General features: G+C 42.9%; 1 protein-coding gene across 1 annotated transcript; it reads right to left on the bottom strand.

Moving 5' to 3' along the window:
- Positions 1-19271: 19271 nt before the first annotated feature.
- Positions 19272-53435, bottom strand: dram1 (DNA-damage regulated autophagy modulator 1). The gene is made up of 7 exons (XM_041216498.1): positions 53179-53435; positions 45108-45175; positions 44152-44294; positions 38302-38479; positions 31310-31374; positions 28374-28466; positions 19272-21769 (listed from the first exon to the last, which is right to left on the bottom strand). The coding sequence occupies exons 1-7, from the start codon at positions 53307-53309 to the stop codon at positions 21701-21703; spliced, it is 747 nt and encodes a 248-aa protein (XP_041072432.1). The 5' UTR covers positions 53310-53435; the 3' UTR covers positions 19272-21700.
- Between the last annotated feature and the right edge of the window lie 1934 nt (positions 53436-55369).

Here is a 55369-nt window from a genome sequence, read left to right as displayed (position 1 = left end):
AGATATTCAAAGACTCTGCTTCCACCTCCTTTTAATGAAGAGAGCTTCAAAGACTCAACCCTCTGAGTGAAAACATTTCTCATCTCAGTCCTAATTGGGCAACCCCTTATTTTTAAACAGTGACCCCTAGTTCTAGATTCTCCCACAAGAGGAAACATCCTCTCCAAATCCAACCTGTCAAGACCCCTCAGGATCTTATATGTTCCGGTCAAGTCGCCTCTTATTCTTCTAAACTCCACCGGATATAAGCCTAGCCCTTCCAACCTTTCCCCATAAGGCAACTCGCCCAATCCAGGTATTAGTTTTGAACACCTCTGAACTGCTTCCAGTGCATTTACATCCTTTCTTAAATAAGGAGACCAATACTGCGCACATTACTCCAGGTATGGTCTCACCAATGCCCTGTATAACTGAAGCATAACCTCCCTACTTCTGTATTCAATTCCCCTTGCAAAAAATGATAGCATTAAATTACCTTTCCTAATTACCTGCTGTACCTGCATACTAGCCTTTTGCAATTCATGCACTAAGACACCCAGATTCCCCCGCATCTGAGCTCTGTAACCTGTCACCATTTATATAATTTGCTGCTTTTTTATTTTTCCTGCCAAAATGGACAATTTCATATTTACCTACATTATACTCCATTTGCAAGAACTCTACCCACTCACTTAATCTAGCTATGTCACATTGTAGCCTCCTTGTGTCCTCTTCACATCTCACTTTCCTAGCTATCCCTGTGTCATCAGCAAATTTAGCAATCATACCTTCGGTCCCTTCATCTAAGTCATTTATATAAATTGTAAAAAGTTGAGGCCCCAGTACTGATCCTTGTGGCACACCACTCGTTACACCTTGCCAACTAGAAAAAGATCCATACTCTCTGTTTTCTGTTAGCTAGCCAATCTTCTATCCATGCCAAGATAAAAGCAAAATACTGCGGATGCTGGAAATTTGAAACGAAAACAAAAATTGCTGGAAAAACTCAGCAGGTCTGACAGCATCTGTGGAGAGAAAGACAGTTAACGTTTTGAGTCCGTATGACTCTTCGTCAGAACTAAAGAGCAGTAAAAATGTGGTGAAATATCTGTTTAAGGGGGTTGGGACAGGTGAAGCTGGATAGGCCAGTGATAGGTGGAGGCAAAGGAGAGATTGCAAAAGATGTCATGAACAAAAGGTCAAAGGGGTGTTGATGGTGGTGATAAATTTTATTTCAATTCATTGTTTTATCCCCACCTTTTAGCCTATTTCAATCTTTCCTCCCACACCGTCCCCTCCCCCCACCCCACCCCCCGCTCGGGCCATCTGTCATTTGCTCATTCTGCTTTTTATTCTTAATGTCACCATTAGCACCTCCTTTAGCCAATATCACCACCATCAACACCCCTTCGACCTTTGTTTATGGCATCTTTTGCAATCTCTCCTTTGCCTCCACCTATCACTGGCCTATCTAGCTTCATCTGTCCCACCCTCCTTAAACAGTATATATTTCACCACATTTTTACTTCGTCAGAACTACTCGAAATGTTAACTGTCTTTCTCTCCACAGATGCTGTCAGACCTGCTGAGTTTTTCCAGCATTTTTTTTTTTTGTTTCTATACATGCCCCTACACCATAAGCTTTTATTTTCTGCAATAATGGTAATTACCAAATGCCTTCTGGAAATCTTAATAGAGTTTATCCACTGGTTTCCCCTTCTTCCACAGGATATGTTAATTGTTTAAAGAACTCCCAATAAATTGGTTAAACATGATTTCCCTTTCACAAAACCGTGTTGACTCTGCCTGATTACCCTAAGTTTTTCCAAGTGACTTGCTATAACATCTAATAATAACTTTAACATTTTTCCTAGGACAGTTGTTAAGCTAACTGGCATATAGTTTCCTGATTTGTCTCCGTTTCAATAATTCATTATTTACCTGTCTATTGGAATCTACCCCCGAATCTAGGGAATTTTGGAAAATTAAAACCAATGCATCAAACATCTCACTAGCCACTTCTTTTAAAGCCCTAGGATGAAGCGCATTAGGACCTGGGGATTTATCAGCCCGCAACTCCAACAATTTTCTCATTCACTTCCCTGCTGATTGTAATTTTCCTGAGTTCCTCCCCCACTTCCATATACTGATTTAGTTATTTCTGGGATGTTACTTGTATCCTCGATAGTGAAGACCGATACAAAATATCAGTTCAATTCATCTACCATCTACTTATTTTGCATTAATTCCCCAGACTCACTTTCTATAGGACCAGAGCTCACTTTAACTCTTTTTTAAAAAATATCTACAGAAACTCTTACTATTATTTTTTATATTTCTAACTAACTTTCTCTCATACTCTAATTTTTCCTTCCTTATCAACCTTTTGGTCATTCTTTGATGTTTTTTATATTCTGTCCAATCTTCTGACCTGCCATCCATCTTTATGTAATTACACACTTTTTCTTTAAGTTTGAAACAATCTTTTTTTTTATAGCTAACTGCGGATGGTGGGTCCTCCCTTTGGAATTTTTCTTGTTGGAATGCATTGATCCTGTGTGCTCTGAAATATCCCCTTAACTGTCTGCCACTGCAACTCTATGGACCTATCCCTTAACCTAATTTGCCAGTTTACTTCAGCTAGCTGTGCTTTTATGCCCTCATAATGGCCCTTATTTAAGTTTAAAACACTAGTCTTGGACCCACCCTTTTCTCCCTTAAACTGAATGTAAAAGTCAATCATATGATCACTGCTACCTAGGGGCACCTTCGCTATGAGGTAATTAATTGATCCCATCTTGTTGTATGATCCCAGGTCTAGTACAGGCTGATACCAGGTCTAGTATTGCCTGCTCTCTTGTTGGATCCTGAATGTGCTGTTCAAAGAAAATATCCTGAAAACATTCAATTCCTCATCTAGGCTAACCTTGCCCATCCAATTTTCTTAGTCTATATGCAGATTAAAATCCCCCATGATTATCGCCATACCTTTCTGACAAGCTTCCATTATTTCTTCCTTTATACCCTGTCCTATTATATGGTTACTTTTAGGGGCCCTGTACACCCTTCTCACAAGTGACTTCTTGCCTTTATCATTTTTCATCTCTACCCAAACCATTTCTACATCCTGGCTTCCTAAACTTAAGTCATTCCTCTCTAATGTGCTAATATCATCGTTAACTAACAGAGCCACCCCTCCACCTTTTGCTAGCCTCCTGTCCTTCCTAAATGTTATGTACCCTTCAACATTCAGGTCCCAATCTGTGTCATCCTGCGGCCATGTCTCTAATGGCCATCAGATCATACTTATTCTGTTTGCACTATCAGTTATCTGTTTTGTTTCGAATGCTATATGCGTTCAGATAAAAAGCCTTTCATTTTGTTCTTTTATTATTTTTGTAACTTCTAGCCTTATCTGCTGATTTACTCTTAGATTTGTACTCTCTGTCCCTTCCTGTCATAGTCTGTTTATCATTTCCCACATTAATACCTTTCTCTCTTACTTTTTCTCTACTCTACTCACATCTTCCCAAGTTTGATCCCCCTCCTCACTATTTAGTTTAAAATCCTCTCTACTTCCGTAGTTATGCGGCTTGCTACAACACTGGTCCCAGCACGATTCAGGTGTAGACCATCCCAATGGCACAGCCCCCACTTTCCCAGTACTGGTGCCAGTGCCCCACGAATCAGGACCCACTTCTCCCACACCAGTCTTTGAGTCACGTATTCATCTCTCTAATTTTATGTACCCTATGTCAATTTGCATTTTGAAAATAATCCAGAGATATTACCTTTGAGATTCTGCTTTTAATTTAATGCCTAGCTCCTCATACTCTCCTCTTTCCTAGTTCTATCTATGTTGTTAGTACCTACTTGGACCTGACACCAGGCAGGCAACACAGCCATCTGGCCTCTCACTCTTTGCTGGAGAGAATTCTGTCAATCCCCCTCACTACTGTCCCCTACTACCACTAAATTCCTTTTTGATGCCCCCACTTGAATGGCTTCCTGTACCACAGTGCCATTGTCAGTTTGCTGATTCACCCTGTGGCCCCCACTTTCATCCAAACAAGCTGAGAACCTCCAACCTGTTGGACAATTGCAGAGTCTAAGGCTCCTGCCCTCTCGGTCCTCGCTTGTGTATTTTCTCTATTGCCCTGTATTATTCTGTGTTGTACTTAGTGTTGCTCACCTGTACCCGAACTTTTTTTTAATGTAATTATAAAAGAAACTTGCAAATGAAAAAATCAAAGTTGTACATTGATGGGAGGTTTGGTAGCTTTTGTGTTACCTTTGTGTAGGATCCCATGGGAGTTGAAATGCTCTTTCCTTTTGTCCTTAAGTTAGATACACAAAATTTTTAGTTTTCTGCATTGTGTAATAAATCTGTCACAAAGGCCTAACTTCTAGCTATTTTGCCAGAATACTAGCCTGTCTTTCTTTCAAAAACAAATACCCAGGCCCTTGGCTGAATCTAGAAAATGGTTTTCAAAAACTTTCCATTGAAATATTTTTGCAGGATACTCTTTGACTTAACTTTTATCAAATTGCTTAGACCGCTTCCTCAGTTTCCATCTGTGCTCACTCAGGTGGCTTGCTGTCATGAAGTCTGCACGGACTCCCATATTCCGGTTCCCTTGCTCCAATAAAGAATGAGATATTAGGGATGGTGCAGCAGGTTAGAAGCTTCTCACCTGGTGCCGGTCAGCTTGCGCTTGACAGTAGGGCTTCAGCAGCAGCCAACGTGTGAAAACAGCTTCCCCCCCCCCCCCCCCCCCCCCGCCCGAAGGAAGAAAATGAACATTGTGGGATTGGGGGTGTGGCAAGTGGGGGCAGGGGGTGGGAGGCTGTTATGTTTTGAAAGGAAAACAATTAAGAAATCCGGCAATTAATAATCGTTTAATTACAGAAATGGTCGCGTTGCATTGCTTAGAAAAAAGTCTGTCTGTAGTCTGGATGTTTTAGTAGGTGGAGGCTTACCCTGGCTCACCCTGTTCTTTTCAATATTTGCGCAGGAGCATGACTAGATTCATTTACTTGTGAGCCAACTGATCAAATGTTCATTTATTACAAAGTATACAAGCTTATTCCCCATGTATTTCACATGGATAAGAGCAGGCCAAGGGTGACATTCTGTGCCAGCAGTTGCACCAAGGTAGTAGATTTGATTTGTCTACCAATAACAAAAAACGTTGCTGTGAAAACACAAAAGCTGAACTGAAAATATGATCAGGGCAGTTTGTCTGATGTTGCAACTCAGTAAAAGTTGGAACCTCAAGCACTGAAATTCTTTCCTTATGTTTCTCTGTCCCTGTCACCTTTTAAGAATCTCCTTAAAACTTACCTCTTTGATCAAACCTTTTGGCAATTAGCCCTTATAACTTCTTATGCAGCTTGGTGCCAAAATAGATATCGCTCCTGTGAGGATTAGGGATGTTTTGCTACATTAAAAGCGTGGTTATTAGTACAAGTTGTTGTAGATTGTAGCATCCGCATGAGATGTGTAATTAAGAATGATCGGCATCAGCTGAAGATCGGAGAAATATTCTGCTGCCTTTTCCGATTTCACAGCTCACTAACCAACCTTTCCAGTAGCATTTCTTTTCCAGAATGAAAGAGTTTCGCAACACATCTCTTCAAGAGCACCTATTGGACACTGTTGGGATCTTTGAGCTCATAATGTTTTGGAAACTTAACAGACAAGTCAGGGGGGAATTGAACGCATATTGCCCGACGGTCAGAGTGTAGATTTCTGTTCATTAAAGAGTCGAAATCTGCTTGAACAGATTAGAAGCAATTGGTCAAGATATCCTATTTCAGAGGAGATTGTATGGCCGCAGTGTAGTGCTCTCTCTAGTGGCCTGGCCCTGAACTAACCAGCAGTGATGAGCATGTTTGAACGATGAGCAGATTGAGACATCAAGAAAATTGCTCAGACAGCCGACACCCTGAGCTGAATCTGTACATTTGAGAAGTGCAGACTCTGGTGATTTGATCAAGATTTACAAAATAATGAAGAGACTAGATGGTGTTTACATGGACAAATTATTTCAACTGGACATACTTGTGCTTGCAAGTTAAATAAGGGCTGAACCAGGTTGGTTGTTGGGCAGTTCTTTGCCCAAGAATAGTAAAAGATTTGAATTTATATAGCACCATTCATGATGCTTCAAAGTACTTTAACAGCTGATAAAGTACTTCTTGAAGTGTAGTCGCTATTGTAGGAAACATGGTAATTTGGGTGCAACAATCCGATAATTATCAGCCATTGTGTTTTAATGATGTTGACTGCGGGGTAACTATTGGCCAGGACGTGAGGGACAACTACCCCTGTTGCTCAAAATAGGGCCATGGTATCTTTAACATCTTCCCGAAAGGCTTCAGTTTAATATGTCATCCAAAGGAAGGAGCCATGACAATGCAACACTTCCTCAGTACTGCCTGAATTTTTGTGCTCTGGTCTCTGGAGTGGGATTTGAACCCATAAGCTTCTGATTTACAAGCAGGAGTGCTACCTACCAATCCATAGTTGCTGGCTAGTCTGGTGAGTGCTGACTCACTGTATACCTACAAAAGATAGCTAGTAGCTGCCTGGGGCACAGATCAAACAACAGGGTAAGGCTTGTGACATAAGTCAGGTTCTGTGGTCCAAACTACTTTTGATCACCGAAAGGGTTCAGAGATGAATTTTCCAGATTTTTTACACCCTGGGCCTGCATTTTATCTGATTTTGTTACTCCAGCAATTTCCAATTATATCGCTTCTTTAATATTGTAAATGTGGCAAGCAGTTTCACAGGGACCCTTATCACTAGGCATGGCTGTGAGATTAGTTTCAGATTGCTCCAATAAGAAGACAGTACATTCATGATGGGGTGAATGGCCTCCTATGCTCTAAACCATGATGGTTCAATGAACAATGCTGCCACCTCCCATTTGGCACATCAAGCTCTTCCATGTTAAAGGTGCTATATAAATGCAAGTTGTCGTTTAACATTGTAAAACACCCCAAGTTGCTTATCAGCATAAGACATGTGACCAAAAGCATGGTCAAAAAGGTCGGTTTTAAGGAGCCTTTTAGAGGGAGAGAGAGAAGTAGATATGCGGAGAGATTTGGGAAGGGAATTTCAGTTTTTTTAAGTCCTCGGCAGCTTAAGACACAGACGCCAGAGGGTCAATCTTTAACAGCAACTCCCAAACCCATGACCTCCAGCACCTGGAAGCACAAGGGCAGCAGGTTTATGGGAATACCACTATCTCCAAGATGCACACTAGCCTGACTTGAACACTGTGGTAGCAGCTTTTGATACCTCTCCTGATTTTGCAAATTAGATTTGGGACATTGAGAGACCAGGAGCCAATGTAGGCCAGTGAGAACAGGAATGAGAAATGTGCTGCAGGTTAAGATATTGGCAGCTGAGATTTTGGATGAGCTGAAGTTTACGGTGGGTGACAGATGGGATACTGGCCAGGGGACCATTGGAGGAATTGAGTCTGGAGCTATTAATAGCATTGATGGTTTCAGCAACACCTAGCCAATGTCTATCTCCCAGGAGCATGTTCGATGTGGAACTAGCCACGCTTTGTGATTGAGAAATATGTAGTTAGGAGTTTAGCTTGGGGTTGAACAAGGTGCCAATTGCTTTGGTCTTCCAGATTGAAGAAATTGCAGCTCATTTAAGTCTAGATGTCAGATGAGGAATCTGATAGTAATGATCAGAGTTCTCTCCTATCCTCTATATTAAATAAGGAATTATGCTGTTTCTCCTGCTCTCCAGTGCTTTACTTCCCTGGGTGGGATTGTCAAATTAGGTGCTAACTTCAAGGATGACACAGATTGGGACTTAGCTTTGTGCTCATGTCTTACAAGCTGAAGTGACTCTGGCAAACTTGCTTCACATGTGACCTTTTACCAAGGGTAGAATAAATGGTATTTTCCCTAGATTGCAATCACATGATAATTCACTGGGCCAAAGGCTGGCTAATGGGGTTCATGTTGAATTCAACAGCATTGCCTGTTCCTTCAATCATCGCCATAATTACTGGTTGCAGTTTTGGCTCGATGGCAGCATGCTCGATTCTAAGGTTGTGGGTTCAAGCCTCACTCCAGAGGTTTAAGCATGTGATCTAGGTTGTCTTATCAGTGCAGTACTCTGGGAGCGCTGCCCTTTTGGAGGTGTTATCTTTGATTGAGATATTAAACCAAGACCTTATCTGCCCTCTCAGGTGGATATAAAAGATTTCATGGCAATATTTGAAAAGAAAAATCAATTTCTCTTGGTGTCCTAGCCAATGTCTGTCTCCCAGGAGCATCATTAAAACAAATTCTTCTTTTGAGTTCTCAGCCTGAAGGCAGGTCCTTGGCAATTATTGGCCGAACTACAGCAAAGTGATTTTTTTACCGTGGATAGGGCATGGAGGCAGGAGCAGGGAATCGAACCCCTTGCTGTTGGTGTTAATCTGATCCATACACTAGCCGTCTAGCTAACTGATCCCCTTAAAGCAAATTACCTGATCATTTATCTAATTGCTATTTGTGAGATCTTGCTGTGTGCAAATTTGGTTACATTACAGCACTGACTACGCATAAAAAATACTACTTTGGCTACGAAATGCTTTGGGACAACCTAAGACCTTGAAATGTGCGATGTGAATGAACAAACTTTCAAATAACTCCCATTTCACTATTATTAAGATACAACTCTGGTAGAACACACAAGCTCAGTTTTTCACTAAAACATTGTGTTCCTGTCATAAGCAGCTGTTGAACCTAAAAGTACTGATCTCTCATACTATTTCAGGGGCTGTTTGGTCTAAGAGAATTCAACCAAGGTTTTTTTTTAACAAAAACAAAATAAATGAAAATTGTCACAGAAATATTTCACAACTCATTGGATTAAAGAGACGTTTCCATAGTCCTCACTCCCAGCCAAGGGAGTGTGTTAAATGTAGAGCAATGGCATTATTGCTGGATGGTGAACGTTTGATTTGTAGAATTATCTCAAACTGCTGCTTTCACATTTTAGCCAGTTAGTCAATGTAGCACATGCTCCTTCAAAGCGTTGTTTGGTGGATTATATAGCTTCATCTTTTATGTTTATCAACTCTTCGTTTGGCTGAGAACATAGTAACTAGAATAGGCCAGTTAGCCCCTCAAGCCTGTTCCCCCATTTAGTTAGATTATCGATGATCTGTGTCTCAGCTTCATTCACCTTGCTTTGATCCGTATCCCTTGCTTCCTTTATCCAGCCAAAATCTGTCATCCTTCCTGATTCAATATCACAGTCAGTAATTTCAGATCATAATCACCAATCAGCGTGGATTTCACGAAAGGAAAGTCTTGCTTGACCGACCTTATTGAATTTTTTTGAGGAGGTAACAGAGAGAGTAGACGATGGTAATGCAGTGGATGTAATTTATCTGGATTTTCAAAAGGCCATCAACAAGTGTCCTATAATAGACTAATGAATAAGGTCAGAGAATGTGGAGTCAGGAAACAAGTAGCAGAATAAATTGCTAACTGGCTTCAAGACAGAAAGTGAGTGGGAGTAAAGGGTTGTTATTCAGAGTGGCAGAAGGTGGGAAGTGATGTTCCACAGCGATCAGTGCTGGGACCACTGCTGTTCACAATTTACATTAACAATTTGGACTTTTGAATCAAAAACATAATTTCTAAATTTGTGGATTGGGGTGATTCCATCAAATTACAGGAGGACATTAATAAACTTGCAGAATGGGGCAATAATTGGTAAATGAGGTTCAACCCAGATAACTGTGAGGTAGTACAATTTGGTAGAAATAGGGAGGTCACTTACTGGAAGGTATAAGTCTAGGTGGGGTAGAAGAACAATGGGGTCAGAGAGTAGAAAGACACCAATCATTAAAAATTATTCTCATAGGCCAAGGAAGCTATGTTAAACCTGAATCAAACCCCTGTTAGACCACACTGCAAATGCTGCTTGCAGTTCTGGCCTGTATATTATAAAAAGGATATATAGGGTTTAGAGGGGGTGCGGAGAAGATTTACAAAGATGATACCAGAAATGTGTGGGCATACATATCAGAAAGAATTGACAGGCTGGGTCTCTTTTCTCTTGAAAAAAGAAAACTGAGAGGTCATCTAATCAAGGCCTTTAAAATTATGGAAGGTTTTGATAGAGAGGATACAGAGAGAATGTTTCTCTTGTGGAAAAGAGTAAAACTAAAGACCCTCAATATAAGATAGTCATCATGAAATCCAATAGGGAATTCAGATGAGGTATTTCCAAAGAGTGTTAAGAATGTGGAACTCGCTACCACAGTGAGTAGTAGAAAGTATAGATGGATTAAAGGGGAAGCTGGACAAGCATATGAGGGAGAAAGGAATAGAGAGTTACATTTTATTTAGATGAGGTAAGATGGGAGGAAGCTCATGTGAAGCATAAACGCCAGCATGGACTGGTTGGGCCAAATGGCTTTTTTGTGAGTTCTATAACCCATGTAATCCCATGTGCTATTTCTCTTGGACAGCAGTTGCTGGTAATGATTCTTTTGTTGACATTTACACTACTTTTAGACCCATCTTTTGTTTCTTTACTTGTCCCACTACCATCCCCTTGCATCATCTTCCCTTATGTCTCTCTTTAATCTCTCCTGTTTTCCATCCTATCACAAACCTTACCTTTTGTTCTTTACTTCCTTTTCCTGACTCCACTTGAATATTGCTGAAAAGAGAGACACCTTGCTGAAGCTTTTCGTCTTGCACTCATCAGGACAAATGCAAGAATGCCAAATTTCGAATGACCACAAAAATTTATACTACAGGGAAAGAATGGCGAATCATTGGAAAGTCCACTCTGATTGCCCAAGGTGTTGCCTTTGAGAAAGAAACAGCAACTTTAGGCTCCCTAAGGTCCCATGGTATAACTGCTGTCAGAGTCTATAAACTACTTCCACCAATGTTTTCTGACTTTTGCTTTTCCTAATCTCCACCCATACTGATTCTACTTACTGATTTCCTGAGACAAGATCATTTTTTATCTTTAGATTTCTAAAGAAGATGGAGGGGTGATATAATTGAGAGATAAATAAAGGAGTAGGGGGAAAGAGAAAAAAAAAAGTTTCTGTTGATCTCTATCTCAAAGGGGCTGGATTGTATTACAAACAGTCCCTGGGCAAGGTCCCCTAACTTGTTAACTTCCTGAACAGGTCCCAATTTTGTTATGAGGCGGAATGAGCAACAAGGATAATTTAAAAAGAATCTTTTTCCTCGTGAATACCTTTTTCCAGTCCAAATGTATTTATTTTTTAGGAGTCAATTTAACCAGGCTTTCTTGAGTCAAAGAAAGAGTACATTTATTAATTACTAAAATGCAAGAAAAATAATACACGCAACACACATACAGATCAGAAATGAGAAGTTAAGAGTCCAAATAAAAGTTAAAAAGGATATACAAATCAGTCTTTGGCTTGTCCATGAGGCATAGATGGTGAAATGTTGTGGCCGTTAAGTTGGATGATTCTGGTAGAGCTGACTTTGGCAGTTTAGCAGTTGGTTTGGAGACACTTGGTTCTGCAGATTGGCTGAAGAGGCTGTCCTATTTCCTTTTTGATTGTGGCTTTGCTGAGCCTTGCCTCCAGCAATGGAGAGAGAGAGAGAGAGACAGAGAGAAAGAGACTTCACCTGCAACTATAGGGGTGACTAGCTGGTTGTCTTGTGCTTTCACTCTCGCAGCACACCAGCACAGCTCTGCAGCTAGATTTTTAACCCATTTTTCCCTGTGTATTCCTGTACTTGAAAAAAACCATGTCTTGCGCCCAAGGTCTGTTGATAATCAGTCTTTTGTTTCTGCAACCACAGGAGATTAAAGTTCAGTCTTTTGCATCTTTCCTAACTCCCTTTCAAGTGTCTCTGCTTGAAGAAGGCTGACACCTTTTCAGTTGCGACATTCTATGTTCTCTCAGGACAGGTCTGTCAGTATAATCCACATAGGAATTTTCCAGAAAGTGGTCACTTTACATTATCAGCCATCTTTTGCTCAGTGTCCTTGTTTGTATTTCTTTAAAAATGCACATTTTCCTTAAAAAGCTCAATATGCCCATAAGTAATTCGTGGCTGTAATCTGCTTTTCATGACAATTGCAAAGTGCTATCTTAGTGCAGAGATCTGGTTAGACCCCATTTAGAGATGTGCATTCGGTTCTGGGCACGACACCTTGGGAAGATTATATTGCAACACAGATTCACCAGAATTACATGCATTTAAAAGTGTTAAATTGAGGACAAGTTGCATAGACCAAGCCTGTATTCCCTATAGTATTGAAGATTAAGGAATGATCCAATTGAGGTGTTTAAAATTAATTGATTGGGCAGAGGGAAACTATTTTCTCTTTGCGGAGAGTCCAGAACAAAGGGACACAATATTAAAACTAGAGCTAAGCCAAACTGGGGCGAAATCAGGAAGGACCTCCTCACACAAAGGCTATTGGAAATCTGGAACTCTCTCCCCTATAAAGCTTTTGAGTCTGGGGATCAACTAAAGTTTTCAAAACTGAAATTAGTAATGATTATGGAACCAAGGTGGGCAGATGGAGTTAAAATGATATGCCATTGATTATTTGACTAACAAGGCAGGCTCAAGGGGCTGAATGGCTTCCTGTTCCAGTCAAGAGGGGTCATAATGTAAATATATTTGATTTGACACCTAGGGTTGATGAAAATATAAAGTATATGTGTGGCCACTCCCAGCCATTTAAAAAAACACTTAGACATCAGCTGATCTAATACTTCAGAATGGTTTTTATCTGACTCTGAAGCCTAGAACTTAGACTCAGAATGATACAGCACAGACGGAAGCCATTCAGCCCATCATGACTGTTCTGATTCCCACTGGTAATAATCACTCAGGAAATTGGCAAGTTGGTCATAGGCTCCTCTGTCCGTAATTTAACAAAGTTGCTAATCTGCTTGAATGGATTGATGACAGCGTTAAACATCAGACAGGAATGTTGTAAACAAGTGGTCTGATGATTTTCTGTCATCCGCTCTATCATAAACCTGAGCTCACCCAAAGCTCTGTTGCCCTAACTCAGACCAAGGCCTGTTCACCCATCACCTCGTGCTTGTTGGCCTCCAATGGATCCCAGTCCAGCAACACCTCAATTTTAAAGTTCCCACTCTTGTTCCCATCCCTTCATGCTCTTTCCTCTCTATCTCTGTAACATTGTACAACCCTTTGAGGCATCAGGTGCCCATCAAATTTTGGCCTCTGGAGCATCCCCGATTTTACTCCATGATTAGCGGCTGTACCTCCAGATGCCTGGGCCTAAGACCTGTCTTGTGGACTAAATTTTTGTTACCTGCTCTAATATGTAGCTCACTTTTCAAATTCTGTTTGATAATTGTGTGCAGTTTTGGTTTCCCTGTCAAAGGAACAAAACGTTTATCTTGGAAGTGCAACAAAGGTTCATTGGGTGGATTCCTGTGATGAGGAGAGATTGCGTAGAATGGGCCTATAATTCCTGGAGTTTGGAACAATGAGAGGTGATCTCATTGAAATATATAACATTCGTTAGGGGCTTGATAGGGTAGCTACTGAGAGATTGTTTCCCCTGGCTGGGGGCAATCTGAACACAAGGCCACAGTCTCAGGATAAGGGGCAGGCCAACTAGGACTGAGATGAGAAGAATTTCAATCAGAGGGTTATGAACCTTTGGAACTTTCTATCCCAGAGAGCTGTGAATGATTGCTTGTTGAGCACATTCAAGATGGAAGATGATAGATTTTTTGGATAACAAGGGATATAGATAGTGCGGGAAGGTGGAGTTGAGGTTGAAGATCAGCCTGAATCTCATGGAATTGGGTGCGGTGTCAAGAAGTGGAGTGGCCTACTTGTGCTCCTATTTCTAATGTTCTGTTCTTACCATTCCTGTGAAGAGCTTTGGGACATTTACGTTAAAGGTAGTGTGTAAGTACAAGTTGTGATCATTCGCCAATACAAACAGCAAATTGTAGATACTAATTTTGCCATATGTGGCTGCCATTCAGTCTTTGAACCAGCTGAGGGTGCTGCTGTCCATTGTCTTCATTTAAGCTGCAATGTAAACTAACGGGCTCTGTTGTGTTTTATCCGTTCATATTCTGGATCATGACATCCTACGCGACTGTGACAAAGGTAAACTTTCCCTTCTCGTTCTTCTTGACCTGTCTGCAGCTTTTGACATGTTCGACCATACCGTCCTCCTCCAACACCTCTTACCTGTCGTCCATCACCTGATTCCATTCTTACCTATCAAAATCATCGCCAGTGAATCACTTACAATGCTTTCTCTTCCTGCTCCTGCACCGTTACCTCTGGTGTCACCCAAGGATCTATCCTTGGCCCCCTCCTACTTCTCATCTACATACAGCCCCATCCAAAAACAGTGTCAGTGTTCGCATGTACACTCACCACCACATCTCTCAACTCCTCCACTATCACTTATCCAACATCCAGTACTGGATGAACAGAAATTTCCTCCAAACTCCGTTCCCTAGCTACCAACTCCCTCCCTCTCCCTGCTGGCACTCTAAGATTAAACCAGTCTGTTCACAACCTTGGTGTCACATTCAACCCCAAGATTGACCTCAGCGTCACATCTGACCCCAAGATAAGTTTATGAGCTTGCATTCATGCCATCACTAAGACCACCTATTCCACCTCTGTAACATCACCTGACATTGCCCCACCTCAGCTGCTGCTGAAATCCTCTTTCGTACCTTTGTTACCTCCACATTCGACTATTCCATTGCACTCCTGGCTGGTCTCCCACATTCCACTCTGTGTAAACTTGAGGTCATCCAAAACTCTGCTGTCTGTGTCTTAACTCGCAGCAAGTCCTGTTCCCTATCACCCCTGTGCTCGCTGACCTACAATGGCTCCCAGTCAAGCAATGTCTTGATTTTAAAATTCTCATCCTTCTTTTCAAATCTCTCCACGGCCTCTCCCCTCTCTACCTCTGACATGGGCACAGCTTTAATTCTGGCCTCTTGAGCATCCCTGATTTTAATTGCGCTACCATTGGTTGTTTGGGCCCTAAGCTCGGGAATTCCCTCCCTATGCCTCTCCGTCTCTCTACCTCGCTTTCCTCCTTTAAGACCCTCCTTAAAACCTACCTCTGATGAAGGTTTTGGTCATCTGACCTAATATCTGCACATATGACTCGATGTCACACTTTGCTCTATAATGCTCCGTGAAACATTAATCACAGAATCACACAGTGCTGAAGAGGCCCTTCGGCCCATCGGGTCTGCACTGACACATGAGATACCCCTGACCTACCTACCTAACCCCATTTACCAGCACTTGGCCCACAGCCTTGAATGTTATGATGTGCCAAATGCTCATCCAGGTACTTTTTAAAGGATGTGAGGCAACCCGCCTCCACCACCCTCCCAGGCAGCGCATTCCACACCGTCACCACCCTCTGGGTAAAAAAGTTTTTCCTCACATCCCCCCTAAACCTCCTGCCCCTCACCTTGAACGTGTCCCCTCATGACTGACCCTTCAACTAAGGGGAACAGCTGCTCCCTATCCACCCTGTCCATGCCCCTCATAATCTTGTACACCTCGATCAGGTCGCCCCTCAGTCTTCTCTGCTCCAACAAAAACAACCCAAGTCTATCCAACCTCTCTTCATAACTTAAATGTTTCATCCCAGGCAACATCCTGGTGAATCTCCTCTGTACCCCTTCCAGTGCAATCACATCCTTCCTATAATGTGGTGACCAGAACTGCACACAGTACTCCAGCTGTGACCTCACCAAGGTTCTATACAAATCCAACATGACCTCCCTACTTTTGTAATCTATGCCTCGATTGCTAAAGGCAAGTGTCCCATATGCCTTTTTCACCACCCCACTAACATGCCCCTCCACCTTCAGAGATCTATGGACACACACGCCAAGATCCCTTTGTTCCTCAGAACTTCCTAGTGTCATGCCATTCATTGAATACTTCCTTGTCAAATTACTCCTTCCAAAGTGTATCACCTCACACTTTTCAGGGCTAAATTCCTCTGCCACTTATCTGCCCATTTGACCATTCTGTCTATATTTTCCTGTAGCCCAAGACACTCAACCTCACTGTTAACCACCTGGCCAACCTTTGTGTCATCTGCAAACTTACCAATCCTACCCCCTACATAGTCATCTATGTCGTTTATTTAAATGACAAATAATAGGGGACTGAGCACAGATCTCTGTGGTACGCCACTGGACACTGGCTTCCAGTCACTAAAGCATCCTTCTGTCATCACCCTCTGTCTCCTACAACTAAGCCAATTTTGAATCCACCTTATTAAATTACCCTGTATCCAATGTGTAATTGCCTTCTTTATAAGTCTCCCATGTGGGACCTTGTCAAAGGCTTTGCTGAAATCCATATAAACTACATCAACTGCACTACCCCCATCTCACAACTGGTCACCTCCTCAAAGCATTCAATCAAACTTGTTAAGCATGACCTCCCTCTGACAAAGCTATGCTGACTATCCCTGATCAAATCTTGCTTCCCCAAGTGGAGATAGATACTCTCCTTCAGAACTTTCTCCAATAGTTTCCCTACCACTGACGTGAGACTCACTGGACTGTAGTTCTACCAATGTCCTCTGGCTCCACCCATAGATTGCCCCCTTGGTCCCTAATGGGCCCTACTCTTTCCCTGGCTATCTTCTTCCCATTGATATACTTATAGAATATCTTGAGATTTTCCCTACTTTTACCAGCCAGAGCTTTCTCATATCCCTGCTTTGCTCTCCTAATTGCTTTCTTAAGCTCCACCCTGCACTGTCTGTACTCCACTAATGCCTCCTTTGATTTGCTTCCCTTGTACCTGCTAAAAGCCTCTTTTCCTTCTCATCGTAACCTGAATATCTCTGGTTATCCATGGTTCTCTGGGCTTGTTACTCCCTCCTATCACCCTAGCGGGAACATGTTGAGCCTGTACCCTCTCCATTTCCTTTTTGAACGCCCCCCACTGCTTTTCCGTAGATTTCCCCACAAATAGCTGTTCCCAGTCTACCTTGGCCAGATCCTGCCTTATTTTACTAAAATCCGCTCTCCCCCAATCCAAAACATTTTTTTGCAACTTGTCTATTTCTTTGTCCATAACAAGCTTAAACTGTACCATGTTGTGGTCGCTATCACTAAAATGCTCCCCCACCACCACCTCAGCCACCTGTCCAGCTTCATTCCCCAGAATTAGGTCCAGCAATGCACCGTCCCTTGTTGGACCCTCTACATATTGACCTAAAAAGTTCTCCTGTACACATTTCAAGAAATCCACTCCATCCAAGCCCTTAACACTATGTCTATCCCAATTAATGTTGGGAAAGTTGAAATCACCTAATATAATTACCCTATTGTTATTGTTTTTACACACCTCCACAAATTGTGCACATATATGCTCCTCAATTTCCTGCCGACTATCTGGGGGTCTATAATAAACACCTAACAATGTGGCTGCCCCTTTTTTATTCCTAAGCTCTACCCACAAAGCTTCATTCGATGCCCCCTCCAAGATATCATCTCTCCTTACTGCAGTACTGATTCCTTAACTAATAATGCAATGCCTCCTCCTCTTTTAACCCCTCTCCTGTCTCACCTGAAGATTCTATGTGCCAGAATGTTGAGCTGCCAATCCTGCCCTTCCCTCAAGCACGTCTCAGTGATGGCTACTATATCACAATTCCACATGTCAATCCTCACCCTTAACTCATCCATTTTACCTGTAATACTCCTGGCATTAAAACATCCAGCCTTGCCTTACTCCCTTGAAACTTATTGCAGCTCTACTCCCTCTGACTTGATTGTTTTACTGTATTATGATGTGATCCTATCCTGCTAACATTGTGTCCCCTCCCCCTGCCGAATTAGTTTAAACTCCTCCCAATAGCACTAGCAAACCCGCCCGCAAGGATGTTAGTCCCGCTCTGGTTCAGATGTAAACCGTCCCGTTTGTACAGGTTCACACTTTCACCAGAAAAGGTCCCAGTGATCCAAGAACCTAAAGCCCTCTCTCCTGCATCAACTCTTAAGCCACATATTCATCTGCGCTATTCTCCTATTTCTGAGCTCGCTTGCATGTGGCACTGGGAGTAATCCAGAGATTACAACCTAAGAGGTCTTGCTTTTTAGTCTACTGCCTAACTCCCTGAATTCTTGATGCAAGACCTCATCCCTCTTTCTACCTACGTCATTGGTACCAACATGTACCACGACCTCTACCTTATCACCCTCCCTCTTCAGGAAGCCCTGAATCTGTTCAGTGACATCCCGGACCCTGGCACCAAGGAGGCAACATACCATCCTGGAGTCATGTTGATGGCCACAGTAGCACCTATCTGTTCCCCTGACTATAGAATCCCCAATTACTATTGCTCTTCCTCTCTTTCTCCCTTCCTATACAGACAAGCCAGAATATTGGCTCTATCTGCACTCCCTGGAAGAACCAGCTCCTTCATCAGCCTCCAAAACAGAATACCAATTTCTGAGCGGGACCCCAGGGGACTCCTGAACTACCTGCCTGTTTCCCTTGGACTGCCTGGTGGTCACCCATTCCCTTCCTTCCTCAAGTCCCTCCAGCTGCGGTGTGACCACCTCTCTAAACGTGCTATCCACGATGCTCTCAGACTCGCGGATACTCCACAGTGTCCCCAGCTGCTGTTCCAGCTCTGAAACCCAAGCTTCCAGGAGCTGTAGCTGGACACACTTCCTGCACACATGCTGGTCCCAGACACTGGAAATGTTCCCAGCTTCCCACATGGAGCACAAGGAGCACACCATGGCTCTGAGCTCTCCTGCCATGAATTATCCCTTTAAATTAAACCTTTTAAATCAATTACTGTCGGGCCCTTCTTTCCTGATCCTCATTACTACAGAATATACAAACTATAAACCACAAAAAAGACCTTAAACTATAAGCGATAAAAGTAGTAAATACTTACCCAACCTTACCCACTACTTACCAGTCATTCCTCTCCCTTGTAGCCTCTACTGTTGCAGCAGGGCAAGACCACTCTTTAGTGGTCTTGAAGATTTAAGAAGTTGGATAGCAAAGAAAAAATGCAAAGAGCACCTCTTCCCCTCTGCACCGAATTCCCACTTTGTTGTCAAAAGAAAATACCAAGGCTGGGAAGTCTTGTTTGCAGAAATCACTGAATTTAAGAGAAGTTGTTGGTGTGGGGTGGGGGTGGGTGTGGGGTGGGGGTGGGCAGGTGGGCGTGAAGCATTTAGAGGCGGGGTGGTACAGTCAAAGAAAGAAAACGACAAACATGATTTGATAAAATATTGTTTATTAATAAAATATATTGTATCAAACACTGTAGTGAAACATTTTGTGGAGTAAAATAGGTATCAGCCTAATGACTGTCAACATTTTAAATGAAGTTCAATCACTTGGACAAGCAGTATTCTAATACTGTACTCATCAATTTTAAAAACTACAATTCACATACAGAAGACATGATTTAACACATAGGAGGAATTATTATTCAAAAAAGAGTCATTTACTCCTTATCCCTCCCTGATTCTGTCAGAATGATCCAGTATCAAGATTAACCCAATCAATTTTGATATATCTATTAGAAAGTTGTGTTCAAAGTTTAGAGGTAGCATTCTTTACTTTTACACTGTAAGGGCTCATTTATTCACCAAGGTAGTATTCAGCTGTGACTGTAAGGTCAGTACATTTGCTGTTGAAACACTCATCCATGCTTTTGTTCCCTCCAGATTCAACTGTTTCAATGTTCTCCTGGCCAGCCTCACACTTTGCACTCCCCTTAAACTTCAGCTCATCCAAAACTCTGCGTATCCTGATCCACACCAAGTCCCCGGCCCCCACCCTGTTCATCCCAATCTAACAACACCTCAGGTTTAACATTCTCATCCTTTTGTTCAAATCCCTCCATGATCTCATCCTTTCTTATCTCTATAACTTCCTCCAGCCCTGTAATCCTCTGCAATCTCTGTGTTCATTCAGTTCTGGCCACCTGCTTGATTTAATCGTGCCTTCAGCGGTCCAGGACTCAAGCTATGGAATTCCCTCCTTAAGCCTCTCTGCCTCTCTACTTCCCCTCCTCTTTGACCAAGATTTTTGTCAACTGTCCTTATAAGTCTACATGACTTGGTGTCAAATTTGGGTTTGATAATACTCCTACGAAGTTGTTGTAAACATGGACTGAGATAGATGGTCTGCCTAATGAGCACCCTGGAACAGCAGCAGTGGTTTCACATTTGAACTGTAGGTTTTCACTGCAGTGTGAATGCAGCCCTTAGCAGTTTGGGTTCTGAACTTTTGCCGCCTTTTTTAGGCAGTGTTATGACGTCAGTGCATCACAGGAAGAGGAGGTGAGAACAGATTTGGAATGGCTGTCTTAAATTAGCTGTCCAAACTCACCATGAAGGTAAGACCTACTCGGTTTCAGTTTGTGGTGTTTAAACAAACCAGAGCCAGATTGTTTGGACTCAGGTTTTTGGTGTGTAAATGGGTCAGTGAGATTCTGGCTAGTCAAACATCATTTAGAAGCTAGCTGGATTACCATCAAATGAATATAACAATATGCAAAGCAAATTTAAAGTAGCAAAACATCTTGAGGAAGTTCACAGTTGGAATCATACTGGGGTTGGATGTCAAGTGATGAGTGGAGTGTCCGAAGGATCTATCCTCGACCCCCTCCCATTTCTCATCTGCATGCTGCCCCTTGGCAACAGCATTCGAAAATACAGCCTCAGTTTCAATATGTACGCTGATGACAGCCAGCTCTACCTCACCACCAACTCTCAACCCTTCCCGTGCCTAGCACGTTGTAAGACCATTTGTCCCAATATCCAGTCGAGCAGAAATTCACCTCCGTTAAATATTGGGAAGATCAAAGCTGTTGTTTTGGTTCCCGCGGCGCACTCCATTCCCTTGCCACTGACTCTTAGCAACCTTGGTGTCATAACTGGCCCTGAGATAAGCTTCATATCTTCTCCATCACTAAGAATGCTTCCATCGTAACATCGTCTGTCTCCAGGCCTGCTTCAGCTCATCCGCCGCTGAAACTGTCAGCCATTCTTTTGTTACATCCAAACTCGACCATTCAGTTGCACACCTGGCCAACCTCCCACATTCCAGCCTCCATAAACAAACTCTTCCGAAACTCCACATCCTGCACCAAGACCCATTCACCCATCACCCTCTATGTTCACTGACCCACCATGGCTCTCGGTTAAACATCTTGATTTTGTACTCTAGAGTTTGAATTCCCTCCATGATGTCTTCTCCTCCTTCCCTTCAGCTATACAACCCTCTGAGAACAGCATTTCTCAAACTCTGACCTCTTGTGCAACTGCAACTTCTCTTGGCCCATCTTTGGTGGTTGCACCTTCAGATAGCTAAGATGCCAGCTTTGGAATTCCATTCCTATAAAATTCACCAGTTTAACCAAGTTTGTCGTCATCTGTCCTAAGGTCCCCTTTTTTGGCTCAGTGTCAATTTTTGTCTGATAATGTTTCTGTGATGGACTTTGGGACATTTTACTACTTTAAAGATGCCATATAATGCAAGTTGTTGTTGGAGGAGGTTATAGGAGTGGTTATAATAACATGCAAACCATTAAAAAAAGGACAGACAAGGATACTGATGGTGTCCTTAACCTTTTAACATCTGCCCTGGCCCCAGAAATGGCCACTGAACACACTGACGGGAGACAGCGAAGTGGCTTTTATAATCTATTGTATGATTCATCATGCGAGTCTTGAAGTAACACTATTTGCACGTTTATAGTGAATGTCTGTTAAACAGAAAGAAAAGAAACATTGATTCACAGTGACTCAGACAAGCATTGTTCAATTCTATCAAGCTTGCAGCCGGCCGCTCCGGCTGTAGACCAATGTCAGATAGGCGATATATCAGGACATAGAAATAAAAAAGTGGGTATCCGATTCAATGGTAGCACCCTTACCTTTGAGAGAGAAGGTCGTGGGTTCAAGTCCTACTCCAGGGACTTGAGCACATAATCTAGGCTGACACTCTCAGTGCAGTACTGAGGGAGCGCTGCACTGTCAGAGGTGCCACCTTTCAGGCGAGACTTTAACTGAGGCCTTGTCTGCCCTCTCAGGTGAATGTAGAAGATCGCACAGGGACTATTCCAGAAAGAGCAGGCGAGTTCACCAGTATTTATCCCTGAACCAATATCACTAAAACAGATTGCCTGTTCATAGATAAAAACAAAAAAACTGCGGATGCTGGAAATCCAAAACAAAAACAGAATTACCTGGAAAAACTCAGCAGGTCTGGCAGCATCGGCGGAGAAGAAAAGAGTTGATGTTTCGAGTCCTCATGACCCTTCGACAGAACTTGAGTTCGAGTCCAAGAAAGAGTTGAAATATAAGCTGGTTTAAGGTGTGTGGGAGGGTGGTGGGAGAGGGAGAGAGAGAGAGAGAAGTGGAGGGGGTTGGTGTGGTTGTAGGGACAAACAAGCAGTGATAGAAGCAGATCATCAAAAGATGTCACCAACAACAGAACAAAAGAACACATAGGTGTTAAAGTTGGTGATATTATCTAAACGAATGTGCTAATTAAGAATGGATGGTAGGGCACTCAAGGTATAGCTCTAGTGGGGGTGGGGAGAGCATAAAAGATTTAAAAATATTTAAAAATAATGGAAATAGGTGGGAAAAGAAAAATCTATATAATTTATTGTCGGCGCGACATTAGTCGTCTCAATTTCTCTGCTCCTCTCACCCATTCTAACCTGTCTCTCCCTGAACTTACTGCACTCCATTCTCTCAGGTCCAACCCTGACATTGTCATCAAACCCGCTGACAAGGGTGGTGCTGTTGTTGTCTGGCGCACTGACCTCTACCTCGCGGAGGCTGAGTGTCAACTCGCAGACACTTCCTCCTACCTCTCCCTGGACCATGACCCCACCACTGAATATCAAGCCATTGTTTCCAGGACTGTCACTGACCTCATCTCTTCTGGGGATCTTCCTCCCACAGCTTCCAACCTGATAGTCACCCAACCTCGGACGGCCCGCCTCTATCTCCTACCCAAAATCCACAAACAGAACTGCCCCAGTAGACCGATCATCTCAGCTTGCTCCTGCCCCACAGAACTCATTTCTCGTTATCTTGACTCCTTTCTCTCTCCCCTCGTCCAGTCCCTTCCCACCTACATCCGTGATTCCTCTGACACCTTACGTCACATCAACAATTTCCAGTTCCCTGGCCCCAAACGCTTCCTCTTCACCATGGACGTCCAATCCCTCTACACCTCCATCCCCCACCAGGATGGTCTGAGGGCCCTTAGCTTCTTCCTCGAACAGAGGCCCAAACAATCCCCATCCACCACTACTCTCTTCCGTCTGGCTGAACTTGTTCTCACACTGAACAATTTCTCCTTCAACTCCTCTCACTTCCTCCAAATAAAAGGTGTGGCTATGGGTACCCGCATGGGCCCCAGCTATGCCTGTCTCTTTATGGGGTATGTGGAACATTCCTTGTTCCAGTCCTACTCCAGCCCCCTTCCACAACTCTTTCTCCGGTACATCGATGATTATTTCGGTGCTGCTTCATGCTCTCGTCGGAACTTGGAAAAATTTATTAATTTTGCTTCCAATCTCCACCCCTCCATCATTTTCACATGGTCCATCTCTGACACTTCCCTTCCCTTCCTTGACCTCTCTGTCTCAATCTCTGGTGATAGACTGTCCACCAATATCCATTACAAACCCACCGACTCCCACAGCTACCTCGACTACAGCTCCTCACACCACGCTTCCTGTAAGGACTCCATCCCATTCTCTCAGTTCCTTCACCTCCGTCGCATCTGTTCCGATGATGCTACCTTCAAAAACAGTTCCTCTGACATGTCCTCCTTCTTCCTTAACCGAGGTTTTCCACCCACGGTCGTTGACAGCGCCCTCAACCGTGTCCGGCCCATCTCCCGCGCATCCGCCCTCACGCCTTCTCCTCCCTCCCAGAAACATGATAGGGTCCCCCTTGTCCTCACTTATCACCCCACCAGCCTCCTCATTCAAAGGATCATCCTCCGCCATTTCTGCCAACTCCAGCATGATGCCACCACCAAACACATCTTCCCTTCACCCCCCCCATCGGCATTCCGTAGGGATCGCTCCCTCCGGGACACCCTGGTCCACTCCTCCATCACCCCCTACTCCTCAACCCCCTCCTATGGCACCACCCCATGCCCACGCCAAAAGATGCAACACCTGCCCCTTCACTTCCTCTCTCCTCACCGTCCAAGGGCCCAAACACTCCTTTCAAGTGAAGCAGCATTTCACTTGCATTTCCCCCAACTTAGTCTACTGTATTCGTTGCTCCCAATGTGGTCTCCTCTACATTTGAGAGACCAAACGTAAACTGGGCGACCGCTTTGCAGAACACCTGTGGTTTGTCCGCAAGAATGACCCAAACCTCCCTGTCGCTTGCCATTTTAACACTCCACCCTGCTCTCTTGCCCACATGTCTGTCCTTGGCTTGCTGCATTGTTCCAGTGAAGCCCAACGCAAACTGGAGGAACAACACCTCATCTTCCGACTAGGCACTTTACAGCCATCCAGACTGAATATTGAATTCAACAACTTTAGGTCGTGAGCCCCCTCCTCCATCCCCACCCCCTTTCTGTTTCCCCCTTCCTTTTGTTTTTTTCCAATAAATTATATAGATTTTTCTTTTCCCACCTATTTCCATTATTTTTAAATATTTTTAAATCTTTTATGCTCTCCCCACCCCCACTAGAGCTATACCTTGAGTGCCCTACCATCTATTCTTAATTAGCACATTCGTTTAGATAATATCACCAACTTTAACACCTATGTGTTCTTTTGTTCTGTTGTTGGTGACATCTTTTGATGATCGGCTTCTATCACTGCTTGTTTGTCCCTACAACCACACCAACCCCCTCCACTTCTCTCTCTCTCTCTCTCTCTCTCCGCCCCCCCCGCCCCCCCCCCCCCCACACCCCTTAAACCAGCTTATATTTCAACTCTTTCTTGGACTCGAACTCAAGTTCTGTCGAAGGGTCATGAGGACTCAAAACGTCAACTCTTTTCTTCTCCGCCGATGCTGCCAGACCTGCTGAGTTTTTCCAGGTAATTCTGTAAGCCTGTTCATAGGCTTATTGCTACTTGTGGGAACTTCTTGTGTGCAAACTATTGTGTTTCCTACCAGTGTCTATACTTCAAAAGATAACTGACTGGCTGGCTGTAATGTATCTTGGAGCAAAGGTTTATGGGAGGCATATTCTCTGATTATATAAATATCAATATTGTGCAACTGTGTACACATCTGCGGGTGGATTTTATGAGGTGATTGTTTAAGCTGTGGTTTGGGAACACTGCTATTTGAGCCCTTCATTCTCACTGCTTTTATATTCCTTACTTGCTGCACCTTGCACATCTCTGATTCTGACTGTTCCAGGCTTCAGCTGCCTGGGTTCCAAGCTCTGAATTTCTCTCTAGCACCTCTCTCTCCTCCTTTAAGATGCTCCTTCAAACCTACCTCTTTGACCAAGCTATTGATCACCTGATTTTTTTTGCTTTTTTTTCCCAACAGTATTCATTTCTTAATTATAATAATATTGGAGATGGGAAATTCTTGATTATTAATCCAGAGAATGTGAGTTCAAATCTCACCAAGGCAGTTTGAAAATTTGAATTCAGTTTTTTTTTTTAAATTGGGAAATAAAAAGCTGGTGTTGTTACAGGTGATCATGAATCTCTTGAATTGATGAAAAAACCCAATTGGTTCACTAATGTCTTTAGCAAAGTGAACCTTACCTGGGTCTGGACCTCAATCAACATCACTAAAAACAGATTATCTGGTCATTCATCTCATTGCTGTCTGTGTGATCTTGCTGTACACAAAATTGGCTACTGTGTGTCCTTCATTGCAACAGTGATTATATTTTGAAAGTCCTTCATTGGCTGTGAAGCACTTTGGAATGTCCTGAGGCTGCAAAAGGCGCTATAGAAATACAGGTCTTCCTTTCTATTCGTGATACAAGTCCCCACACCAACTTGGTTAATTCTAATTGACCTCTGATGGACCTAGAAAACCATGTGACTGTTGCCCATTCACTACCAGTGGTTCAAGGAGCACCACTGATTCCTGGGGAAGGCAGGGATGAGCAATGAATGCCAGTGGTGGTACATCCCAAAAATTAATTTAAAAGAAAGCTTTGAGTTGAAAACCAGAGGGAAACAACAGGTTATAAGTGGAGAGGGTATTTTCTCTTTCTACATCTCAACTTAAGAATTTTAATATGGTTCCTGGGTTAATCATTTTCTAACTTGGTAACAGTTGAGTGCAAACAAGTGACTGGCTAGCACGGATTAAGGAAATAATTCAGGTTCAGCTTTAGCGTAAGGAGTGAATTATAGAGAGATTCATGTGGTTGGGAGGGGAGAAGGGCAGGGCAGAGATGCTGGCAGTGATCAGAGCTCCCCACTTACTATGAAGCAGATGTATTCTCGTGAGAGGTTTGAAGGGGATGTATCAAGGCAAACTTGGGAGCCCAATCCCAGCTCCCAGTGACATTTACTCCTGCAATCTAATGACACGATGTTTGGAGGAACTGACCCTCTCAACTACTTTTTAAAATTTGTTCCTGGGATGTGGGCTTCGCTGGCTGGGCCAGCATTTATTGCCCATTCCTAGTTGCCCTTGAGAAGGTGGTGGTGAGCTGCCTTCTTGAACTACCTTCTTGTCCAAGTGGTGTAGGTACTTCCACAGTGCTGTTAAGGAGGGAGTTCCAGGATTTTGACCCAATGGCAGTGAAGGAATGGTGATATATTTATGAGCCAGGATGGTGAGTGACTTGGAAGGGAATTCGCAGGTGGTGGTGTTCCCATGTGTCTGCTGCCCTTGAACTTCTAGGGGATAAAGGTCATGGATTTGGGAGTTGGCAAGTTGCTGTAATGCATTTTGTAGATGATTCAAGTTGTGAGGAGGATACGGATATTGTTAGGTTAAGTGAGTGAGCAAAAATTTGGAAAATGGATTATAATGTTGGAAAATGTGAGATTATCCACTTTGACAGGAAGAATAGAAAACCAGAATATTATTTAAATGGAGAGAGACTGCAGCATGCTACAGCACCGAGGGATCTGGGTGAACTCGTATATGAATCGCCAAAGGTTAACATGCAGGTACAGCAAGTGATTAGGAAGGCACATGGAATGTTGGCCTTTGCTGCAAGGGGCTGGAGTATAAAAGTAGGGAAATCTTGCCACATCTGTACAGGGCATTCCTGAGACCATACCTGGAGTACTGTGTACATTTCTTGTCTCCTTACTTAAGAGGGATATTCTGCATAGGAAGCAGTTCAGAGAGGTTCACAAGGCTGATTCCTGGGATGAAGGGGTTATCTTCAGAGGAAAGGTTAAGCAAGTTGGGTCTATGTACTCATTGAAGTTTAGAAGAATGTGAGGTGATATTATTGAATCATATAAGATTCTGAGGGAAATTGACAGGGTAGATGATGGGAAGATGTTTCCTCTGGTGGGGGAATCTAAAGCTAGGGGACACATTTAAAAACTAACAAGTCTCCCATTTAAGCCAGAGATGAGGAGGAATTTATTTCCTCAGAGAATCTTCTTCCCCAGAGAACAATGGAAGCTGGGTCATTAAATACATTGAAGGCTGAGTGAGGCTGATATTTTTATTAGCAAGGGAGCCAAGATTTATGGGGCGCAAACAGGAACGTGGAGTTAAAGCCACAGTCAGATCAGCCGTGATCTTATTGAATGGTGGAGCAAGCTGGATGATGATCTAGTCCTGCCCCTATTTTTTTTATTCATTCACAAGATGTGGGCTTCGCTGGCTGGGCCAGCATGTATTGCCTGCCCCTAGTTGCCCTTGAGAAGGTGGTGGTGAGCTGCCTTCTTGAACCGCTGCAGTCCATGTGGTGTAGGTACACCCACAGTGCTGTTAGGGAGGGAGTTCCAGGGACCCAGCGACAGTGAAGGAACAGCGATATATTTCCAAGTCAGGCTGGTGATTGACCTGGAGGGGAGCATGTGATCTTACGATTTACACATTGCTGCCACAATGGTGGAGGGAGTGAATGTTTAAGGTGGTGGATGGGGTGCCACTCAAGCAGGCTACTTTGCCCTGGATGATGTCATGCTTCTTGCATGTTGTATTGCAACTACCAGCTGTGTGTGACAGCACCTTATAGTAAAAGAACAACCCGCCTTTCACTGACGTCCCAAAGCACTGCACAGACAATGAAGTACATTTGGAATGTGGGCAGTGTGGGGTCTTTACCAGCATGAAACAGCTTCACACCAACACCGTGTAAATCTGCCCAAAGAGGCAGCTGAGCTCACTGAACCCTTGTAACCTTGAATATAACAGACCAATTCTTACCTGAAACTCCTTGATATAAGTTAGGAAGAAGAAATTAAAGCTGAACGCAACTAGCCACTCACAAACTGCACTCGTCACTTGGTAACTATAGCCCTGGTGAAAAGGAACAGAGAGGACAACAGTTCAAAAGACATTTATTTAACCTAGAGCCTGGAAATAAAACACAAATCAAGTGAATTAGAGGGACTGTCATCTGGAGGTTCCTAGTTCTTGGATATCAAGTGTGACTTACTCCAGAATCTAAGCCTCAACTTCAGCAAAGAAAATTTACTTCAAGGAAATTTCCGTCTTACTATGATGCACAGCTATAGTTTGACTTTGTATGATGAGCCAGAAGTCTGTTTTGCATCTCACCACCTTGACTTCAGCTGCCCACTTTCCCATAACCTGTTTTAGATGATCACACGAACAAAATCTGCCCCCTCTTGTCACATCAGATGACAGGTGCTAGGCTGAGGGTTTACAGGATAAACTGTTCCCCAATCACACTCAGCGACCAATCTCAGTTGTGTTCTGATGCCTGAGCTTCCCTCACAGGGTGAATGATTATTCCCAGGTTGCTCCAGCGTGTCTCCTGGTGGTGTCTGATCCTTCTTGGCCCAGGCGCCCTCCTTGTCTATCTTGAGTCCTGTACTCTTCCATCAACCCTTCAAGTCTGGTTCCTGATTTCTCAGCCACCCATGTCCTTTGTTCCTCTCCCCATCCTCTTTAATCCTGTGTTTTCCAATCCTCCCCAGTCCTGTGTTTCTTTCCTCACCACCCCAACTGAGCCTCTTTCCCCAGCCCCCAGTGTTTTGTGCTCTGACCCTATATAACAGGGTTCAGCGAGTAACCTGAAAATATATTTTTAAATGCTCCTTCCGCACAATGTTCTTTTTGTGTTAAAGACTAATTTAAGGATCACCAAAACCAAATGTATTCTCATGAGTGACCAAGCTTTGTACATCATAAGGTCCACTCATAAATAAGAAACTCTTGCACAATAACAGACACAATTCAGTCCAAGTAGATTCCAATTGATTCTCTTAGGACCTGCCTGCACTCTAGCACATTATGATAATACATTAGGAAGGTTCAAAATGGGCATGGGATCAGGGGCGAGCTAACTACATGAACTGGACTAGTCTGATATCTAAGGAATTGTTTGAGGGTAAGGAGGTTGATAAAGCCTTTGGTGTGAAGCTGTTGTTTTCAGACTCAGTTCAGATACCAGAAAACATCATGCTAGCTGCAAACTGTAAAGCAAAATTTTAACTCCCAAAGCTAAATCTGGAGGTGACCACAGCACTAATTCTAACAAAGATCAATACAGGTAAACAATCTAAAAAAAAAAAATCGGCAACTTGCTTTGTCCTGTTGGAGCAATGTGACTGCCCAATATTAACTGACATCATGAAAGGCCTGGGCTTGGCCTGTTAACATACTCTGCCCAATCTGCCAGTGGTCACTCAGTTCACGCACTGGTCACAGATACTCCTCACTCTAGTGGAAATGGCCAAGCCACTTCTGGGTTATGACCAGAGTGACAGCGTTTTTTCTTAGGAACAGGAGGTCATTCAACCCCTCAAACTGGTTCCACCATTCAATCAGATCATGGCTGATTTGTCCCTCCAAAACACATCTACCTGTGTTTGCTCTGTATCACCCTATACCCAGAAAAAGTTTATCTTTTAATTAATAGATGTTACCTAACTTGTTCCACATTTGAAAGCTAATCAGCCTGATTAACTACGGGATTTATTAGGTGAAATGGAATTTCAACACAGTACCAATAAATTATTTTCCTCGACAAGTACTTGAGATTTAAACAACTACTAAAATGGTAAAGACTAGTCGAGTTCATGTAGTTTTCCACCCTTCTAAACCTCAGTGTCTCTACCTCTTCTCCCTCTCCCCTTCCCCACCCAAATCTGAGTTCTCCTCTCCCTCCCCCAATCCCACTGTCCCGATGCCCAGTCCTCTTGCCCATAGTCCAATGTCATGTTGCTGAGCTTTTGTTGTGTAGCTCACAAAGAGAAGGTGAAACATTCCCTGTGACTTTATTGGCTCTATTGCAGGGGCCGGTTTAGAAATTTTCAGTGAAGCGGTTTTTAACTAACTTACTAAGTTCTTAGTAAGTTCTAACTTAGTAAGTTCTTTTCTTGGAACTGACTTTAAGCGATCTGAAGCTGTGGTCTTGCTCATGAGAGGTGGTTAATGTTTGTGGCTTTTAAAGGTTTGCATTTTATTTTGAAATTCTAAATTAACAACAACCTGGGTTTGATGGTTTGCAAGTAACCTTAGGTCTGTAGCTTGCTAAATCAGCAAACACTTCCTGTCTCATTTGTCAGTCAGCTCAGTGTCCAACAGCCTATTTTCCAAAACAAAAACAGAAACAGAAATACCTGGAAAAACTCAGTAGGTCTGGCAGCATCGGCGGAGAAGAGCACAGTTGACATTTTGAGTCCTCATGACCCTTCAACAGAACTGATTTATTTAGCCTATATCCAAAGTTCTGCTCTGGCCAGACTGGCCACAAGTAGGAAACCCCCCCTCTGCTCCACCCCAAGCATCCACTCTAACCGCTAAGGGGAAAATAAGTTAGGCTAAGGGATAAATTACTTTCAAAAGTGGAGCTATTATTATAGAATGGTTACAGCACAGAAGGAGGCCAATAGCTCATCGGGTCCATGTTGGCTCTCTGCAAAAGCAACTCAGTTTGTCCCACTCCCCTGTCCTTTCCTGTAGCCCTATAAGTGTTCTCTCTTCAGGTGTTTTTCCTCTAAGCTGGGTGGCCTCATGGGGCTTAAAGTTCCCACACCGGCCTCGCACAAGTCGCCCCCTTTAACTTACCATGTGTACGCAGCTGTGCAAAAATAATTAAAGGGGTCATGCACTTAAACAAATCACCCACCCACTCCAAAAAAACCAGAGGGTGCATTGGTCCACAACCATACCTTAGCTCCTGGCTTCCAATCCAAAGTTGGATTGCTGTGGATGGCGAGGACATAACATACAATCACTGGGGAGGGCAGAGGTCAAGGAAAGTCAACACAATTTCTGTAAGAAATGAAAAGTACTCAATCATGGGTTAGTCCTGACTAAACAAACAAGTGGTAAGATATGTAATGGTGAAGCATGATCATTCCTCCATTTCAAAACAGAACCTCTTGTTGCGAACAGTTAGGTTGGATGGGCCAAGGAGTCTTTTCCTGCCTGACCCAGTAGCAGGAGTAGGGCCAAAGGGCTGCACATGAGCCGCACCCCTGGATCAGCCCATTCCGGCCCTCTTCTGTATTATCCTATGGTCTCTGGTCCTCAGCTCACCCCCAACAAGGCCACTGAAACAGAGGGGTTGGGATTGCCTATTGGGTACTCCCTACAGAGGGTCTTTCCACTGACCTGAACTAGTAGAGGCCCCAATCCCGACTCAAGCACACAACACAGGCTGACTTTCCCAGAGTGGGACTGAGGGAGTGCTGTACTGTCTTTCGGAAGAAATCTTAAACCGAGGTCCTGTCTACCTTTTCTAGTTGACGTAAAAAGTTCCATCTGAACCAGAGTAGGGGATTTCTCCTCATTTTCTGGCTAACAACATGTGAATCAACATCACTAAAAAATTAATAGATCATTCATTCATGGCAGCTTTCTGTGCAATGACCGACTGCTACGTTTCTCACATGTTTCTTACATATTAACAGTGACTACATTTCAAAAGAAACTCATTGGCTGTGAAGCCCCTCCATTAACATCTGTGGGATACCATTCACCAGAAACATAACTGGGCCAGCCATATAAATACTGTGGCTATAAGGGCAGGTCAGAGACTGGGAATCCTGCAATGAGTAACACACCTCCTGACTCCCCAAAGACTATCCTTCATCTACAAGTCAATGATGGAATATGTCCCAAGTGCCTGGGTGAGTGCAGCTCTAACAGCACTCAAGAAGTTGAACATCATTGAGGACAAAGCAGCCCGCTTCTCATTGGCACCATCCTGACTTAGAAATATATCGCCGTTCCTTCACTGTTGCTGGGTCAAAATCCAGGAAACCCCTCCCTAACAGCACTGTGGGTGTACCTACACCACATGGACTGCAGCAATTCAAGAAGGCAGCTCACCACCACTTTCTCAAGGGCAACTAGGGATGTGCATCAAATTTTAGCCCAGTCATCCTGAGTATGAATAAAGAAGATACTGGGGTGTGATGGCACTCCTGGTGATTTGCAGTAATGCTCAAATCTCTGGAGTGGGGCTTGAACCCACAATCTTCAGACTCAAATGAGAATGCATGGCTGACACCAAGGAGAAGAGCAGAGGAGTTTCTTGACCAACATTTACCCCTCCACCCACAAGATAGCTTCATTGGTCATTTATTTTGTTGCTATGTATAAATGCCTGCCTAATAACCTGCGTAGTAATAAATGTGTGTCTGTGTGTTTGTGTGTGTGATTGTCTGTATGTGTGTGTGTTTGTTTGTATGTGTGAGTTATGATTGTCTATGTGTGTATCAGCGTGTCTGTATGTGTGAGTGTTTATCTGTGTGGGTATACATGTCTGTGTACATATGTGTATATGTGTGTGTACGCCCGTGTGCACACGAGTGTGTATGATGTGCTTTGGACACTCTGAGCCCATGAGAACCTTTTCTTTTGGTTTTATGGTTTTGCTATTTCACTGGTGCTTCTCAAACATCCTGTCTCAGGGATCATTCTAGCACCAATAAACAGGATGTGGCAGGAAAACCTTATTGTAACAACTTGCACCTATATCAGATAATGTCTCAAGGCACTTCACAGGAGTCTGAGCAGAAATATGTGATATAGCTGATATTGAATGGAAGAAGGAGTCATTAAAATAAGTGACCAAAGGTTTTAAGGAGTGTCTTAAGGATGGGGAGAGAGGTGAAGAAGTTTAGGGAGGGAGTTAGAGTACAGACAGGGCCCCTCAATGGTGTGATAAATGGAGTGGTGGTGTATGTGTGTGGGGAACAGGACACTGTTCTAGGGAATTGCAGGGCTGGACATGGTCACAGAGATAGGGAGCAATTTAAAATCAAGATTTAAACACATTTGCGCTGCACAGTTTCCCTAGCCCGGAATGATTTCATCACCTTCCTGCCATTTGCAGCTGTTCAAAATCTCCCTCCAGAGGAAGACCCTGACTCGCCATTTTCACAATTAACTGGCCCTACTGCCGACTTAGATTGGGTTTAAACAAAATGCCAACGCTATCAATTATTTGACAATGAAACAGTTCACTCTTAGAGATTCCATTGTTTTAAAATGTAGTTAATCTCATCCTGATATGTAAAGTTAGCAAAAGAACAGCAATAGGTAAGTGAGGAGATGTTGACTGGACTATCACTGACTGGGACCTAATTAGGGAACAAGGTCTATTGAGTGCTTCAAGAGGCAGTTCATTGAATCTCTTTACATGTTCCTTTGAATTCAATGAAATCAAACGGAGGTTGTACTATTATATAAATATGCCTACCGATTAAAACAAGGTGTTTTGAAGAATGAATACATTTTAATGTTTTACCTTGTAACGATTAAATATTTATAGAATTGTCTGCTAGGACCCATTATGCAGAGTATCCAGTATAGAGACAGACATGACAACAGTGGTACATCCACCTAAGAATCCAGATGCTTTGTCCATCTACTCTATCACAGGACTGAGGAGAGCTTGGAGCTGAAACAAAATAGCCATCAGCTTGGCCAGGTTGGTAGCATTCTCACATCTGAATCACTGGCTGTGAGTTACAATCTCTCTCTAGGACTTGAGTACATGTTCTGAACTGGCACCGCAGTGCCATATTGAAGGAATACCACCTTCCCAGTGATGCCCTCCTTTGTTTGAAACATTAAATCCTCTCAACTTGACGCAAAAGATCCTGTGGCACTATTTCGAAAAACAGCTGAAACGTTTTACCCAGTGTCCTGGTCCCTCAACCAAAATCAGTTCAAAAGATGATCTGGTTATTATCTCACTGCTGCTTGTGGGAGTTCACTGTATGTACATTGGCTGCTGTGTTTCCTGCGTACAAGAATGGCTGCACATCAAAAAAGTGCTTCATCGGTCGTAAAGCTTTATGGGACATCTTGAGGCTGAGGAAGGTGCTAGAGAAATGCAAGATCTTCTTTCTTCAAATGAGGCATTAAACCAAGATCATATGTGGCTGTTTAGGATTTGAAGAGGAGCCATTTCTCCCAGTGTCCTGGCCAACATTCCTTCAGTAACCGGTTTTACCAGCAGAACAATGATCTGCTTATTCATCTCATTTCTACACCTGGGATCCTGCTGAGTGCAAAATGGTTGACGTGTTACCAACACAACCCTGGTGAAAGTAACTGTGAAACATATAGGGACACTTCTAACAGGTACTAAGATGCACTGTACGCATTCCAGGTTTCTTCTTAATATCATCCTAGAGCAGAGAGTAAGAGACCGAACTGTGCTAAACAGGTTGACTATAGATTCAATCTTGCACTAATGCCTGACTGTTGAGGAAATATTGGTTGAACGTTAACGCAAAATCTAAGCATTGCTTCATAGACATAATTTGAAAGGCCCAATATCCATCCAATGGTTTCCTCCTGCATGATCTGAATGTAGTAAAGATGGTGTACTGATGGAAATGTAGACTGTGGCTAATGTGTTCTTTTGTCAATGCTTTATTCCTACAGCGATCGCCAAGAGAGGGCTTCTCATAATGATGGGGTGGACGTAGGGGCAATAATCCAAGTTTGTGCTGCTGCCTGGAAGTCTTAATCCACACATCGAGGAGATCACAGACATCCACAATTCTCCGATGCATAGGCCAAAGACAAGGCTTCCCCAACAACTGGGAACTGCCCCAACCAAGGTTCCCTGCCGTCCAACAGTGTATTCACCAGATTGAAGCACCGATCTCTGACTTCACAGACTGGGATCTTCCTTCAGTTTCTGCACTCAGAAATTCTGGGTGAGATTTGACCAAAATCCCCTCTATAGCTGTAACATAATTTCCACTCCTTTGTATCCCAGAACCTTGAGTCAAAGGCCAGCCTTCCAAGTTTTTAAAGCAATTTTTTGTACCTGTTGACTGTTTTTTTTAAGCAATTTTTGTGCTTGTCCCTAAATTTCTCTAGTCCTCCATTGTTCCTAGTTTATCACACTTTTAGAACATTCTCTGATCTATCATCCATTGGTCCAAAGTAGATGCCTTGACACTTTGCTGCATTAATGATTAATAACACAGCTACACTTCCCTTCTCAGATTGAAAACTGAAAAGTCCTTTAACCAGCTCTGGGCTGCCTGATTTCACCCCAGGATGAATCATCAACACTGGAGTGCAATATTTCAAAGGCTTTTGCTGATTATTGGCAACATGGCAAGGGGATTTTCCACCCAATTCAAAAGCACATTGGGAACAGCTTGCAGCACTTACCAGAACACAAAAGGTTCGGGAAACTTCCCAACTCTGGAATGTGTAGAAATCAAGAGTGCAGCTGTCGTTTTCCATTAATTGGTTAGCCTCGCTGAGATGAATCGTTTTTTTCTGCAGCTCTCACATTCCAAACCTGGCTGGACGGACTTTATTGGTCTCTACACAATAATTCCCAATGTCCACTTTTCTGCTTTATTAGTTTTCATCAGTAAATGTCCCAAGATGTTGCTCACAAGAGTTCTGCGCCCTTGAAATGAGACACATTGAATCTGACTGAATTCCAGAACCAGTGCTACTGCGGCATTGGATTTATGATCACAGCTAGTCACATTGTATTACACTGTAACAGGCCATTGAATTGATTCATGCTTCACACCGCCCCTCTTCACCTCACCCCATCAGCATATCCTTCTATGCAATTCCCCCTTATGTGTTTATCCAGCCTCCCTTTAAGGATTTTCCTGTGGTATGAGTCTGCATGTCCTCTTAGCTTTGCTAAAAACGGTAAATTTTAAAACTTACTGGTGCATCTCCCTCTCCATCTTTTGCAAATGCTCGCTTTAGATTTATGGAGTTGGTGCCTCCAGATGTTGGGCAAGGCAATGGTGAGGTTTTCAAAGGCATATTGCCTCCATGCTTTGTGGCAGCCATACCATTGCTAGTTACAACATTCTTTCCACTCTCTGGGTAAAGAAGTTTCTCCTGAATTCCTGATTGGAATTATTATAATGACTACCTTATATTTCTGATGTTTAATTTTGATCTTGCCCTCAAGTAGAAACATCTCTGCATCTACCCTGTCAAACCCTTTCATAATCCTCAAGCCCTCTTTCAGTTCACCCCTCAGTCCTCTCTAGTCAGTGACTATAGTAGGGTCCAAGCAGATTACAGAGGATACTAGTGCACTGCTGCCCTCTGATACTCAGGCTGGAATCCAGCAATAATAATAAAAACAGAAAATGCTGGAAAAACTCAGCAGGTCTGGCAGCACCTGTGGCGAGAGAAAGAGAGACATGCAGACTCGAAATGCTAACTCTGTTTCTCTCTCCACAGATGCTGCCAGACCTGCTGAGCTTTTCCAGCATTTTCTGTTTTTATTTCAGATTTCCAACATCCGCAGTATTTTGCATTTATATTGGAATCCAACAAGACAAGTTAGCAAGGTGCCCAGGGAATGAAGGAATAAGGCAGTCCAGTTAGAGGGGGTGATGGTCTCTGCTGTAGATAAACCTGGAAAAATATTTACTCGGTTATTTCCACTATGCTAAGGGGGATAAACCTGTATTAGGGGTATTTTTAATTATTTTCCTACTCTTCTAGTGGGCAGCAGTGGTGACGTTAGCTGTATCTCAAAACTAGTTTATTGCAGCAATGGTTTATGGGTGGAATCTCTTTGATGGATATAATATTGAGTTCCAAAAACTGAAATTTGAATGAAAGCTTCAGTTCAACATGGGTAGAAAATAATCAATTAGAAGAAACAAGGAATTAGAAAACTGACCAACATCCAGAAAGAGATGGACATTACTGAGACTCAACAGCTGCATTGAAACTGACAGCCAGCAAATCTCAGATTAGAGAGGCCAATTACTATTGCTTTGTTAAAACAATCCTTTCAAACTCAGTAAAACAAGGCCATCCTTATTCCCTTTGGTGTAACATCTGTGAGGAATAGCACCAGCAATCATGACCTGGGTTTTTCAAAAACGCTTTAAACTAAACAGGTGAATCTGATAGTTTTTTCTAGTATCTATCTATAATTTAATGCTACAAGATTCAACAATATCCACAATCTTCAACTCATTTTGACTTTTTGTGATCACGTAAAAGGACCGATAGATATGTTGGCAACTCAGGGAGATTTTACATCTCTGCTGATTATTGTGTATTAGAGCAAAGGTGGTTAAGGGCAGATTTAATAGAAGTGTTCAAAATGATGAAGGGTTTTGATAAGGGTAAATGAAGAGGCCAGGCCTGCTATGGGCAGGATTGGAAAACTTGACAAACCAGCAAAAAGTCCTTTGACTTTCGGTGGGCTTGACAGGACTGGAAAATCCCAGCCAGGGTAACTGTTTCCATTAGCAGGAGGGTCAGTAACAGAGGACACAGATTTAAGATAATTGGCAAAAGATCCAGAGGGGGAAATGTATTTTATAAGCACAGCAAGTTGCTGTGACCTAGAATGTGCTGCCTGAAAAGGAAGCAGATTCAATAGTAACTTACAAAAGAGAATTGGATAAATACTTCAAGGGGAATAAAATTGCAAGGCTATGGGGAAAGAGCAGCAGGGGAGTTGGGATTAATTATTTCACTCCTTTCCAAAGGCATGATGAGCTGAATGGCCTCCTTCTGTGCTGTATGAATCCATGTAAAACTGGCTACAGGTTTGCTTTCAGATTTTGACAGCAGCACTGAAAGTCTAAGTGACATCCATCGTGTTGTAAAGCTACTGATGAGATCAATCAGTAAGATAATGCCCCCCTCCCTCACCCCGGCTCCACAAAAAGGATACTAGGGATGGTAGCTATGACAGATAATGCAGACAGCATTACCCTAAATCGATATGCCAGACAAGCGTGATGGTAAAGCCTCATCCTGAAGGAAATCCAACTCTGCAGCACAAGGTATGTGGTTCCCATGATGAAAGCCAGTAGTGCCCCAATGTCATGAACTATTCTCAAAGCAGTTTCCTAAAACACAAAACAAAGAATTCAAGTGAGGTACCTGGAACTTGAAAGTTCTGGCATCAATAAAATCATTTCATTTGATTAGCGTTAATAAGGAGATTCAGAAACCAGAGGACACAGATCCAAGGCAACTGATGAAAGAGAGGAGAGAAGGAGATTTTAGTTTATTTTTTTTTAATATACACAGCACGTTGTTTGATCTGAAAGGATGGTGGAAGCAGATTCAATAATAACTTTCAAAAGGGAATTGGCCTTGATAAAGAAAACATGTGCAGGGCTATAGGGAAAGAGGAGGCACTGGGATAATTGGTTAGCTCTTTAAAAGAGAGCTGGCACAGGCACAATGGGCTGAATGGCCTTCTTCTGTGCTGCAAGGTTATATAATTCAAACATTGGAGTTCATTGGAAGTATAAGTAATCACCAAGTTTTTTCTTATGTTTGCTTGTCGGATCAGGGTGAATCAGGCAAGCTCAATTTCCAAAAGCTGCGTCTATAGACTCCACAACACTAAGGCAGGACTTCCCACACAACAACATGTGATCAGACACAACTCTGCCTTGCTGTATCTTCATTCAGGATTTTGTCTGAGTGGAAAATTTAGGCTTTTATCTCCTACTCAACATTCCCTTTGAACATATCTTGATTGTAAATCAAGATGAAATTAGGATGATCCTAATCATCCCTTCTGACATGTAACAGGCCCACTTATCACATTTTTTTGTTGGACAAATAAATGCAAAATAACAAACCCCTGCAAGCTTTGGAGCAGAGCTTTGGTTCACTGCACAACCCTGCAATCTCCAAATTTACCTTAGCATTTGTTGTACACCAAATATTGAGACAATCTTTGGATGAAGATTAACTTCTCACTCCTGGCACTGCTCTGACCATGTCATCCCCCACCCACCCCCAACCCCTTCATTCTGCATGTGGAGTTTTCAAGAGGTGGCAAGAATCACAGCGATTTTCAAATGCAGTGCAATTATCCCAGGTTTTAATCAAATGGGAAATCAGACAGATTATAGAACTCATTCTGAATCAATATATCAGTGGTGGGAAGGGGTGAGGGGGTAAATTTTACAGCTGAGTCTGGTATATTCTGTAAATTTGGTACCACATATATTATATGGGAATGCATTCTTGACTATGTTAAAAAGGTTAAGAGGCTGATCCTATGCAGGAGGAAACAGGGGGAGATAAAGTGCTGCATCTTTACCAACTCCCTTCAAATAATACCAAACGTATCTAGAAACACAGCAATCCACTTAACTAGGATGAACTGTTCTGTGCTCGTCATTACTTTGCCAGGTCCATGGACCTTGTCAGTCTAAGGAAACTTTCTAATGGTTTAAGAAAGTAGAACACAAATTGGAGTGTACAAGGGAGAAGTACTTTACATTGTTGAGGGTGCAATAGCATAGTGGTTATGCTGCTAGACTAATAATCTGGCGATATGTGTTCATATCCCACCAGAGCAGCTGGGGAATTTAAATTCAATTAATCTGGATTAAAAAGCTAACCTCAGTAATGGTGATCATAAGACAAATTAATTGATGTAACAACCCATCTGGTTTGTTAATGCCCCTCAGAGAAGGGAATCTGACATTCTTACCTGGTCCAGCCTCTGCTGTGGGTCTGGATTACAGGCTATTAACTGCCCTCTGAAATGGTCAAGCAAGCCACCCAATTGTATTCAAGAAGGTGTCTCATCACCAGCTTCTCAAGGACAATTAGGGATGGGCAATAAATGCTGGCCTTACTGGTGGTGCCTGCATCCAGTGTATGGATAAAAATAAATTCTTCACAGAATTGTCTTTAAAATCAGACCACATCTTCATGAAATTAATCATGAGACAAAAGGAAATAGTTTAATAGCCACAACTGGTTTCTATTTGGATTTTCTTTTAAAAAAACTCTCACACCTATTGTTACCAGCTCAAAGGCTACAATCTTTCTAGTGTAGCCTTTATTGAGCTGAATGTAACGTAGTCCCTCATTCCCCTGCAGGGAGTCCCTCATCGTAGCAGTCACATGACTACAGCAAGCCAGATAGGACATGTAGTAATGATTGGTTTTCAAATCCCAAACAAAGCCAACACTTTGAAGCAGATAGTAGCATTTGAGAGGAATGCTTGTGGTCTGACTCCACTGTTACTTTGTTTCTCCCGGGCAGGTCTTGATGAAAATGTTCATGATCAAAAACAACAGCCAGACACTCTCTCATACAGAGCATAGTATTGTTCAGTTTGCGTTAATGCCCTGGATGTAAATGCGACTGGTTGTCCTTGCTGCATTCGGGTTGCTCCCAGACGTGTCTCGCTGGCGTCACACTGCAAGGTGATGTCATCATTGATGTCATAGTACTTCAGCCCTGTCACTGCCATCCCCAGTTGTTTGATTTTAGGGAATGCTGCTTCTTGTTCTGCACATCCTCGGCATTGAGCTTGCATAATGGTTCACACTCTGGCTACAAATTAGGCAAAAATTTTGCTAAGTAGTTCAGGAACCCAACAAATCACTGTACTACTTTCATATCTGTTGGTTGCTGCATTGCTGCTGTAGCTCTCACCTTGTCAGGATCTGGGTGAAGACCTTTTGCTGTCAGTACATGATCTACGTACTTGACTTCAGGCATCTTCTTCCGGTTCAGCTTCAGGTTCACCTGGCGAGTTCTCTCTACCAGTCATATTAAATTCTAATCATGGTCAGCTATAGCTTCTTCCATTGCGTCTCCACATCCATAGACTAACAAATCATCCACCATGGCTTTCACTCCGGGAAGATCACTGACTATCTCTTGCTGTCTGCGTTGATGCTCTCCTGGAGTCATGAAAGTGCCGAGTGGCATATTCAACCATCTGTAAGTCCCAAACAATGTCCAGGATGTAGTGAAAAAACTGCTGCTTTCACCCAGACAGTAACCATCCTTCGCATCTAGGGGAGTAAAGATCTTTGCCTTAGCAAGTGGTGGAAAAATTCCTTTGATGTTTGGCATGGAGTAGTGAGAACTCTTCAGCACTTTATTTAGTTCCTTTGGGTCAAAGCATACCCGTAGCTTTCCAGGCTGTTCCACTGTTACCATGCTGCTAACTCAGTCTGTAGGAGTTGTCACTTCCTTGATTCCTCCCTTCTTTTCCAGCTCTATCTTGTTTTTCAGGCTGGTCTTGAGGGCAGCTGGAACTCTTCTCAGCAGATGGTGAATTGCTCTTACACTCTCATCTACTTCGAGATGATAGTCTCCAGGTAGATATCCAAACCCTGTAAACACATCCTTGTGTTCCTCTAGGATCTGTTCGACACTCAATAGTTTTGTGTGCTGTGACACATTGTGAATCTCTGTTGGCACGTTTAGAGTTACCAATCCAAGCTTTAGACTTGCTCCAGCAGAGATGAGCTGTTGTGTAGTCTATGGTCTGGAACTAAAGATCTTCCTTCTTGCCAATTTTTTGGGGCCCTCAGATTAATTTGTCCTCTTGGTATGAGTATCATACCATCATATAGCCTTTCAAGGGCTTCATTTTTGGATCGCCATGTTGAGCCATTTTACACAGGTCTGTGAAGGTCATGATGTTGCTGATGCACCAGTGTCTATCTGACATTTCTTCTCACTTGATGCTCTCCTTCTACGGTCATCATTCTTAACAGTCACAAACCACTTACCACATATCGATTTGGCGGAATCAACCTGTAGTACAGTGTACAGTGCTTCATCAGATTCTTCGGCTGATATCTCTCCAGTGGCCATCTGTTTAGCCTTGTTTTGTTTCTTTCCAGCCAAACACTTGTGTGAAAAATGATTCAGCTTCTTGCAGTTAAAACACGGCATTCCCCACGCTGGACAATCCTCCTTTGCCTCTGTGTGATGTCCTCTGCAGTATTTGCATCCTGCCTTTTGTCTGCGATTGTTCTGTTCTTTTGGCCTGGAATGTCACTCAGCGTAACGTATCTTCAAGTCTGTTCTGCCATACATATGCTCTAGCTGACATTTTACAACCTTCATATTTCTGCTCACTTCTATTGCTTTCTTGAGTGTAAGTCGCACCGCTCTCAATAGACTTGCTCTCACTGCAGGATCTCTTATACCTAAGGCAATTCTATCTTTAATGAGATCATCTTTTAGTTGCCCGAATTCACATGATTTGATCAACGGCCTCTTTTGCAAGCTCTAGTGTCAAACACATACCTTTCATAAGTTACATTCACTTGGGGTTCAAAGCTTGCCTTCTAGGCTTTCAAAATTTCTGCTGTCTGTTTTATCTGTTCTTCGGATATATTTAGGGTGGAGTACAATTTGTCACAGTCCCTCCCCAGCAGTGTTAAAAGTGTTGCTACTCAGATCAGCTCCAGTTTGTTAATTAAATCTGTTGCAATCTCATAGTTTTTGCCATTGTTAGTGGAAAAAATTGCCGATTCTGGCGCGTAGCTCCTTTCAGGAGTTGGAAGTGGAAAATTTGCAGCCATTTTTGTTCCACCCAGTGTTTTATTTGCAGCCTTCAGCTTGTGCTAGCTTTTCCTTGTCTGTGTTTTTTTCCCCTTCAGCAGCTTTTAGCAGGTTGCAGCATTTCAGTGTTCCTCTTTCAGTAGCTGTGGCTTTTCAAAACTCAGTCATAACTCCACTTCTGACACCATTATGTGCTTAAAGACTACAGTGTGTCTCATGTCCTTATTGAATTGAATGTAAGATGGCTGCCTGCAGGGAGTCCCTTATGGCAGAGGTCACATGACTATGGCAAGCCTATCAATAAGGTCATACTTGACTGGGAGATGTTCTTGATGAGGTAAATTGTATCATGCACTATTCATGTATCATCAGATAGCACTAATGCCTCTGGGTTTGAAAGTTGTAGGTTTAAGTCCCACTCCACGATTTGCAAGTGTAATCAGAGGAGACTGAATAGTACAGTAATGAGGGAGTGCTGCACTGTCAGAGATCCCTCCACTCAGATGAAACATTAAATCCTGCCTACCCTCTCAGGTATACTTGGAAGATCTCACAATACTATTTTGAAGAAGAGCAGGTGAGTTCTGCCCAGATGTTCTTTTCAATATTCATTTCTCAACTAACAGCTCTGAAACAGATTCTCTGGCCATTACCATGTTGCTATTTGTGGAAACTTGTTGTGTGCAAATTGGCTGTGCATTGCCTTCCTTCATTTCCTCCTTCTTTCCCTCCCTCCTTCCCCCTTTCTCTGATGCAACAGGCGCCCACATTGGAAAAATGGGCAGGGGTTGGCATGCCAGAATGATGCCTATAAAGGAATAGGAGGTCTTGCAGCTAGATAGAGGGGTGGCAGGAGGCATGTATGAGCACAGATATCAGTATAGATCAGTTGGGCCAAATGTCATATTTCTATGCTCTAGATTCTGTTTAATGTGGGTCACTAATGCTGTGTTCTGAGTCCCCCGTTTGTAACTGGAGTCGCTGCAGACCCTGGGGTCGTCTTAGCTGTGCCTTCTCCAATGGCCTGGGGCTCCCTGTGGATTTACCTGCTGTAATTGTTTTCATATTTCTCACCCTGTGATCTTACTTGAATGTATACACAGCAAAACCAGCAGGAACCCAACAGGAAAACCATGCGCAGCGAGCTCAATGTGCCAGAATGCATATTAATGCATTGCAGGAGTTGACACAACGATTGCCCCCGAACGGTTGACATGAGAGTCCATATTGTACCTGAAAGTTTGCTACGATGCACATTCCGAGACAGCCCAATGCACCACACACAAGTGCAGCACAATTCAGCTTAGGGCTAATGGCAGCCTTCCTCTCATTCAAGGTCTGTAACAGTTTATACCGAGCATACATAACCACCAAACCTGAAAAGGTATGCAAAAAAGATTAATCAACTGATGAGCTGGCACAGGTCCTGCTTGTGGTAAAGTAGATGATGTTTGGTTTTAGAGAAGCATGTGTTTCATATCATGGTGCACTGGAGAGAAACTCTTCAGCTAAAAACTGTGACCATAGGAAATTGAGATCTTGGCGCAAGATGCATGTGCATGCTCAAGATTTTTAATATATTACTCGTCGATCTATATTTGCACACTGAAGGCCAGTTTAAATATTGAAGTGAGGCAGGGTTAGAGGGTGTGGTATAATTAGACCTGGGCAGAGGAGTTGGTGGGGGTGGGTTTGGGAATGATACAGAGAGAAAGCGCAATAGAGAAAGAGAGAAGTTGAGGTGAATAGATACATTTAAGGGACAGCTATAGAAACACATGTGGGAGAAACGAATAGGAGGTCTTGCAGCTAGATAGAGGGGTGGGAGGAGGCATGTATGAGCACAGATATCAGTATAGATCATTTGGGCCAAATGTTATATTTCTATGCTCTAAATTCTGTTTAATGTGGGTCACTAATGCTGTGTTCTGAGTCCCCCGTTTGTAACGAGTCACTGCAGACCCTGGGGTCGTCTTAGCCGTGCCTTCTCCAATGGCCTGGGGCTCCCTATGGATTTACCTGCTGTAATTGTTTTCATATTTCTCACCCTGTGACCTTACTTGAATGTATACACAGCAAAAACAGCAGGAACCCAACAGGAAAATCACACGCAGCGAGCTCAATGTGCCAGAAAGCACAATCTAGAACCAAATCCTGCTGTAAAAACAATGTGATAATTCTTTACTTACCCAGAAAAGCAGATAAGTTTATCATTAATCCAAAAATGCATCTTTCTGGAGGAAATGTCCCAGTGTCACTACAAAAAAAAAAGTTTAAAGTTTAATGATGTAAAGCAATTTATATTTAAAGCAATTGTGATGTAAATATTGTTCTGAAGAAGAGGACTTAATGTTAGCTCTGTCTCTCTCTCCACAGATGCTGCCAGATCTGTTGAGTTTTTCCAGCACTTTCTATTTTTATTTCAGATTTCCAGCATCCACAGAATTTTGTTTTTATTATTGATGTAAATATTGAGTTGGGCATTCTGTCCACTGGCTCAATCAGTTTGCATAATTTCTACATAATATGTCAAATTCACAATGCTTGGTTGAACTGGTCCATGCCAGTGTTTATGCTCCACATAAGTCTCTCAGCTATTTTCATCTCACCCAGTGGTCCTCAAGTGGCCTGGAGATCCCTAGAGTCTACAGAGACTTTCCATAAGGGTATACGGAATAATTGTGCTGTGGCTGGATACGGGCTTGTTGCGTGCTGGGATTGGAGTCCAGTCACCATGTGGGTAGCAGAGTGTGGGCAGGTTGCCCAGGAGTGTAGTGGTACGGAGGAGAGTTAAAGCAGTTCAATGATCATCACCAGGTGGACCCATGGTAACCAAGGCTGATGTTGGATGCCAGTTAAGTTGTCTTTTTTTTTTATTTATTCTTTTCACAGGAAATGGGTTTCACTAGTTAGACCAGCATTTATTGTCCATCCCTAGTTGCCTTTGAGAAGGTGGTGGTGAGCTGCCTTCTTGAACTGCTGCAGTCCATGTGGTGTAGGTACACCCACAGTGCTGTTAGGGAGGGAGATCCAGGATTTTGACCCTACAATAGTGAAGGAATGGTGATATATTTCCAAGTCAGGATGGTGTGTGGTTTGGAGGGGGATTTGCAGCTTGTGGTGTTTCTATGCATCTGCTGCCCTTGTCCTTCTAGTTGGTAGGATTTGCGGGTTTGGAAGGTGCTGTCGAAGGATCCTTGGTGAGTTAGCGAAGTACATCTTGTAGATGGTGTACACTGCTGGCACTGTGTATCAGTGGCGGAGGGAGTGAATGTTTAAGGTGGTGGATTGGGTGTCAATCAAGTGGGCTGCTTTGTACTGGATGGTATTGAGTTTCTTGAGTGTTGTTGGAGCTGCACTCATCGCTCATCCTGGCTCAAGAGAGGGGAGCCTAGTTAAGTATTCAATTCTTAATAGTAGGCACACCCATATCACTGATATCTGTAAGCAAATATCTGTTTTCTTTAAAGGAATATTAAAAACACTCTTTACTTGCAGCACTTTCAGGACTATTATAATGTAGATGGGGTCTCATTATTACTAATCCAAAAGGAGTCCTTCAACCATAAAATGCTGAGAACCATGGTTCTAAGTATCAGCATAATCTTCCATTCCTATTTTTCCCTTTCTCTCTCTCTCTCTCGTGTTTAAGTGTTTTTTTGATTCAGAATGGTACAAAGAGCACAGCAAATCTTTGCATATCAAGAAATGACTGCCCAGCTCATCTGCTTTCTGTTGGGTGATATTGGTTTTGAGAAGGGGTCAGCCTAGGGCAGCCTGAGAACTCCCATCAGCTCTTCCTCAGAGTGTGCCATGGGATCTTGTACATTCAGTGGTCTCAGTTTAACATCTCCTTCTGAAAGATGGCAGCTCTGACAGTGCAACACTCCCTCAGGACCAAACTAAAAGTGTTGGCCAAGATTAAATGCTCATATCCTGGTGAGCTGGCTACTAACTGAGCCAAGCCAGTCCTTGAAGCATCTAACTGTTCAAATCTGTTAATGAAGCAGACATTTCCCTCAGGCACTGGCGGAAGATGATAGAGTTTACAATTCACTCTTCCCAGGGCTGATGAGATTCAATGACAAAAAAGAATCTTTTATTTATATAGCGCCTTTCATGGAGCAATATGACCCAAAGATCTTCACAGGAGTGTTACCGAACAGAGGTTGACACTGAGCCTCATAAAGGCATAAGGTCAGTTAAAGCTTGGCCGAAGCTGTAGGCTTTAAGTAGCATCTTAAAGAAAGAGAGGGAGGTAAAAAGACAGAGAAGTATAGGGAGAGAATTTCAGAGTTAGGGGCCTTGGCAACTGAAGACATAGCCAGCAATGGTGGAGCGATTAAAATCAGGGATGTTCAAGAGGCCAAAATTGGAGGAGTGAAGAGATTCCGGAGGGCTGTGCGACTGGAGGAGATTACAGAGATAGGGAGGGATGAGGCCAGGGAGGGATTTGAAAACAGGGATAAGAATTTTAAAATAGAGATGTTGCTGGACTAGGTGTCAATTTGGTCAAAGTGCACAGGGGTGATGGGACTTGGTGCAAGTCTGGACATAGGGAATGGAGTTTGCATGGCTTCAAATTTACAAAGGGTGGAACGTGGGAAGCCATCCACTGGTGCATTAAAATAATCAAGTCTAGAAGTAAAATTCCTTCACTAACCTAGGTATTATTGTTTAGCATCTGCTATACTTCCATAAGGGCTCCTCTAAATCACTTCCTCAAAAGGATAAAACCATTCCTCCAATCAAATTTCAATTCATTCCTATGCTGACTACACAGCTTGATGACCACAACTGAAAACAATACTCAAGCTGTGACAGAACATTACAGTTTTAGCATATCCTCCAGCTGAAGAAGCTGGGATTGTTCTCCTTAGCATAGAGGAGGTTAATTGGAGACCTGACACAGATATTCAAAATGTTGAGGGATTTTGATAGAGCGAGTCAGGAGAAACTATTCCCCTGCCAAGTGAGTCAATAACCAGAGGTCATGGATTCAAAATAATTTGCTAAAGATCTAGGGGGGGAAATTAGGAAACATTATTAAGATCTAGAACACAATGAATTTGATGGAATTGGATTAAATAGGAACTTTCAAAAGGCAATTGGAAAAGTATTTGAAGATGACTAACTTGCAGGGTTAAGGGGAAAAGCTGGGATGTGGGACTAAATTGAACAGCTCATTCAGGCCTCCAATGCTGGAGGATTCTACTGATCTAACAATTGTAATAACATGTTAAATGCAGATTCTGCCTCAGCTCTAATCTCTTTCAACTTCACCTTTATATATTCCTACGCCATCCACTGTATCAACACATCATCAATTTCTTACTCTTCCAAAGTACAATTAATTGCACTTGTCGACATTGAATTGCATCTGCTATATTAGATCCATTTTGTAGGACCCTTCCACCAACCTAACTGCTATCTCCTGTCCCTTCCCCTCCCCTCCCCCCCTTCACAGGTATAGCATCACTTGTGAACTGGTCACAGTTTAATTGGGTTTCTGATGGGGAGTACAGCTGTCAGCAAGTGACCCCAGGAAGTTCACTCAGTACTTCCACTGACAAGTTCAAACCATTCCTTCAATTCACCAAGGCTCCTTTGACAGCACTTTCCAAACCCATTATCACTACCATCTAGAAGGACAAGGACAGCAGATAGATGGGAATGCCACCACCTGGTTGATCCCCTCCAAGTCACTCACCATCCTGACTTGGAAATATATCGCCGTTCCTTCACTGTCACTGAGTCAAAATCCTGGAACTCCCTTCCTAACAGCACTGTGGGTGTACCTACACCACATGGACTGCAGCGGTTCAAGAAGGCAGCTCACCACCACCTTCTCAAGGGCAACTAGGGATGGGTAATAAATGCTGGCCCAGCCAGTGATGCCCACATCCTTTGAATGAATTTTTATAACATCCTTGTCTCCTCTAGATGTGGGATTAGCTTTGAAAGGCCATTAGTTTCAATTTCAATTGCAGTGTTTTATGGGGAAATATGGTACAGATTTTCTGGAAATTAACTGCAATGAGACATCTAACTTTCCACATCTGAACTGTCACTTCCTCAAAATAAAAAGCCTAATCAGGTTAAATCTTTTTTATGAAAACAAGGCTAATTTTTGCTCAATAGATAATCCTGAGAATTGATTCCATTATTTAAATTGTTTTTGAAAAAGGATAATGCCTGGTTAAATTAACGGTAGAATGCTTATAGTGCAGAAGGAGGCCATTCAGTCCATCACGTTTGTGCTGGCTCTCTGCAAAAAAACAAGTCAGCTAGTTCTATTCTCCACCTTTTCCCCACGGCTCTGCAACTCTTTTCTCTTTAGACAATTATCCAATTCCATTTTGAAAGCCGTGAGTGAACCTGCCTCCACCATACTCTCAGGCAGTGCATTCTAAACCCCAACGACTCGCTGCGTGAAAATGTTTTCCCTCGCGACACTCCTGGTTCCTTTGCCAATCACCTTAAATCAGTGCCCTAGTAAATTCTGAGGCTTGGTTGTACAAATATGGCCAGTGTTCCCATGAGTTTTGAAGGTTGAGGGGTGATCTGATCAGAATATTTAAAATATTAAAAACAAATTTGATGGGATAGATAGAGAGAAACTATTTCCTCTGGTGGTGGAATCCAGAACAAAGGGGGAATAATGTTATAAACAAAGCTGGGCCATTCAGGAGTGAAATTGGGAAGCACCTTTTCACGCAAAAGGCAATGGGATTCTGGAAGTCTCTCCTTCAAAAGGCTGTGGATTCTGAACATCATTTTAAGAATTCACTACTGAGATCAATAGGCTTTTAAAGAAAATGGAGCAAAGGTATGTAAATGGATTTGAGATGCAGATCAGCCATGATCTTACTGAATGGTAGAGCCAGCTTGAGGGACTTAGTGGCCTATTCCTGCTCCTAAGTCATATGTCCGTATGTAAATTGATTTGACATACAGATCAGCCATGATCTAACTAAATGGCAGAGCAACTTTGAGGGACTGAATAACTTCTTTCTGTTTCTATATCCCCTTTGGAATAAGGAAACTAGCTCATTTTTAATCTGTCAGTGAGTGTCCTCCTCACCCCACATGATGAGCCATTGACTCTTACAACACGGCAGAGAACCATTCGGCCCAGTGTGATAGAGCAGAGGAATGGGGCTGACTGGATTGTTCTATAGAGAGCTAGCATGGACTGTACAGACTGAATGGCCTCCTTGTGTGCCTCTTGATGTCCCAGATCAACAATTTGCTTAGATTAGAAAAAGAGTGAATTTGCATTCATTTGCAACCTTTCCCAAGTTCAAAAGGTTTCTCAGCTCATGATGTACCTTTTAGACAAATAGTCTTCTCATCACCAATTTCCACCAACCCATCTCCAGCTGGCTAGACCCTAAACTCTGGAATTCCCTCCCTAAACCATCTTTAAAACTCTTTGACCGAACTTTTGAGCTCATCAGTCCTAATATCTCCCTATGTCATTCAATATTAATGTTTTGTCTGATTGCACTCTTTTTTTAAAAAAAAACTCCATCGTGGAGGATGTGGGTGTTGTTACCCATCCCTAACTGCCCTCAAGGGCAGTTAAGACCATAAAACATAGGAGCAGAAATTAGGCCATTCAGCCCATCGAGTCTGATCCATCAATCAATCATAGCTGATAAGTTTCTCAACCCCATTCTCCCGCCTTCTCCCTGTAACCTTTGATCCCCTTACCAATCAAGAACCTATCTTTCTCGGTCTTAAATACACTCAAGGACCTGGCCTCCACAGCCTTCTGTGGCAATGAATTCCATAGATTCACCACTCTCTGGCTAAAGAAGTTTCTCCTCATCTCTGTTCTAAAAGGTCTTCCCTTTACTCTGAGGCTGTGCCCTCGGGTCCTAATCTCTCCTACTAATGGAAACATCTTCCCCATGTCCACTCTATCCAGGCCTTTCAGTATTCTGTAAGTTTCAATCAGATACCCCTCATCCTTCTAAACTCCATCAAGTATAGACCCAGGGTCCTCAAACGTTCCTCATATGTTAAGCCTTTCATTCCTAGGATCATTCTCATGAACCTCCTCTGGACCATCTCCAGGGACTGCACATCCTTCCTGAGATACGGCACCCAAAATTGCTCACAATATTCTAAATGTGGTCTGACTAGAGCCTTATAAAGCCTCAGCAGCACATCCCTGCTTTTATAGTCTAGTCCTCTCGAAATAAATGCCAACATTGCATTTGCCTTCCTAACTACTGACTCAACCTGCAAATTAACCTTAAGAGAATCCTGGACTAGGACTCCCAAGTCCCTTTGCACTCCAGTTTTTGAATTCTCTCCCCATTTAGAAAATAGACTATGCCTCTATTCTTCCTACCAAAGTGCATGACCTCACACTTCCCCATGTTGTATTCATCTGCCACTGCTTTGCCCATTCTCCTAACCTGTCCAAATCCTTCTGCAGCCTCCCCGCCTCTTCAATACTACCTGTCCCTCCACCTATCTTTGTATCATCTGCAAACTTAGCCAGGATGCCCTCAGTTCCTTCATCTAGATCATTAATGTATAAAGTGAAAAGTTGTGGTCCCAACACTGACCCCTGCGGAACTCCACTAGTCACCAGCCGCCATCCTGAGAAGGACCTCCTTATCCCCACTCTCTGCCTCCTGCCAGACAGCCAATCTTCTATCCATGCTAGTACCTTGCCTCTAACACCATGGGCTCTTATCTTACTGAGCAGCCTCCTGTGCGGCACCTTGTCAAAGGCCTTCTGGAAGTCCAAGTGGATAACATCCATTGGCTCTCCTTTGTCTAACCTACTCATTACCTCCTCCAAGAACTCTAACAGATTTGTCAGGCATGACCTCCCCTTGATGAAGCCATGCTGAATTGAGTTAAGAATCACATGTAGGCCAGCCTAGATAAAGATGGCAGATTTCCTTCCCATTGGCATTAGCAAACCAGATGGCGTTTTTATGACAACTTGATGATAGTTTTCTCTTCCAGATATGTTTTTAATTGAATTAAATTCCATTAGGGTTTGAACCCATGTCCCCAGAGCATTAGCCTGTCTCTAGATTAATAGTCCAGTGACATTACCTTTACACCACCATCTGCCCTCTCCCATCTGCCCTCTATATGTATTGTTGCAGTATTGCAGAAAAACAACAGTCAAATGATTTGCTAATCCATTCTTCCCCACGTGATGTCTGTGCAAGGATAGGATACAGAGGAAACCATTCCTGCTCCTCTGGGAATAGTGGTGAAAGGATCTTTTCAGCCCACTTGAGGGGGCAGACAGAATTCTTTAATTGAATGAAAGATGCTGACCTAGCCCTTACCCCAACCCTGCTGTAACCACACATAGAAAAGCAAAATACTGTGGATGCTGGAAATCTGAAATAAAAACAGGAAATACTGGAAAAACTCGGCGGGTCTGACAGCATCTGTGCAGCGAGAAACCGAATTCATGTTTGAAGTCCAAAATGACTCTTCTTCAGAAGTGTAACCACATTCATCCTGTCTGCCAGATGACCCAAATTACACTTTTCACTAATTGTCTGAAATCAGTTAATTCTTGGCTCAGAAAATAAATCTAAGATTAGAAACTTATTTTTGTAAACAAAAGGGGGAAAAATTATGAAAGTTAATCCTGCCCTACAAACCAGTTGTTGCAGTGTAGCTAGCGAGTGGGGGAGATGGGATATATTTTAATTGACATTTCACAGCGGAAACTCTTCAAGCTGATTTCCTGGAGGAGAGCATTAATTAAAAAGGCGATAAACTGCACACGTTGTCTGATTCATGAAGCCTGGGCGCTTTTGGTACAATAAAAGGAACAAGATGCGGTTTATAATCTCAGAGAATGATTCCAAATCTAAAACCGAGATCTCTAATCAGACCGATTCCATTGTCAGTCTAACAAAAGTCCCGGCACACGCCGGGAAAATGAAACTTTGACAACTCTTGAGTAAAGGGACCAGCTAGCAGGAAGTCTCTTGAGTACTCCTGAAACAGAAACACATAACCTGACCCAGGAAAGTTAGCATGCGCTTCAGACAATTATTAAACCCAACAAAATGAACCTCTCTCCTCTTCTTGCCATCTTTCGGGCAGACAATGAGTTAAAGAGCAACGCAACCGGTGAGTCGGATCAGGTTGCTTCCTCAGTTAGGGTTGGGTAACTAGCTCATAGAGACAGGGCAGATACATTACCCCAGCCTGGAGGCGATAGCGGCTTTCGCTCAGTGGAAATCCAGCTCCTGGGTCACTTACCTGATGAAGGGGACCAATGGGAGGACGTGTCTGGCCAGCACAGCGATAATAAATGAAATGACAAAGGCGGCACACGACCAGATGACCAAGGTGACCGGCAGACAGCAAGTCCCTATCATAAACCACCACATCTTCCTCCAGCGATTTTACCCCTGGCTCTAACAATTCAGAGACACCAAAGCCCCTGTTCACTTGTCCTTCCGGATCTCGGAGAAGAGCAAAACGCAATGACTCACCCGCTTTATAGAAACAAAGAAACAAAGTGAACACTCCCCCAAATGACCACAAACTAAATGTAGTCAGCTTTAAGCAGTTTTGAGAAAATGGGTTTTGAGATTTGGCAACTTCCCTTTTCGCCTCTCACGTAATGGATGATTTAAATCCTTTGCTACACTTCTGGTAAATTGGTTAATGTGTGATTTGCAGTAGCTGGTAATCAGGCATAATCCAAAAACACCAAGCACTTTGAGCACAGTCTGTTTAAGGAAGATCTTTAATGCCTCGGAACAGCAGAATTTGAAGCCACGTTGATGAGGAGACAGAGGCAGCTACCAGTTTGGTCAATAATTGAGGAAGAGAGAAAAATGCATAGAAACCAACTGAGGAAAGGTGATAGCCCTGGAACTCTCCGCCCAGTGTTCCCAGCATTTTCTGTTATCAGTTAAAAGCAGATTCCCTGCTCGTTATCATATTGCTGTTTGTGGGATCTTGCTGTGTGCAACTCTGCCGATTTTCCGCCACTATAATAGTAACTACATTTCGAAAACTGCTTTGCCGATGAAACACTTTGTAGAGGCCTGACGTCATGAAAGGTGCTATAGGAATGCAAGTCTTTCTGTCCCATACACAAGGCAAGATAATAAATTAGGGTTTTATTTTGCAAAATGTATACAGGAGCCTGGGCTTTATAGCAGAGGTATAGTGTACATTAAGATAAAAGCAAAATACTGTGGATGCTGGAAATCTGACATAAAAACAGAAAATGGTGTAAAATCTCAGCAGGTTTGGTGGCACCTGTGGAGAGAGAAACAGAGTTAACTTTTTGACTCTGAATGACTCTATCCAGCATTTTCTGTTTATTATTACAGCATAGTGTACCCAGCTGAGGCTCTGTCAGAGTATCTTGTGCAATTCTGGGCACTTCTGGAAGGAAGTCAATGCCTAAGAGGGATTCACCAGAATGGCGCCAGGGATGCGGGACTTCAGTCATGCGGAGACACTGGAGAAACCAGGATTGTTCCCCTTTGAGGTTAAGAGGATAAAAACAGAAAGTTCTGGAAATACTCAGATCCGACAACACCTATGGAGAGAGAAACAGAGTTAAAGTTTTGAGTCAAATATAACTTTTTCCGGACTGTTAAAAGACTGTTAAAAAATTATGATTAAGCAAATAAGAAGAAACTGTTTCCAGTGGCAGGAGGATCTGTAACCAAAGGGGCACAGATTTAAGGTAATTGACTGAAAGAAACCAGTGGAGACGAAGACAATTTATATTTTTCTCTTAACAACTTGGTGTGATCTGGAGTGCACTGCCCGCGGGCAATAGAAACAGGTTCAATAGTAACTTTCGAAAGGCCAATTGGATAAATACTTAAAGGGGAAAATGTGCAGGGTTACAGGGAAAGACATTGGGGGAATGGACTCGTTGGAGCATTTTTCTCCAAGAGCTGACATAGACATGACAGGCCAATGGCCTGTACCTGTGCTGCAACTTTAACAATGGCATTGGATACATTTTTAAAATGTAAACATTGCAGAGTTTTGGGGGAAACAGCTGGCTGAGTTGGATAGCTCTTTCAAAGAGCCAGAACAAGCACAGTGGGCAGATTGGCTTCATTGGTAACAACTGGTTGTTTGTTTTCATTATTTCATCTCAGGCAGAAATGGTGCAGTAAGGATATGAGAGTGACACCAAAACTTAAACTCGTCATGAAGCTGATCTTCACTGAGAGAACATGGAAAGATTTTAGTACAGAAGGTTATCAAATGATGAAAAATATCCCATTGCACAGCAAGTTGTTGTGATCTGGATTGCGCTGCCTGGAAGGCCGGTGGAGCAGATTTAATAATAACTTTCAAAAGAAAATTGAAAAGGAAAAATTTGGTCAAGAAGGGAATGGGATTAATTTGATCGCTCATTCAAAGGGCTGACACAGGTACAGTGGGCTGAATGGCCTCACACATTACTGAA

This window comes from Carcharodon carcharias, chromosome 21 (assembly GCF_017639515.1).
Source record: "Carcharodon carcharias isolate sCarCar2 chromosome 21, sCarCar2.pri, whole genome shotgun sequence".
NCBI classification, from domain to species: Eukaryota; Metazoa; Chordata; class Chondrichthyes; order Lamniformes; family Lamnidae; genus Carcharodon; species Carcharodon carcharias.
Note: the sequence above shows the minus strand (reverse complement) of the source record. Positions and strands in the feature narration are given on the sequence as shown.

Coding starts and splice junctions, on each gene's coding strand:
- dram1 (XM_041216498.1), bottom strand. CDS start 53,309: ATGTGGTGGTTTATGATAGGGACTTGCTGTCTGCCGGTCACCTTGGTC. Junction 44,295..45,107: donor AAACTTATCTGCTTTTCTGG/GTAAGTAAAGAA, acceptor ATACCTTTTCAG/GTTTGGTGGTTATGTATGCT. Junction 31,375..38,301: donor TGTCATAGCTACCATCCCTA/GTATCCTTTTTG, acceptor TGCCCTCCCCAG/TGATTGTATGTTATGTCCTC.